We start from the raw sequence: 71,565 nt of genomic DNA, 5'->3' as shown, positions 1-71,565 counted from the left end.
CATAAAAAGTAAACTGGGCTTTGAGATATACAAAGAATTTCTACACGTGAAAAAAGGAGAGGAATGGTGTTCCAGACTGAGGAAAGAAGCCCAGAGTTCTGGAAAGGCAGCTGGTAGATCAGGAAGCTGAGAGTTATGCCAAGACAGTGAGGTAATGAGTAAAAGGTGAGGTTAGAGGTTACTTTGTTGCTCAGTAGTGAAGGTGATTGTTTACCACACTGAGAAGTGTGAAGTTTTTTGTGGTAAATATTCTAGAGTTATTGTTGATTTTGGGAAACAGAAATAATGTGTGCCCAATCATGTTTTAGGAAGATCATTCTGGCCATCATGTGGAAGATGATGAAGAAATGATAAGCAAGGAGATCATGTGGGAGACTACAAGCACACGCCGCTAAGAAATGATAAGGACCTAACAAGGACAATGATAGAGTGAATAGGAAGAAGAGGGCAAAAGGACTTTGTGATTTATTGGCTGCCCTGGGTGACAGAGAGGAGTGAAACAATACTCCAAGGTGATGTGGAAGATAGTGTGGATAAAGAGAACGGGAATTTTAAAAAGGGAAATGATGTGTTCTGTTTAGTATGTGTTACATTTGAGGTGCCAGCAGGACATCTGTATAAATAGCCAGAAAGAGGGGAGATGATTTCTGAACTGTCAGCTCCTTGTAGTAGCCAGGTAGATGGTAGAGAGCAATGGTCCCTAACAGGGTTGTGTGTCTATGGGGAAGGGAAGATGGGTTTGGCTTACTCAAATTTGAGTATGAAGTAAATTACAACCACTTATTCTTCTCATGATTTTGTGGGTCAGGATCTGAGGACGGACTAGATAGCTAAATAGTTTGGTTCTACAAGGTCTTACCTATAGAGTGGTTGGGCCTGGAGGGTACACCTGCAGGATTATTCTTTACTCATACATGGTGCCTCCATGCTCCACCCAAGAGGTCTTATCATTTGAGGTCCTCGCAATGGCTTGGGCTTCTCATGTCATGGTGGTCTCTGGATACCTGATCACACTTCTTATAAGAGGCAGGAGTTAAAGCTACTAGACCAGTAAAGGGCCATGCCTGTAGCTGGCATGGTGTCACTTCTGTTACATTTTATTGGTCATGGGGCCTAATCACATTCAAGAAGTTGAGAAATATATTCCACCTCTGGATGGAGAAAGTGGCATGGTCATCCTGCAGAAGGGCATGTAGGATGGGAAATATTTTGGGGCCATCTTTCGAAAACACTATTTGCTATAAGAATGTCCATCAAAGTCACCTGAGGGGATTTTTCAAATTATGGACATTGTGCTTCCAAGTGTTTTTAAAAATTTTTTAAAGCTTTTATCTTTAAGGAATCTCTATACCCAACATGGGACTAGAACTCACAACCCTGGTATCAAGAGCTCCATGCTCCACCAACTAAGCCAGCCAGGTGCCCCTACTTCCAAATTCTAAGTAGGTTGCACAAGAAATTCTGATACATATCCCTAAGACCCACTGGTATAGAAAATAAGGAAAAGGTAGCTCAGGAATGAAATGTAAAAGGAAGAACAACTCTGAATAGGTAGCTCCTACTGATAGAGCAGAGATGAAAGAAATGAGCTCGAGGCATCATGGGAGCCAGAGCAGAAGAGAATTCAAGGGGGGTGAAGTCAGAAGCACCCAATGCCATGGAGGCAGTAAGAATAAGAAGTAAGCAATGGTTGCCTGGGTTTGGCTTTAAAATCTCCCCAGGCAACTCTGAATTCTGTTGCCTGAGGTTTGCCAACTGAGCCTGCAGCTAGGATAGGTTCCTCTCACAGTCAATCTATCACACAGGGTATAGAAAAACTTCAGGCTAGGACTTGAGAGAACTAAGCTCAGATTCTGACTTGGCTGCATGTTTACTCTGTGACCCTATGCAGGTCACCGCGGCTCTCTGGGCTTCGGACTCCTTCACTCTGAATACTATATTAATATTTAAAATGCCAAAAAAATTTAAAATGCCATATTCTGTTCTCATTTGCATTCAACAAATTTTTATTTTCTTTTTTTAATAATAAATTTATTTTTTTATTGGTGTTCAATTTGCCAACATACAGAATAACACCCAGTGCTCATCCCATCAAGTGCCCCCCTGCAGTGCCCATCACCCATTCACCCCCACCTCCCGCCCTCCTCCCCTTCCACCACCCCTAGTTCATTTCCCAGAGTTAGGAGTCTTCATGTTCTGTCTCCCTTTCTGATATTTCCTACCCATTTCTTCTCCCTTCCCCTCTATTCCCTGTCACTATTATTTATATTCCCCAAATGAATGAGACCATATAATGTTTGTCCTTCTCTGATTGACTTATTTCACTCAGCATAATACCCTCCAGTTCCATCCACGTTGAAGCAAATGGTGCGTATTTGTCATTTCTAATGGCTGAGTAATATAAACCATAGCTGGAGGCATCACAATGCCAGATTTCAGGTTGTACTACAAAGCTGTGGTCATCAAGACAGTGTGGTACTGGCACAAAAACAGACACATCGATCAATGGAACAGAATAGAGAATCCAGAAGTGGACCCTGGATTTTATGGTCACCTAATATTCGATAAAGGAGGAAAGACTATCCATTGGAAGAAAGACAGTCTCTTCAATAAATGGTGCTGGGAAAATTGGACATCCACATGCAGAAGAATGAAACTAGACCACTCTCTTGCACCATACACAAAGATAAACTCAAAATGGATGAAAGATCTAAATGTGAGACAAGATTCCATCAAAATCCTAGAGGAGAACACAGGCAACACCCTTTTTGAACTCGGCCACTGTAACTTCTCGCAAGATACATCCACGAAGGCAAAAGAAACAAAAGCAAAAATGAACTATTGGGACTTCATCAAGATAAGAAGCTTTTGCACAGCAAAGGATACAGTCAACAAAACTAAAAGACAACCTACAGAATGGGAGAAGATATTTGCAAATGATGTATCAGGTAAGGGGTAGTTTCCAAGATCTATAAAGAACTTCTTAAACTCAACACCAAAGAAACAAATAATCCAATCATGAAATGGGCAAAAGACATGAAGAGAAATCTCACAGAGGAAGACATAGACATGGCCAACACGCACATGAGAAAATGCTCTGCATCACTTGCCATCAGGGAAATACAAATCAAAACCACAATGAGATACCACCTCACACCAGTGAGAATGGGGAAAATTAACAAGGCAGGAAACCACAAATGTTGGAGAGGATCCGGAGAAAAGGGAACCCTCTTACACTGTTGGTGGGAATGTGAACTGGTGCAGCCACTCTGGAAAACTGTGTGGAGGTTCCTCGAAGAGTTAAAAATAGACCTGCCCTACGACCCAGTAATTGCACTGCTGGGGATTTACCCCAAAGATGCAGATGCAATGAAACGCCAGGACACCTGCACCCCGATGTTTAAGATATTTTTTTAACGAGACTTGAAAATACTGTTTTTTAATGTGGTATATTGCTAGGGACCAGAACAAGGGGAAACATCTGCTTTTATTTCTTCTTTTTTTTTTTTTTGACAGAGATTCTAAATATTTATAATATACATGAAAAAAATTACAACAGTCATATTGGGTTTCTTTCAAATGTGAAGAAAGAGAGAAGGTTTTGCATATGAAAATGATAGACACCATCTTAGGAGGAAAATAATCTGACGACGGTGTTTGCTCACCATGGCTCACAAAAAGTCCCCAAGTCCTTGCCTTCACCAGGACGTCCTGGTAGATAGGTGATATAAGAGAGATTTAGGTTCAGAAACTCTCCAGAGAGTGCCGTCCAATGAGGTACAATGACTGGGTTTGCTTTATGCTCCTGGGTGTCCGATGAGGTACAATGACTGGGTTTGCTTTATGCTCCTGGGTCCCTTGCCGAGCAAACTGGTGGGTTGTGGTCTGAGCCTGGGTGCTCCAGGCTCAGCCTCTGGGGAAATCCTCAAGTGGCATCCTTCCAACCCAGCCCCCAGTAGGGCTGTCCAGGCATCTGCCATTTGCAAGGCCAAGGCTAAACCAGAGTTCACACAGCTGAGCATAAATTTCGTGGGAATCTTCGTTCTTTGTAGTCTGATTGTCGGTGCTGCTTTGGGGTGCCTCTAAAGACGAGGAGCCAATTTAGCTGCAGCCACCAGGTAAATTACTCATCAGCCCTCCCATTCCCACATCCTTTTATTTCCACCTGGTTCCTTCATCCATCCCCCTAGCTACTGCTCACTGCTCCTTCCCCACTTGATGTGAACTTCATATCTTCCCTTCTCTTTCTCATTCTCTGTGTCTTTCTTTCTCTTAATTAAATCCAATCATATTTCAGAGCCAGGCTAATCTAATTCCAACCTCTCCTTGGAGCTTCCCCTGCCAACCTTGGACCTCCCAACCTCCCCCGCACACATGAGTTACCCACCAAGCAGGTTGAGAATGTGCTTAAGCACTTGTAAGTCAGGGGTCTCAGCTGCCCCCCCCCACACACAAACAGAAACCTCAGCTTTAATGAATGTATACAAAATTTTGAAACAGAAGAATCTAAAAAGATTTTATTTTAGCTTTAGCATATATAACCTTTGTGACATTTCAAGAAATAACATTTATTCTTCATTACATGGGGAGGGGCACAGCTTAGGGTCTTCAGAGTTCTTAATTTTATACTGATCCTTCCTCTGAGATTACATTGCTCTCATGGTGTTTTCTATACACATTAGCATTTAATTGTATATTGTCACATGTATGACCTAGTGGCTGAGCACGTGGATTCTGAAGTCAGATTAATGTGTTGAAATCTTGACTCTGACACTAGCTCTGTGGCTTTGGGCAAAGTATTTCTGGTGGATAATGTCCAATCATAGCTATCATAACTCCTCACCCCACCCCCCGCCATTCCTCCATTGAGAGGTGAAACTTGTTTCCCCTTCTCTTAAAACTTGCCAGGCCAGTTACTGGTTTGACCAACAGATCATGAGAGAAGTGATATTCTAAGACTTCAGAGCCTGGGCCCTAAGAGAACTGGGAGTTTCCATTTTTTCCTTCTTGGAGCAACTGCCATCCCAAGAGGGACAGTGGAGGAGTATAGATGTCCTCTGGTGGACAGTCTTAGTTGTGCTCCCAGCTGATACCCAACACCAATTGTTAGTCACATAAGCAAGCCCTCTTGGATGTCCTACCTCGGTTGAGCTTCCAGAGAAGTATAGCTCCAGACAACATCATGTGGAGCAGAACCGCCCAGCCGAGCCTAGCCAACTCAGAATCATACATAATAAGATAGTGTTACTTTGAGCCACTAAGTTTTGAAGTGGTTTGTTATATAGAAATAGATCATTCGAACAGTATTTAACCATACTTAGATCTGGTTTCTTCTTCTATAAAATGGAGTCAATAATTGTACCTATTTCATGGGATTGTTTTGAAGATCAAATAAGATTAAATGTATGGTAACTGCTTAGTTATGATGTTAGCATATGATGCTATGCTATGTTATGTTAACTATTATTATTTGTAATCATGCAAGGAAGGCTCGTCATTGGTTAAAATATTTCAAGAATCAAAGTGCAGGAGGTGGGGGAGGACGGGGAAAAAAGGAAGGTGTAGAAAATAAATGGAGCTACTATTTATTGGGCACCTACTAGGTTCCAGGCCCTATCCTAGGTGTTCACATATATGATCTCCCTTGCTCTTGACATAAAATTTGTTGGGGACATGTTATATCCTTATCATAGAGTGGGGGCTCAGAGAAATTAATCTCGGGGTGCTACAGCCAGGACATAATGTAAGCAGGCTGCAAAGTGGGCTGTGCGACTTTATTTTTTTTTTCACCTTCCCACACATTTTGGACCGAGGGGCTTCCTGAGATCTTTCAAAGTATAATTTCTGCTCTCGGTAAGAAATTACGTAGCCAGCCAGATTCTGTTCAACCCAACTGATATTCTGCCTCTAGTAGGAACACTGAAAAAAATTTAAGAATATCCTCCAATGTCCTTCCCTTCCAGTAATAAATGATTACAAATCTAGCACCAAGGAATCTAGAGAAATCTTTCACAGAACTAGTTATTTTTAGTTTATGTCAATTCTCAGAGAAACACTTCCCAGGCATGTAAAGCTGTACTCCCTTTCAGTTTTTCCTAAAATATCACCTTTAGCCACCTGGGAAGTGGCTTTAGCTTCCCTGTTAAGTGTTTGTTTATACATTACTGCTTAACTTGTAAAGGAGAAGTTATTGTACCTTTCCTCACAGAACCAGTTTGCTTGGTAAGGCCAGCACAACAGTGATAAGAAAACCTATACTAGGCCCCTCACACTGGGCCTCTGAGATTCTGGCTGAAGGCTCACCCCCAGACCTGTGTCCAGTAATAAAATCCTCCTCAAATCTGGGAGCACTCAGCTCATTCCTGCCTTCTCAATCTTTTAAGTGCCTCCTTCCCATGCTCCTTCTTTTCCTTTCCCCAGTTCCTTGCAAAGTCTTGTTCCAAAATGTCAGTCAACCATCAGCTAATGGGATCAGAAGCTGCTTCACAATCACAAACCTTCTGTTCCCCTGCCCAGGGCCCCCCATTACCACCCAGTGTCCCAAGATGACCTCCAGCTTCATGACATAAGAAGACATTTCAGAGCAGCTTTATAAACGGAGAAACTCATTTGTTATTTTTTCAAGGGACAAGAAAAGAAAATGTTATGAACAGGAAATTGTTGGTGGGTCATTGGCTGGGACACTGAAATTTGAACATTTAACAATTAATTTGAGGATAATATAAACAGATTTCATTATACAGATTTTAGGAATATGATATGAATAGTCTGTTGTTTTGAATTCTAGAATGTTCCTCCCCCTACCTCACCCCCACTCCCACTCCCTCTTACTATGATTTGGCATTTTCCCTCTTACTACTCTACTCTGCTGGTTGTTGTCTCCATCTATGCCTGCTGTTGGAGTGCAGATGAACTCTGCATTTGGCTTCATATGGTTGCCTTGCCCACATTATTCTGGTTTCCTATTGTGTTGCCGACACATTTTTAAGGGTTCCGTTATGTTAGGTTTCTCCCCCCTACTCTCTTCAGAAAGAAAATTGACTTTTCAAAGGAATATTAATTTTTTTGTTTAAATAAGTCTCTTTCTAGTTCTTTGTCCTGTTTTACAATTATAGCCATGTAATCCATAAGGAATCCATTAGTGTGTAAGAGGTTTTGAAGCTGCTAGATGTGTGTGTGTGTGTGCGCGCGCGCACTGTTTTTTTTTTTTCTCTCTCTCAGAATCTGGCTGCTGCCAACCACTGATTTAGGAATGTTTAGGGGTATATGCCAACTCAATAATCAAAATCATTTTGGTACTGGGAACCCAACCACAGTCTCTGAAGACCAGTGGAATTTATTGCTTGCTCCAGTTTACTAAGTAATAGTACCAACAACATTTTGAGTAAAGAAGAGTCTGATAAGATGTGAAAGAATGTCAGGATAATTCATTTTGAAAATAAAACAATGCTTGTTTTGAATTGAAATACTGATGGCACAAAGAGCCTGATGGTCCATGACTTCCTTCCCTTGACCTGGGGTAGGAATATGATTCATAGCTTACTTCAGGATTGAGGCTCCATACAAACTGCTGGTTTGCTGCTATATACACCTTCCTGCTTTCATCCCACAAATACATATCTGGTACTGGTTTTGGGCCAAGCACTGGCCAAGGCGTTGGGACTGCAGTAGTGAACAAAGTAAACACAACTCTTGCCCCATGGCACTTTCAGAAGGAAGGTATCTCGGCCGTTATAGATTACTTGCTGTTAGGACATTTGAGGCACACACAGTTTTCTCATTCTTGATACAGCAAGTTCATGGGACCAACATCACTGGCAAATCACAGATCCAGCCCACCCTGGAGTCTCTGCAATTTGAAAGAGAGTAAAAGAAAGTGTTGCCCAATGCTCAGAACCACATCTTCTACTTCTAAATCTGCATTTCCTCCTACTGCTCATGGAAGGAAATGCAACTTCTTCCTCCCTAGAAGGGTAGTTGCCAACCCCACTCTGGTAAGGATCCTTCACACTACCTGAGCCCTGACATCTTGGACCCCATAAGGTGTAACCCCCCTCATCATCCCTTACACCTGCCACCAGTCACCCTGCAGTGGAAGCCCATCATGTTAGATTCTTGGGACAGATTCTTCCCACTCTTTATGCCCCTTCTATTTCAGCAGGACCACCCCCCTCCCCCCATATGGAGCCCAGAACAGCAGATCTAGAGCTTCCAGGGCTCATAAGAAACCCATCTTTCTGATGGATCCTGGAATTGTCTTTCCCTTTGGGACAGCCCTGATTTCAAACCCTTATATCCAAAAGAGCACTCAGCAGTTACTGTATTGCTGCTATGTGCTCTGATGTCTTAGCTGAGCCAACATGATTATCATACCTGACCAGATCTTGCCCACAATAGTCATGAGGTTCCCCTGGGCACAATGGGAGCTATTCTGTCCAAGCTGTGGTGCAGGGAAGAAAGCTGGGTCCACCTGGTTCCTCTGCTCCTGTGCCTCTTCAGAGGCTATGTCCTCTAACCCAGCAGGAGAGAGAAGTTTGCTTGGTTTCCATCCTAGAGATCTGGGTGCAGAAAAATCCACTGTAGCCAATCTGTCACTCCCTTCCCTGTGAAGAGGACAGGCACAGGAACTTTTCCCAGATCCTTCCCAGCTCATCTACCTCTAAGGGACCTTACTGTAGCTAGTGTGTGGGAGGAGAACAAATTTAAATGAAATAAACATGAGCCTTCTCCTAATAATAGGCCTATTAATCCAGCACTTCTGAGTGGTCAATTACCTACGTGGTGGGGGAGGGGAGACAAATCCTAGCCTTACTCTTGGTAGTTCAGCAAGAGGCTGGCTTAGCAAGTCTGTGTTAGCTTAGGGAACAGGTGGATGCCCGAGGCTAATCTCTGGAGGCTCTGATTTCAAACAAGACTGTTTCCTCAACCAATAAATTGCCTGTATCACATAGTATACCATATGTCCTCAGTCATCCTTTTCTTATGAATCCATAGAGCAGCACAGGGCAGGGTCCTTTGTCTGGAGCCATTTCCCAGGGACATGCAGTTGTGGTCAGTCAAGCACACATCTCTCTGTCTCATGATGGTGGCCCAGGGTAGCTTTGGGTTCCGTGGCCTCTTATGTGGATGCTTCCCCAGTAAACTATCCTTCACTTTCTGCCTCCTATCACTAGTACGGTGTGTGTCTCTGCTGTCTTGGCATGACAGCATCAGACCCCAGAAAACTGGCCAGTGTGCAGGTGTGAAGAACTCAAGGTCTCTGTACACAGTCTCATGGAAAAGAACTCAAAAGCAATAATAAATGCAGTACATTTACATACACTTGAGGTAAGAAGGGACTTTGACAGGCTGTCCTTGCACCCCACTCTAGGCAGCAGATTATAATCTTAACTAAAATGCATATGTCTGCCTAGATTAGCGAAGTCCTGGAAGGCCATTCACAAAGGGGGCCCACACTGGTTCCTGGACCCTCACTTTCACTCTTCAGGGAAAAAGGAAGCCCCCGCAGATGACTGTATCTGACAAGAACTTGCACTAGGAACAAATCCAAAATGAGATATTCACTAAAGGGGAACTAAGTTACTAATTTTTGTGGAGAGCAAACCACCCACTGTTTACTCACATTGATTCATTTAAGAAAGTTCACAGAAAATTAAAATGTATATCTATGTTGCTGACAATACATTTATACCCACCAGTAATATTTCAACACAAGCAAACATTCCAAGTGCATGGAAACAGGGCTATTGGCCCTTTGATGTGAGATGGCAAACCTAGGGATATACTCAGGCTGAGGCCGGTGTGTTCAGATTAGGCCATAAACATACGTGCAGGGCTGGAGGGGGGAGGGCATGCTGAACGTGGGCTTATCCACCTTGCTTAGACTGTTTGCATGGGTGTAAGTACCCAGAGGAAGGGATGCCATACTTTTCTTCCACATACAGACACTATCCACCTACAACTCCTAAAGAAGTCCACTTTTCCTCATTAATCTGCCTGAAAGGGCTCCTTTTTATAATTGTATGCACTAGCAGGGGTCTCACCTTCCCTCAGAGCCTTTCAGGATTTGATTGTTCTAAAGTCAAGTGCAATATAGGAATCCTGACTACTAATAGCTTGAACCATCCATCCCTGTTTGGAAATGACAACTTCAAAAAGATTTTGGATTTTTGGACTCTGGTCTTCTCCTAGTGGGTAACCAGGGAGCATTAGAGAATAATTGGTCCAGCTCATCAAGGTGTTTTGTTGTTGTTGTTGTTGTTTTTTAACTGAGTCTTTCCATCTTGAGATAATTGTAGATTCACATGCAGTTGTAAGAAATACAGAGAGATATACCACGTACACTTTCTCGGGGTTAATTGAGTCCTTTCTCTGTGCCAGCCATCAGGACGACAGAGATGTCCCAAATGGTGTCCCTGGGCCTCAGTGCCTTTAAGTTCTCATGTTGAAGACAGAGAAAAAAATAGTGAAGTTTATTGTGCAAACTGCCAAGAGGGAAGTGAGCATGTTGGAGGAACAGTCCTGGGTAGTGCCTTGGGAGATGAGCAGAAGTTTTTTCAAGAGAAATAGGTCTTGGAGGGGTAACATGGGCAAAGAAAACAACACAGGCAGAGGCTCAGAAGTATGAAATAGCATGGTGTGTGCTGGGAGCCATTCAAGTAATTCAGCATGGATTGGAACAAAAAATTCAAGGAAGAGAGTTCAGAGGCATCTGGGGAATGAGAAGGGAATGTTGTGTGATCCTGGCCTCCCACATTCTATGCTGGGGAAATAAAAAACAGATGGGAAATATGCTCCCAAACATGGCCCAAGTATGGCTCTCAGAGAAGCAGGAAAGAATCTTATTCCTGTTTGAGGAGCCCACAGAGCCCTCATTTCCAATTTTTGGGCTATCACCCACTTCCTTCTGTGACCTTCACCCAGCACCAAGGGCAGAAGTCTAGCTCACATCTTTCCTCTTCTGTACAAGGGTAACAACTGGCATGCAACAGAGGGCTCCCCTCTACCAATCTGGGCTACCACATGGGGTGAGGCACCCTCAGCTCCCATCTGGCATGGAGTTTACCTAGAAGTCCCATAAGGGCCCAGTGAAGGACACAGAAGGGAGCTGATGGTGCTGCTGGCCAACTCAATGGAGAGTTACCAAAGTGGGTTCTGTAGGCAGACCACCTGAGCTGAGAATCAAATGGGAATCCTGTCCATACTCCAAAGAAATAGACAATCCTGGAAAGCTGACATGAGGCAAGTTAACCAGGACTGCAGGCCTTGACTGAGCTGAGGAGCAGCAGACCTGGGCACTTGGGTGATTCAGTTGGTTAAGCATCTGCCTTCAGCTCAGGTTATGATCCCAGGGTCCTGGGATGGAGCCCCGCATCTGGCTCTCTGCTCAACGGGGAGCCTGCTTCTCTCTCTCCCTCTTGGCCCTACCCCACCTCTCTCTCTCTCTCTCTCAAATAAATAAATAAAATATGAAAGAAAGAAGAAAGAAAGAAAGAAAGAAAAAAGAAAGAAAGAGAAAGAAAGAAGAAAGAAAGAAAGAAAGAAAGAAAGAAAGAAAGAAAGAAAGAAACAAACAAACAAACAAACAAACAAACAAACAGACTGGAGTACTCTAGCCACAGATGTCCACAGAAGGTGCCAGTAAAGCAAGGAGTAACCAAGTATACAGGGAAATCGTTTCTTCAAAGACAGTGAATATCCAAAGAATAGATGGGATCGGAGTACCCACCTGCTCATGTCCACAATCATACACTAAGTCAACGTGCGTATTTCAGGCATCCTGGAGGAGAGGACAGGGAGGGCACACTGTGATGCTTAAATGTAAGTGTCCTTGTTACTCGGCAGGATGGGGCTCCTAAAGAACACTAGGTAGTTTGTAGAAAAATAGGCAAGCTACATTCTCTTTGGTGAGTGCGTATATTGCATGTAAATGATCAACCCCTCTATGTATGGTTTATGAATACCCTCAGTAGGTTTTTGGATGAAATAACTCTATTTTAATGTGGAATGATGAGGATTCTATGCTGGTTGGCGACTTCTGAATCATGCCATACTCTCTGCCAGTGCTAAAATATTCTCTCACTGAAGAAGAGATGAGCTACTTTCTCACCTGTCCTTGGGTCCAAAAATTGGGCAATCTTGGTACATCCCCAGAATATGGGGATGTGGACTTTATAAGAAGACATAGGTGGTTTTGGATCTATGAGTTGGTTTGTTTCAGAACAACCTAATTTTGTAGTTAGTATTCCACCTTATAGCTGAAAGGGAAAGTAAAAGGTAAAGGAGAAAGCAGTGATGTGTGTAGGTAGGACTTGGAACTTGGTGGCTTATGAGTCACTGATGCCCATATTTGTAGGTATGCTTTTTAAAGTAAAAAAGGAATTTTCCTAGTTTGCTGTGTTCACAAAACAAATATCAACAACTTAAAACAATAATGATTTATTTCTTCTCCATGCTATCTGCAGGCTGAGATGGGCTACGGTGTTCACCAGGGCCCTGTAAGTAACAGGAACTAACCCTTCCTGCTATGTGTCTCTCTTTATCCTCGCATCACTACCATACTCACAACACTTCTGATACCAGATGTGTGAGGAGCTTCCTGCCCACATCTACAATTCCAAGACCCCAGCTGGATGTCCTACCATTCAACGCACTTCTGACACTATCTACCTGGAGATAGCATCAGATCTCACAGGTTAATGGCTCAGTCCCACAGGACAGCCTCCACCATCACCACTGTGGATGGCAACACAAGTCCAGGTTGTCCTTTGTGCTCCTGATCAAGCAGCTATAGGTCAGAGGTTCCTCATTACCCCCTCCTCAGGTTTGATTAATTAGCTAGAGTGACTCACAGAACTCAGGAAAAAAGTTTCCTTGCCGTTTACTGGTTTATTATAAAATGACTATGATAAGGACCCAGGTGAACATTTGGATAGAAGAGACAGATAAGGCAAGGTATGGGAAGCGGGCATGGAGCTTCCACGCTTTCTCTGAGCATGCTACTGTCACAGTACCTCCAAGCATTCACTAATCCAGAAGCACTCTGAACCCCCATATTTTTGAGATTTTTTATGGAAGCCTCATCATCTAGGCATAATCAATCATTAACTCCATTTTTAGTCCCTCTCCCTTCCTCCAAGCTTCTAATCATGGCTTGGTCTTTCTGGTGATCAGCCCCCAACTAAGAGTCACCTTATAGAACAGAGATATTGCTGTCACCCAGGAAATTCCAAGGGATTTAGGAACTCTGTGTCAGAAATGGGGGTTGAAGACCAAATGTTGGAACACAAGATGCTGCTACTGCTTTAATCACTTCGGGTATCATAAGAGTTTTAGGTGTTCTTTGCCAGGAACCAGAGTCAGAGATGAATATATATGTAAATATGTATATATATGTATATATATTTTTATTATCTCATACCCTGGGCTCTGCTCTCTCTTCTCATCTCAGGACCCAGGCTAAGAGAGCAGTCCCTACATGGGACATAACTGGGAAAGAGCACAAACCTCAAGACAAGTCTTAAACCTTCTGCTCCAATATGATGAATGCCATATTTACCCACATTTCATTGGCCAAAGCACATCACATGGCCAAACCCAAATCCAGTGAGGTAAGGACATAAACTTTTCCTATAGGAGGTACAGTAAATCACCTGACAATGAGCAAGGAGGAGTGACCAGTGATTGAAAAAAATAATATTATCTAGCGTGATAATATACATTGATTATAAACAAATTGGAAAACGCAGAAAAGAAAATAAAAATTACCTGTAATTCCACTGCTAACACTCTGATGCATTTCCTTCAAGGCTATGTGCCTGTATGTTTGCCTGTTTTGACAAATTTAGTATTACATAACATACACATGTTTACACCTGCTTTATAACTGTTGGTTGATATAGAATTATATAAAGAACACTTTCCCACATTAAAAAATCGTTCTTTTAAAATATCACTTTAATTCTTGCACAATTTTTGTATTAGTTTGGATAGACTAGGTTTGTAACAATAACCAATAAAACTCAACTTTGTTGCATGGCTTTGAACCACAAAGGTTTATTTCTTATTCAAGCCACATGTCCAGTGCAGTTTGGCATGGTGGTTCTGCTTATCTTGATCATTCTGGACATAAGCCAGATAGATTAGTTACCATCTCCAGTGTATCTGGCTATTATATAAGAAGGAAAGGAGAAAATAGGAAAGCATGCACTGGTTGTTAAAGCTTCTGCACCCAAGGTTTTCACATTTTATTAGCCAAATTAAGTCACGTGGTGTGACTTTTTTTTTTTTTAATGGATACAATATTTTGCAGATCCTCCAATCAAGAGGTTGACTCTATTTCTCTACTCCTTGAATCAGCTTGGCCATATGACTTTGGCTAATGGGACAGTCACAAATGTAATATAAGTAGAGGTTTAAAACGTCCTTGTGTATTGAGGCTTGTTTCTCTTAATGCTCTTTGAACAACCCAAGGTTAACATAGAGGATGACAGATCACATGGAAAGGGGAAACATGGTGTCCCAGCTGTTTCAGCTACCCCACATAGGTACATGAGGTCATTCTCAACCATCAAGCTCCACCCAGCTTAGACCCCAGAAGAACCATCCAGCCAATTCACAGATTTTGAGAACATTTAAAGCCACTAAATTTTGAAGTGGTGTATTATGCAATAAGAGCTGATATATAGAGAGATATATATAGATATATATAGATATATATGGATATATATATATATATATATATATACACACACACACACATCTAATTTCATCTGGGAAGGAGCCATGGTATTTTTAAAAAGTCTCCATGACCACCTCGGTAAGAAATCTTATGGATGTGCCATCATTTATTTAACCATTTTCTTTTTTTTAAGATTTTATTTATTTATTCATGAGAGACATAGAGAGAGAGAGAGAGAGAGAGAGAGAGACAGGCAGAGGGAGAAGCAGGCTCCATGCAGGAAGCCCGACACGGGACTCGATCCCGGGTCTCCAGGATCACGCCCTAGGCCGAAGGTGGTGCTAAACCACTGAGCCACTTGGGCTGCCCTATTTAACCATTTTCTTATCATTACAATCATATTGTTACCTAATGCATTATATCACAGTCATTATAACTGTAAATAACACTACCACGGACATCTCTGTGTATAAATTTTACCCGTTTCTGATTGTTTCGTTATAACAGATTGGTAGAAGAATAATTGCTGTCAAAACTTAAGCCTCATAATAATGACCAAATACTAATTTATAAATCCAATAAAAGTACATAAGAATACCCATTTCTCTTCACTCTCATTTAGCACCTATGCGTGAGCTTTGACAAGCATCTTTTCTAATTTTCTTTTTAATATTTTATTTATTTATTTATGAGAGACACAGAAAGAGAGGCAGAGACACAGGCAGAGGAAGAAGCAGGCTCCTTGTGAGGAGCCCGATGTGGGACTCGATCGCAGGACCACGACCTGAGCCAAAGGCAGATGCTCAACCATCAAGCCACCCAGGCACCCCTATCTTTTCTAATCTAATGAGAGAAAAGTCTCATTTAAATTTTAATTTCTTTGCAAATTGAGGTTCACTTTGTTTTCCATATATTGTTAACAATCAGTAGTTCTTATATAACACTCTGAGTGTATATTATAACATTTCCTTATTTTTCTATATTAAATTAAACCCAACTTCAGTGCCCCACAGGACAACATTGGCAGAAAGCGCAACACCAGGTTTTTCCAAGTTTCTTTTCCCTCTCTTCGATGGTGGGGAACCTGAATGGGCATTAGAAAGGGGTAGGGCTCTGTGCTGGTACAGGGGAGACTTTATGAATGGGTGAGACCATCTGGGTTCCCACAGCCTTGAAGGTAATGTTCAGTTTTCCCATTTAGACATGCCTGTAATGTAGACATACATTCATCTACTCAGAGGCATTAGAGTGGGTCCCCTCCTGCTCACATCTTTAAGCACCTTTTGCTTGCCCAATATCACATTCTGTCAGCATCACAAAAGGCAAGATGCAGATCCTCAGTTGCCTTTATTTGGCAGAGATATAATTTGAGAAAGCTTGTGTGGCATGTGGGGGTGGGGAGGTAAAGGAAGGTGGCTGGAATGACAAGAGGTAATGTGTACACATTGCATAATGCTTTCCCCAAAGGAATGAGCAGATATCTCAGGAGACAAACAATGTAACTGTTGGAAGCATAATATATATGTCAAAAGTCTAGGAAATCACACACAGAAGTATTGAACCATAAGTCATCATATTTCTTCTATAAATAAGAAAAAATCACAATATTTTTAGTGAGTTAGAAAAGAACTGCAAAATCAGACTCTGAACCTCATAGACAGACTTGCTATAAAGGCCCTCTCCCTATAACCACACCTCCCATCCCCACTATTTTTTTAGACCTTGCTCTTTGTAAAAGCTTCCTTTCCACTGGATGTTATGGGACATAGCTTCTGTCAGCCAATGAATCAACAACCATTCCCATCCCTTGGGGTGGTGGGGTGGATCCCTAAACCCAGTCACAGTTACTTGCCTCCAAGTAGCATATGTTTCTGCCTCCAACTCCTTTTCAGGTAAAGCAGCTGAGTGACAAAGCAAAGTCCTCATGAGACCCACTAACTAACCACCTGTTGAGCCATGTGCTCCAATGTTATGGTGGTAGGTGGTACAAGGGCATTGCCTGCATCTAAGACAAGTGAGGAACTTGCAAGAAAACATAAAAAAAGCTTGCTGATGCCAAACACACTATGAGGCAACATTCGCCTGTGCAGTCTGTGTGTTGTGTCTTCTGTAAAAGAATGTCAACAAAGGAAGGAAATGGAAACCATTCCCCAATTTGGGCAACCTCTCCTCACTCACACGCGAGAGCTGGAACAGTGGATACAAAAGTGGACAGAGGAGTGAGGGGGCCCCTGAAAAGGCAGATGGGAAAAAGGGTTAGCTCTCATACTTCAAACTTGTTGCTATAAAACAGAAGAGCTGTTAGGCTCCCCACAGAGCTGTTTTCCTCCTCTAAGTCTACCTAGAGTTTCTTGATGAAGCTATTCGCCTATAAAATTTCCTATCTCCTTAAGATTTAACTTCAGCTGAAGACCCTGAAGAAACAATGTCTCCTTTGAAAGAACTGAAGAGTCCAGAAGCTTCTAGTTTCAACCAGCCACTGTCTAAACAGACAGCCTGCTCTCCAGCCTGAGGGATGATAAAACTTCACAGCCTTGGAGAGAATTGCATGTCAAGAATGTCTGCGTCTGGGGATCCCTGGATGGCTCAGCGGTTTAGGGCCTGCCTTCAGCCCAAGTCATGATCCTGGAGTCTCAGGATTGAGCCCTGCATCGGGCTCCCGGCATGGAGCCTGCTTCTCCCTCTGCCTGTGTCTCTGCCTCTGTGTGTGTGTGTGTATGTGTGTCTCTCATGAATAAATAAATAAAATCTTTCAAAAAAAAAAAAAGAATGTCTGCTTCTGAGAGCTAGCTCTGATTGCCCTCATCTCCATTAAAAAACCAGATGTGTGCTCATGAGCAAAGTAAATATTCAAGGTCAATATACGTTCTTCTCCATCAATCTAGTTTAGCACTTGAATATGAACAAATAGTCTATGGAGCAGAGTGGAACTTTTCTATAACATTGGTGTCAAGTGACAAGACTCACTTTTGTGTATTAGGTTAACTATTATATTAAATGTCTACGAGATAGACTTTTTCTGTTTCATGGGGAATGACTCGAGTTATGATAAATCTCCTGACATGGACGAGGGTATGATATCTGAGAGCTTGAGTCTGGATCCTGGTTCTGTTGCTTAGTCTCTATGTAACCTCGGGCAAGTCATTTAACTTCAGTTTCTGTCTCTAAGATGGAGGTTCTAATAGCATGTATCTCCTACCTTGTCAGCACCAACCATGAAGAGTGTGAGCTCATTCTAGGATTATTCCGTGGCACCAGAAAAAGTAGGATCCAAGAAGTCTGGATACCTAAACTTGTCTTCATTCATTCTTTCATGGAATTTTTTACTGAGTACATACAATGTGCTGCTAGAGACACAGCAGTGGTGATGAAAGACGTACCTCAAAGCCCTCATTGAGTTTATGGTCTCCTCGTTTGTCGGCCACCTAGATGTGACCCTTCCATATCAACCTGTGCCCTGAGCATAGTGTTTCTCAAAGTAATGTAAACATAAGAATTACCTGGCATCCTCATGAAAAGACAGATTCTAGGACCTCGTCCTGCTGGATATCATGGGAGATCCTGACTTCCTTTCCCTCAGTGGCAAACTGGTAGCAAAGCAACCCCTACCACAATCTTATTATTCATTCCAAGGGAAAGAGCATATGGAAAAGGGCTTTGGAAACCATGAAATGATTTTTCAGTGTGTGGCATACAGGCTTTCTCTGGAGGTTCAGAGAAGCCAGCCAAGGGCCACTCAACCTGTGGTCTATTCCAGTGTCTTCTTACCACACCTCTTCTTTCTGGGCTCTCTGGAGATGTGAATTAGAAGACATCCATCACCATTTTAACCTAATGAGCTAAAGGATGTCAGACTGAAACCAGACTCAAGTCCACCACCAAGGTGGACACCTGTATTATATTCCAGGAGTACCTATTACAGGGCTTCAGAGGGCCATTCAGTGGCTATAATGGGTGGTTTTCAGGGGACTTTCCTGCCTTCCCTTGTCACCTGCTGAAAGTGGGGATTAACCCAAAGATTGGAGTGGTGAACCGTAGGGTCTTGGTAAGTTCTTGCTACTCAACTCCTGTCCACCTCCTCAGCTTCCTCTCCTTCTTCTCCTCCTCCTCCTCTTTTATATATCCATCTGATCTCTGACTACCTCTTCCCTTATTTCAGTAATAAAATCCTCTAGTTTTTAACTGGCCCAGAGCTATCTAGAATAACGACTACACTTTCCAGCCCCCTTGCTACTGTGATCAGTGGAAAGTAAGCAGAAATGTCATAGGGCCACAACTGGGAACAGTTCTCAATAAATAACTGGCATCTGTTTCAACCCTTTTCTATCCTGTCCTGTCCTCCATTTGCTGCCTGGAACGTACGTGTAATAGCTAAAGCTCTGGTGTCTATTTTGGATGTCAGGAACAAGACTACCACAGGAGAACTGGAATAGAGAAGCAGCCTGGAGGCCGGAGCCCTGGGCAAAGCCTCTAATCTGGTCTTGAATTATCAACCTCTGGACTTTTACATGAGAGAGAAACACACTTCTATTTGAAGCCACTGTTATATTGTGTTTCTGCTATTTACATCCAAAATGAGTCCTAACTGATAAAGTGCTCAGGAGCTGGATTCTGGAATTAGACTGCCTAGGTTCCATCACTTATAAGTGCACAGACAATGGCAATTGGCTTCACTTCCCCTCCCCAGTTGTACAATGGGAATGCCAAAGAGAGCATCTACCTTCTAGGTGAGAATGAAGTGTGAAGCACGTAAAGCCTGGCACCTAGTAAACATTTAGAATAAAGGCATGCCTCACGGTAGCAAGACCAAAGGTTATTCTTCTCTTCAATGAGGTGTGGGTTTTTTTTTTTTTAATGCTGCAGCAATGGAGATAGCGCTAATAATAATATCTTTAAAATATTTATAGAGCACTTTACAAGAATTTTTGCAACATCTCTGTGACTTACATATTATTACTTTCATTTCACAGGGAAGGAAATGGAAGTCCAGAGAGGTTTACTAACATATGAAGATCACATAGCCACTAAGGGATTGTGATAGGGTTCCTTTCACTGTCCACAAAGCTTAAGTTCAAGTTTTGCTTCTGTGCCCTAAACACATAATTTTTGCGAAGGTATGCTCAAATTTTTCTATTTGTGAAGAATCCAAAAAAAAAAAAAAAAAGTGCCCAAATCCCCTGTGTAAGAGACTGTGTTCTGGGCCCTGACAGCCCTAGGTCCTGGTATGAGATCTCAAAAATGTTAACCCCAGGTCATACTTTTAAAAAAGGGATCCAACCAGAGCTCAGCTTAGCCATGGGAGTAGAGGAAAAGCCTGGATCCACCTCAATTGCAATCTGGGTAACAAAGCCTGATTCTGAGTGATATTTTGGGCTCACCCTAAAAGGTCCTGGAGAAAAGTCAAGCATCTGAGGCAGGGGTGAGGTTTCATGACAGTGCATGTGTTTTAAATTGGAGATTCTTTTAACAGAAGCAATTTGGAGGCAGGACTGGAAGCTGCTGGTAACTGGAAGGTCATGGCCATTTTTCTACATTCCCTGTGGGCAAGGCTAGTAGCTCTTACTGCATTTGGGGTCATTTAAGTTAGATGCTAGGCAGAACTTGCTCACTCTAACAAGTGTGAAAGGCAGACACAAATGCAGCTGTAGAATATCATTGTGCAGATTTGAAAAAGGTATAGAAATAAAATCTTTGACACATGGAGGATATGGACTGAGTCTCACCCTAGGAGAAACTCAGCAGGTGAGTGTGTAGTAAAGGTACAATGGTTCTGAGCAGTGAACACAGAGCTGGGTTCAAATCCTAGCTTATAAGTGCAGTCAGAAATTTGGGCCCACCTCCTCATCCACTCGCATCCTTGTCCTCCACCCTCTACAAAAAGGCCACCCCAAGATGCCTACCTCTAAGAGTGACCATGAGGTTGAGACAGGGACAGGGACAGGGAGAGAGATAGGGACAGGGACAGATACAGGGACCAACAATATGGGAGCTGTTCTATACACATTTGCTTCATTCTTTTCTCGTGAATCTTGTCCTCTTCTGTGACTTTATGATCCCATACTTCCTGGAATTCTTGGGCACTAGAAATTTTCCAAAGAGATTCAACTGCTTAATTAGCTGCCCAGCAGTAGAGCCAGAGTAGAAGTCAGACCAGCCTGGCCTGGCCAGCCCAGCCGCACCCCCATGCCACTTTGTTCCCTGTTCTCCTAGGGCCACGGTGGGATTGTCACAAATGGACAATGCTCTATGGTGCATGGATGCTCCACAGAGCTTGGGGAATCCACGGGCACAAGGCCCTGGCTCCTCGGCAAGCCGCCTGTGGATGTGGGCGTCCGAGGTCTCCTAAATGGTCAAGACTGGGACCTGACCAGGGGCCTCAGGAAGGGCAGGCTCCAGGAGGGAAGTGCCAGGGAAGGATGAGGTGGGCCGGAGGCTGAGGACTCTCGGATGTGGACAGAGTGTCCTGTGCCAGGTGGCTGTCTCACCCTCCGCCCTCGTCCATGGGCTGTCCTCCCCAGTCGGGTGTGTACTTTCCCTTGAAGAAAAGGTCTTGTAGGTCTATATCAAGTCTCCTTCCTAGGTTGGGGCTCCCTGTAGGGCAGCGGGAGGGTGTGGGGAGTCAGTGAAGGAGGGGGACAAGTGACGGTGTCATCCTGGAACAGGCCGCCCTGCTCTGTGTCTGCCCGGACGGGAGCCTACAGGCCCCTCAGGCCTCACAGGAAGATGACAGCAGCGGGTGGGGACGAGCCATGAGCCTCCACTGTGCCACATCATTGTGGCATTGCTCACTGGGTGAGCCTTCTGCCCAAAGGTCACAGAAAAAGTATGAATTAAAAGAGAATCTACAGCCTAACACAGTTTATTCTTTTCTCCACCTATGTAATTTTTTTTTATTTTAAAATAAGAGACTTGATGAGGAATTCCTTGTTTGCCTCTGAGACCCTGTGTTTCATCCAGTAACTTCCACTGTCAAGTGAGCTGCCCCACAGTGAGCACAAGCCTGATGAGCAGCTGACAGGACCTGCCTTATAGAATCTGTGTCTGTAGACCATGGGCGCTCGGTGCTGTCTGTCCTGATACACTCCAGCTCTTCCTCCAGGGGGAGAGACAGAGACAGGGACAAAGACAGGGTCAGGGACTGAGACAGGGGCAGGGAGAGACAGATACAGGGACAGGGACAGGAAGAGGGATAGGAATAGGGAGGGAGACAAGGACAGAGATAGAGACAGGGACACAGACAGGGACAGAGATAGGGAAAGGGACAGAGACAGGGACAGGGAGAGGGATAGGGTCAGGGAGAGAGACAGGGACAGAGACAGAGACAGGGACAGGGAGAGAGATAGGGACAGGGACAGAGACAGGGACTGAGACAGATACAGGGACAGGGAGAGGGATAGGGACAGGTATAGAGACAGGGACAGGGATAGATACAGGAACAGAGACAGAGACAGGGACAGGGACAGAGACAGAAAGACCCCAAGGGAGAGGGGCTGGCTCTCAGTACTTTCCATTCAGCTGGAGGTAGGATTAGGCAACTGTATACCGCACTTGGCCATTTCCCAGGTGTTGGTGGACAGGGGCCAGTAGCGCAGTCCACCAGTGCCCCCTGTTGCCCATGTCAGAAAAATCACGGAGCAGCCCGAACCCCTAAACCCGCTCTAGGTTATCTCAACAGCCTTTCAATTTTTCTGACGAAGAAACCTCAAAAACCTGAAACTATAATTCCACCTTTTTATTTCACTGAGGGCAGTTTATGTCAATTACATTATTACTTTTGTTTTGTTTTGTTTTTTAAAAGATTTTATTTATTTATTCGTGAGAGACACACAGAGAGGCAGAGACACAGGCAGAGGGAGAAGCAGGCTTCCTGCGGGGAACCCGATGTGGGACTCGATCCCGGGACTCCAGGACCCCGCCCTGGGCCACGAAGGCAGACACTAAACCGCTGAGCCACTCAGGGATCCCCACATTATTATTTTAGAGACTTAGACGACGTTAGGAAGGATCTTTAGATAACATTTGGCCAACTGGTTTATTTGTTTGTTTTACCTAAGGGTATCAGTTCTGAGGGCTATTGGCCACTATTGTGTGAAATCAAAGAGGGCCAGGAAATGCAGAGTTCAACATCAGGTGAACTCTAAGTAAGCAGGCTCTTCTCTGCTGGCCGGCCAGTCCTTTACTGCGGATGGTGTCCCCCTGGGGAAATGCAGTTGCCCATTAGCACGGGACCTATATGGATTTCCTATAGGGCCCACACTCCAGGAAACACACATGGATGGTGCCAAGTGAGTCTAAATGAATTATTCTACACACTTGGAAACTGAGTCCTTGGGAGGGGCCAGCAACGGAGTGGTGGCAGAGCCACCATGGGGACCCGCTGAGAGGGAGGCTCTCGAGCTTCCATGCCTGCGTCTTCACCAGGGCGCCCCTCTCCCTACAGGTGACTGTTCCCATTTCTGTCTGCATAAAGGGTGTCTGACGGTGGAAGGGGGAATGGCCCTGCCCTCAGCCAAGGGCACTGGGGAAGTGAAGTAGGCTCCGTTCAAGGATGCTCCAACTCTTTGTAGAGAATTTGTTTCTGGAATTTTCTATTCAATTCCTGTCTCTTGTGAAGAACTTTATTGTCTTATATAAAACTCCTATATTCCAAGACACCCCTTCTAGTCAACAAGTACTTATGCACACAGCTGTGTGCTAGTGGGATGCTGCAGAGCAGGGCAACGTAATACACCACACCAAGAACAAAGGTTTGGAAATCAGGTTCTGTGCTGCCATATTCTGGCTGTGTACATTTGGACAAGCTACTCATTATCTTTAAGACTCACAATATGGAAACAATCTAAGTGTCCATCAACACATGAATGGCCTAAGAAACCGTATACACACACACACACACACACACACACACACACACACACACACAGTACCTCAGTTGGAGAAAGGAAAAAGGCATAACCAAAAACTTTAAATAACAATAAGGAAATGGAACAGAGATAGACTAGGTTTCGTGCCACCTACCAACACCAGTGGGCCTTCACTGGCTGCCTCAGAGTCTATGTTGGGGGGAATTCTGAAGTTCTTGCCAGCCTTGCAGGGAAGGAGCACCAATGTCAACTAGTGATGCTTTTGATGAGAAGGGGGGCATGGACATGAGGTTATACTTGCCATTATTAGAATAAACGATAAAATATCACAAGTGGCAGATTATATGGAACAGCCACTTCCAGGGGAGATGGGAGAACTGCACTTGGGGGGTGGGCTTGGTATAAATGGAAGGAGATGAAGGAAAGCAGGAAGATGTAGCTGGCACCAGGAGCTTTCTGAGAAAATGTGCTAAGGATAAAATGCACATGGCCCCGTGGGTGGCAATAAGCAGACCAGCCTGTCTAGAGAAAGGTCTCATGCTACAGATTAGCTCTACAAATATGGCAACCAGATACTGAGCCAGGGATCCAACATCAAATAAGCTGCCCCATTGTTCCCATAAATTTCCCTCAGATGCACTGGGACATGTGCCTAAATTTGAAGCTCAGAAAATGTGGACACCAGGACATCTCTAGTACCATTTTGTCTATCAGGGAGCTACTCAAAGACTCCTCCCTTTGCTCATGAGGACCATCCTTTCATGTTCAGTTCATGGCTGAGGCTCAAAACCCATCACTCCATGTGCACTTTACAAACGTCTTCCATCATGTATAGCTGGCACTGACGCCCCAGGCCTCTGGGGTTCTCAATCGATACACATACAGGTTAAAAAGTCTCTGAAAATGAAAAATGAATAATTAACTTACCAGAAACTGTAGCTGCCATGTATACCATGCGCCTCCTCTATGCTCAGCACTATGCTACCTCTGGGGTGGGGGGGGTTGGGAGGGATGGGAGGTATCAAAGAGATATTTTTTATTTTTATTTTTATTTTTTTTGAGATATTTTTTAAAACCACAAATAAGAATGGGAAGTTTTGAAAAATTCCTGTTTGTAAAATTTCATAATTTGGCCTAGTGCAATTTTATTCATCCATTCCTTTTTATGGAGTGTCTACCACTAAGCAGGGACTTCTGTCTTAGTTAGGACTTCTGTGGTTACCAGTGACAGACCTAACTCAAACTCATTTAAGCAAAGTTCAGGGTTATTGTAAAGGATAATGTGATGTCTGTGAAACCCAAAGATAGGAATGTGCCCAGGGCATGAGAACAATGGAAACCAGGAACTCAAACCACCAAGGTTCTTCTTTCTTCCTCTGGTCTTTGCACTTCATTCACTCTCTCCATTAGCTTCATTCTTCATTCCAGCTACTGATCAGCTTTCTTCATGGGGATCCCATGGAAAAACATGGAGGCCAATAGCTCCCTCACTTAACAGTACATTTAATAGCTTTGGTCACTACAGAAAACAAAACAACACACAAAAAAAACCAAAAACCTATGTTCATATTCTTTCTGGTTCCAAGTTGATAAGTCCCAGGGAGGGGTTCACTGAAGCAGCTGGAGTCAGGTAAACTCCAGAGAGTCAGGAAACAACATGGCAGGTCCTGTGGGAACCACAAAGATGGGGATAAGGGAGAGGAAGCTTCTGGAAGAAGAGGGGTGGGGTGAGGTGCTGGGCAAACAAAGCAGGAAACACCTGTGACACCTTCTTTGATGAATTTTTCACGCCAAGTCCACATAGCTGTCAATCAACTCCATCCACGTCATAAGCACCTACTTACCCCCTTGCTGAGTATCTGCTCCATGCCAGATGCTGTGCTAGATTTTAAGGATGAAAAGATGGCCTTGATGCCTCTCAAGAGTGCTAGGTGTTCGGAGAATAGATTAGGTTTTGGACTACTCTAGGGGCTCCCTGTATAACTAAGGAGAGAAGACGGTGTATTTGGAAAACAACCAAGTGTCAAGCTGTGCGCTATGGATGATAAAAATAAAGGAAGGTAAGTGGGGTCAGGGAAGCCTGGATGGTGCGGGGGAGGCGGCTTGGAGAGAGGGATACTTCTGATACGTCTGCAGGGTCTTTAAAGGGTGAGGAAGATTTTGTTTGTGGCTTCATGTGATTCCAGTGCAGGATTTTCACAACATCAGACTAAGTGAGGCCCTCTGCTCATGGCTGTGCACATCTGGAGGCCTTCTGGAATGCAGCCATCCACAGTGGCCCAGTTCCTCTCTCACAGATGGGACTACCACCCATAGCTTTTTTGATAACCTTGTTTTTTTTTTTTATTGCCATGGCTCATTGGATCAAAGCCTCAGAGTTTGATGCAAGTTCAGAATAATTCAAGGCTTAACTCATCTTTCGGTGCTTGGGGAGCTGCACAAGCAACATCTGGTATGGCCTGCAGAGGGATTCTTCACCCAAAGAGTCTCAGATTTCAACATGTGAGCCATCCTGCTGAATAACATCATAGACGGGAAACAGCACTCAGAGACCTCATCTTGTTACAAGAGCTCAGTGTAACACCCCGTGGTCATGTTTTGCACACAATTATAATAAATGGCACAAATTGTAGTAGGTTCTTTATCATCTCATTTCTTGCCAAAGGGACTGAATTCCATATCAATAGGGTTGAAATTCCCTTGTGGATTTCTTCTGGGACCAATCCACAACCCATCCCAGCACCATTACTAACTCCCTTCCTGTGCATGGACTAGCCCATAGGCTCACAGTTTAATGTTGTCACGGGGAAGCTCTCGGCCATTCCTTTGGTTAAATACCATCTGTCACCTCCCTATCTTCCTGGGTTGGGACCATTCCTTACCTCTTGGTAAATCCTATTTTGGAAATCCCTGGCTCCGCCCTCTGTAGCCCATGCGGTAGTCCCACCACTCCTAGAGTTCTCTTCAAGGTTTTACCAGGTTCTTAAAGGTGAGATACTATAATAACTAACAGTTGCGTCGTTATGTGCCAGGGATGGATTATTACAGAGGCGCTGTTATCATTACCCATGACTCACCAGCAAGAAAAATGAGGCTCAGAGTTCCAGCAAATTGCCCAAGTACAAGATATGAACCCACATCTGTCTCATTTCCAAGACTGTGTTCTTCTTAAGAGATAAACATAGGAACCCAAGTATGCGGTAATGGGAGTCTCTCGCGTGGATCCCTACTCCCAGGCTGAGGAGGGCAAAGGAAAGAAGAAAACACAGAGCATGACCCTGAATTCAAAGAATTCTGAGGCACAGTGAATTATGTCTAAAGCCAGAAAGGGTTGGTGAATATCGAGAGCGCTGGCATGAAAAGGGTCACTGGCACGTTTTCAAGAAACGCTTCAATAGTGTGATGGACCTGGAGGAGGCTGAGAGCGGGCAGAATGATATGGACTGCACATAAAAGGAAGGGGCCACCAACAGGTGGTGGGATAGAGTGGGGCGTTGGGCCGTACCTACTAAACTTGGACCCCGGGGGTGGAGCCCAGGAACTATTTTAACACACTGTCTGTGTGATCCCAGCACACGCTCAAGTTGTGACCCACCGCTCGGGCAGTTTCTCAGCCTTGGCTGCACATTGGGATCCCCTGGATTCATGGTGGTCCTGCCCTGTTCCCAGGCAGTGGATTTGACAACGCACTCCAGCTGATCCTAATGTGCAGCCAGAGTTGAGGAACCCTCGCCCAGTCCAAGTGCAGAGGGAAGGGGTCATCCCAGCTGCCTCACAGAGCTCAGGTATCCCAGGCATTAGCTTAAGAACATGCTTTTCAAGGCCTTTCAAGGGCAGAAAGACAACGCAACAAGCCCACAGTGCTTCACAGGCATTGCCTCAGTGGCTCCTCATGACCTGTCCATGAGGCACCATCACTAGTTCCATTTTATAAATGACGACACTGAGTTCCCAAAAAAGTACCTGATTTGCCAGCCGTGTCATGGCAAGAGTATGGCACAGCTAGGACTATATAATTAAGTCTTCTTTGCCTCCAAAGTACTCTCTCTTTTTTTTTAATTGCGATAAACACACATGGCACAAAAGTTGCCACATTTACCTTTTGCAGGCATACAATTCAGTGGCACTGGGTGGAGTGGTATGATGTCATACCCCTATCACCACCTTCCACTTCCAGAACTTTTTCATCTTTTCAGATGCAAAGTCTGGAAAACTGTGTGGAGGTTCCTCAAAGAGTTAAAAATAGACCTGCCCTACGACCCAGCAATTGCACTGCTGGGGATTTACCCCAAAGATACAGATGCAATGAAACGCCAGGACACCTGCACCCCGATGTTTATAGCAGCAATGTCCACAATAGCCAAACTGTGGAAGGAGCCTCGGTGTCCATCGAAAGATGATGGATAAAGAAGATGTGGTTTATGTATACAATGGAATATTACTCAGCCATTAGAAACGACAAATACCCACCATTTGCTTCAACGTGGATGGAACTGGAGGGTATTATGCTGAGTGAAGTAAGTCAATCGGAGAAGGACAAACATTGTATGTTCTCATTCATTTGGGGAATATAAATAATAGTGAAAGGGAATATAAGGGAAGGGAGAAGAAATATGTGGGAGATATCAGAAAGGGAGACAGAACATAAAGACTCCTAACTCGGGGAAATGAACTAGGGGTGGTGGAAGGGGAGGAGGGCAGGGGGTGGGGGTGAATGGGTGACGGGCACTGAGGGAGGCACTTGACGGGATGAGCACTGGGTGTTATTCTGTATGTTGGTAAATTGAACACCAATAAAAAATAAATTTATTATAAAAAAAAGAAAGTCTGTACCAAGTAAACAGTAACTCCCCATTCTCCTCTCCCTCCAGCTCCTGGTAACCACCATTCTGCTGTCCCCACGAATCGAAGTATTTCTTCTAAACCACCATGTTTCTAGAGGGGCTCGAAGGAGAATCAGAGGGACTGAAATTGGTCAGTTTGGCTCCCACCTGCAACCTGGGTTCTCAAACTCCTGACCAGCTTGTAATCCCCTCCGAACAGCACATCCCTCTTGCCTCTCTGCCACACGCAGGCAAATCCCTCCCCTGGGTGCTTTTCCCACCTTGCCTTTGTTTAGCACACCATCTCCCCCTCCGTGTCCCCCTCCTGGCCTGGGCCTGAACCAGGTGCTTCAGGGACCCCGCAGACCAGACCTCGCAGACTAGCATGTATTCTGATCACTCTGGCATTTTGGCACAACATACGTTTGGATTTAGTGGGTTTGGGGCAGGGCCCGAAGTCAGGCTTCGGGGTGATGCTCGTGCACCGGTCTCCGAAGCTCATGTGGAGGGATGAGATCCAAGAGCGCCGTGCTTTGCTGCTGCCTGCTTTAGCGTAGTGTCGCCGCGGCTGTTCCTCCACCCACTGCAAATACCCGCAAACAGAAACCTGTCTTATGTACTATTATGTTCCAGAGGCTGGCATTGTGCCAGGCCACAGTAAGTCTCAAGAAACCCTGGCAAATGGGTAAATAAGTGAACATGCTAGAAAAATTAAAAGGAGCCAGATCTATAAAGAACCTCACAGGCCAATCTAAGGAATTTGAAATGTACCCTAAAGCTATGGGGGAGCCGCTGAAGGATTTTAAAAGGGGGATACATCAGATGTGTATGTGCAACGTCTGCTAAAGGCCCAAGACAGAAATCAAGGAAATAGTGAACTACTGCACTAGTCCAAGCAAGTGATCATGAAGGCCTGCACCAAGGTGGCGATGGAGGCAGTGGAGACAAGGAAGAAGATTGAAGACCATGGAAATGGGTTGACCCCACCTTCAGGGGTCAGGCACATCCAGTTCATTCTAGGTACACTGACCAAGAGTGTCCCTCTCATGCTCCAAAATGCCCTGGTTTAGGTGAACTACCTGCTCACCATGTAGCCAGGAGATTCAGTTAATGGGACATGGGGTGGCGTGGGGTGGGTGGCAGAGGGAGCAGCCCAGGACTCGGCTCTCGGGTTTCTGCCCTTGGCAATGCAGAGGGTGTTAACACCGCTTGCCACCCTAGGCAGTCCAGGAGGACAGGCAGCGGGAGAAGCGTCTCCTTAAAAATACTTGAGTCACAGAGCGAGTCACTGAAGCGTGGTAAGTGTGGTGCCATCCAGCACAGTGAGAGTTACACAGGAGACACACAATGGGCTGAAATTTTGGGGACGCCCATCAAAAGTGTTCCCACATGGAGAACATCCTTCCTTCTGAATTGTTAGTGTCAGAACAGTTTGTTGGGAAGCTGCCCCCGTCTGCCCTTCAGACCAGTGGCAGGTGGGAGGAGGTCCCCCTCCATGGTCAGGTAATTCCAGGTCCTCTTTCTCCCCATTTTCTTTCCTCCAAGTCACCACTGTGTCTGCTCTCACCAGCCCGCGGGTCTTTAGGATTCACTGGGTCACCGTGACCATGGTCATTTACTCAGTCAAAACAGCGATGTACCCCAGGAAGGCCGACCGACGCAGTCAGAAGAACACATTCTCTGGTTCAGCCTGAGCCAAAGTCCAGGGAACACAGAAATGTCCCACTGCATTTATAAGCCACATGACCTAACTTCCTCCCTGACCTCTGGTCACACATGCCAACCCCTCGGCTTTCTCCTCCTCCCCCAAAATGTCAACGAGTAGGTAATTATTCAATAAAGCTCAGAACATACCTTTGCTTCTTCTCTTGGCCAGAGAAACCTGGGATTTTCCCAGTTTCGATTTCAAGGTGGCTCTTGCTTCAGGGTTCCAAGTGCAGTGACGCAGAAGAACAACCTCACCTGCTGGAGCCCTGGAGGGAACTTCCAGACAAAATAGTGGCTTTTTGGGTATTAAGAGGAAATGACAGACTGGACTGCGCTCCATATTCACTTCAGTACATGCGTTAAGGGCTAGGGTAGCAGCTGCCAGCTGATAGGCCAACTCTAAAGGCCTCAGTCTTTGCCTTAAATCAGATGTCTTGGGCAGTACCTGGGACTTGCCACCCTGGGCCGATGTGTGCACAAGGAGAGTTCAAGGAGGCCAGGTTTGTCTTCCAGGCGTTCCTGTCACTGGTGCTAAGATCAGCCCGGTGGGCCAGACCTGGAACCCAGGGCACCCAGGCCTGAGACCGTCGCTGCTTCCTGCTGCTGTGGGGACTGGAGGACTCTCTTGGGTGCTCAAGTCAGACCCCAACCCCAGTGTCCGACAAGTGGGACCACTAAGGACTTCTTTTCCCAGCCTGACGGAAGCCCCTGGATCCCACCATGATTTCTTCCTTGGGAAGTAGAGCAATGATTCCAAACAGAAGACCACCCCAAGTCTACATTATGGCACCAATCAGAAGCAAAAGATACGAAGATTTCAAAGTTCTAAGAAAATACACCTTCCCACCACCAGAGCCTTAATCATCCTGAAAGCCCCTTCATAAACCCCACAGTCCAAGGGAATCCTTGGCCATTTCCATCCTCCTCTAGGATTGTGGACATGTGCAGAAGAGCTCATTTCACACTCCCACCAAAAACTGGAGATGGCCTGCAAGTCTCCCTGCCCATGTTTCTACTTCTGATTCTAGTGCCCTAGCCCCTGCCTCACCCCCTGCCTCCCAAGGCTTATACACATAGTTCAACTGGGATCCACCCTTTCAAAGCAACTCAGACATTTGATACATTTTTCTGAACTCTCCAGTTGAGAGTTTTGATTCCTCCAGGCAGTGGGTATTATATGACTGGAAAAGCTGACAAATTCACTCAGAATCACATGATGATGGTTGATGATCACGTTGTCCTGATGGAAAAGGTTGACTTCGGAGTTACAGCCCGGGGTTGGGTCCTAACTCCATTGCTTGGTACCCAGTGACAACCTAACTGCAATAATATCCTCAGTAGTAAAATGGGGCCGACTGGGGCCCAGTTCCTGGCTCTCAGCACCTTCTGTGTGGTCAGATACTCAGCCAGTGTCAGCGGAATCTGAGTGATAGCAGGCGGGCGAAACGGGTCCCTAGTGGGTAAGCAGCAGTCCCTAAGGCCAGGTACTAAGAACAGTCACGCACTCTCCAGGTAGGTAATTCCAAGTAAGATTCTCTTTTTCAAAATGACAAATGGGCTTTTAGGACAGTGACATTTGGTGGATGGTGCTACCATAGTAGACACATGCACCTATGCCTTTGTCCAGACTCCCAGAATGCACCCCCAGAGTGAAGCCCATGCAAACCATGACTGGGGTGATGATGAAGTACTGCTGTAGGTCCATCGTTGTAGAAGGTTGGGGGGGGGAGGGGGGGCCATGCGCCTGGAGTGGAGCACTGTACTTTCTGCTCAATTTTGCTGTGAACCTAACCTTCTCTAAAAAGTGAAGTTTATGGGGATCCCTGGGTGGCGCAGCGGTTTGGCGCCTGCCTTTGGCCCAGGGCGCGATCCTGGAGACCCGGGATCGATTCCCACATCGGGCTCCTGGTGCATGGAGCCTGCTTCTCCCTCTGCCTGTGTCTCTGCCTCTCTCTCTCTCTCTGTGACTATCATAAATAAATAAAAAATTTAAAAAAAAAGTGAAGTTTATGAATTTTTTAAATGGCATAAAAGATACATCTAAGCAAAATTAAAGCCTATTATTTCCAAATAAGTTTGTTTAAAGTTTCTCAAAGCTGGAATTTCCTCCCTCCCTGTCTCTTCCCTGCATTGCTGGTGTCCCCCACTCACTGAGCCACCGGCTAAGGGAGGGCTGGGGCCATCTGAGTTGCCCCTGGTGTTTGTTGTCTTGGGTCAGTTTCCCTGGGCGGGGCAGGGGTGTTGAGGTTGGTGACCAAGGACCACAAGAGTACTAGGCCCTCAAGAAAGTGCAGACGAAGCTGGTGGCCCCTCAAAGAGACACGGAGAGGAGGAAGTGGCTAGAAAGGACTGGATCAGACGAGGTGAGGACAAAGGGGCCACATCACAGGGAAAACCTGAGTGAGACACAGAGGCTTCCGACCCCTGAAGGAGAAGAGCCAGAGCAGGAGCGGGAGGCGGGGGCCGGGGCGGGATGGGGGAGCTCTGCCGCGAGCGGGGGGCACCCAGGGCCCCAGGAGGACGCACGGGGAGCACGGGGGCGCTGGCAGGGCTCACCAGGATGCCCACGGGCGCCAGTCGGCACACGAGACCCGCCAGGTGAACCGAGGGTGGCCCCCAGGTTGGGGGAGCTGGTGGCCAGGGAGGGTCGCCGACGGGAAGGAGCGAGTACACCTGTTCAGAGTAGAGGGCAGGGTGACAGGACTTGTCAGGTCGCAGCCGTAGCCGCTCATCCCCGCGTCACCGCCACGGGAACTGCTCCCAGAGCCCCTGCTCGGGGCGCGGTGAGGCCCAGGGCCACCCACGAGGCGGGGACCGCCGCAGGATCCAGCCGGGGGGCTGCGCAGGGAACGGGGGCAGCGGGACACCGCGCGGGCAGGTGCTGACGCGGAGGCGCCCCCAGGACGCACCACCTGGTCCCAGGGAAGCCCAAGGCCGTCCTGGGGGGGGGGGGGCGTGTGGGGAAGAAGGCAAAAGGACATGTTTAACTGTGTTTCTGCTCGCATTTGCATGAGAAGCGGGCGTCTGCGGAGGGAGGTACGACCTGAGTGCGCGTGGGTCAAGGAGGAGCGCGGAGGCTTTGCGCCAAGGACCTTTCTAGACAAGTTTGATTTTTGAACCCCATGAACATGCTCACTGATTCAAGAACTTTAGAGTAAGAACAAATGGTCTGGAGAGTAAACGCTGTGAGTGGGAGCGGGCGAATCCCCACTTATCTAGAAATTCCCTCCCGGTCCTGGCAGGGGGGAGGTGGGGGAGATGGGGGGAGGCGGGGGGAGGCAGGGTAACAGCCGTATTTGCCTTTTGGGGAAACCTGGGTGACACTTATGAGGCAGGGCTCCCAGGGGTGTGCCTCTGAAACCCTCCCCGACCCCATCAAAGGTAAGCCAGGTGTGTGCAGGGCGTGGGGGTGCAGCTGGCTCTGGGGAGCGGGGTACAGAGGGAGCTCCCGGCTGAGGGACCGCGGGCTGGGCACACCCGGCACCCCGGCTCTGAGCACACAGCTGGGGGCTCCGCCCGCCTCTTCTAAGCATTGGCTTTGGAGGTCAGCGCCACCCCCGCCCATGGGGTCTGGCACTCTGCCACCCTTCCTTTTAGAAGATAAGTCCCCTGGGGGCGGCAGCGGAGTCCACGGCTGCCCCTCCAGACCCCGAGGCTGTGGCTGCGCCCTCTTATGCAACCGACAGGACGCAAATGCATGACAGCCTGGCCTCGAGAATGCGGGGCGTTCAGAGCCAGACCAAGAGTATGTGTGTGGGGAGACGCCGGGCCTGCCAGCCTGCCAGGCCCAGGGAGCCGGCGACAGGGGGCGACCACTGACCTCCCCCGCAGTCGGCCTTCCTCATTCCAGGGCCTACACACCAGACCAGCGCGTCTCCAGCTGAGCAAAAAGTGGGAACGTGGGACAGTGCCACATGCGAGGGATGTCAGGAAACCCAAACACAGCACAACACTAATGTACTTAATTTGGCTTATGAAATGCAGTTTCTGTGGAATTCTGTTAGTGTTTAAAAAGAGAGAGAGAGAGAAGAAAAAGAAAGAAAGAAAGAAAGAAAGAAAGAAAGAAAGAAAGAAAGAAAGAAAGAAAGAAAGACCCACTTGATCAGCAATCAGGAGAACTCGAGTCCCCCGAGCCCGCCCCAGCCCACAGCACACCCCGCGGTTCCTCCCCCGCACCAGGTGGTAGTACCTGCCCGACCACCGCCGGGGCTCAGACCGGACACAGCCGCCCGGGGAAGCGGGACCCTGGAGGCACCTACGCGGCTGCGTCCTCCTCACCCGAGGGGGCCGTGGGCCAGCGTGATCCGGTGCCCCGGGTGGCACAGGTCGGCGGGGTCGGCGCCCTGCTCCCAGTCCCGTTGTCTCAGGAACAACTTTCGACAGCCGTCAGCCCAGCACTTTGGACCGTGTTGACCCTCCCTCCCCCCGAGGGCGGCAGGTGACACAGGGCACCCTACCTCCCTGACTCCCGGGGTGGGGCGGTTTGGACCTGTGAACCGAGCCAGCCGGAGACAATGAGCTTCCCCTCCCGGGCCAATGTCCCAGCCGAGGGGCGAGACCCCCTTTCCTGGACAGGTTATAGCCCTCAGGCTTCTAGAAGCCATCTCAGCCCCCCCAGGGGCAAACCTGCCTGAGGAGGAGGCCAACAGGGGGAAAGTAGAGCCTGGAGAACGACAGGCGCTGGGGCCCCGTTTGGGCTCAGCCGCCCCCGCAGCCGCCCCACCGCCGCCCGGGTTAGTGGCTCAGAAGGCGCCCCCTCCTCCCTGCCGTGGAGCTGCATATGGGGCGCCTGCAGCTCCAAGGGCGGAGCCGGATGCCAACTCCTGATACGAATGGTTGAGTCTCCGCAGAAACAGACCACAGTGCCCACATGCGAGGCTACACGAACTAAAGACAGAGGGGTTCAAGGCGCCCTGTACGGGTCCCAGCTGCACACACTTCACAGTGGGGCCTCGTCCACAGGTCGTGACCGCACCGAGACAAGAATTGCTAAAACACAGAAATATTCCATTTTATTTTACTCTTTCCCCGTGAGGCCCAAGGAGAAGCAAATGCATGGAACCGAGCAATGACACGGACGCGCGGATCGGAGCAGCTTTGGAGGTTCACGGAGTCAGCAGAGTGGCGCGACCGAGGGACTGGGGCGTCCTCAGCCTGTCAAGCCAGGGGCACCGCCGTGCGGAGCCCGTCGAAGGATTCCAGGCTGGAGAGACCTGTCGCCGAGCGGGGGAGCCCGAGCGTGCAATGTCCACGGTGCACAAAGCACAACAGTGAGAGCGATGAGGTCACACACACTACACATCGTCGCCACCCGCGGAGCCAGTGTGAACCTCCGGCCGCAGTCCTGCAGCGCCCCTCGCCCCTCCTTCCTCCGCTCACGCAGGCGTCCATGCATTCAGCACCCATGTGCACCCGGAGGCACCCCGGTGAACGCCGGGGTACGAAGGTGACAATTACGACCCATACTGCACCCTCAAGGAGCCCCCGGGCCCTGCCGCAGCGGTGCGGGAAAGAAGTACGATGGGGCCTGCCGTGAAGTGCGGGTACGGAGGGTCCGTGTGACAGGAGACGGCGCGTGCAGTCCCCCTCCCGTGGTTGCATGGCGGGAACGTGCCATCCCGCATCTTCGCCGTAAGGAGGCTATTGGTTCGCTGTCATCGCCAGTGTGGCTGGGGCCGCAGGCTGAGCGTGCTACGGGCTTCCCGCCGCGGAGGCCGCGGGGCCCGCGGTGGGTCGGGCCGCGCGGGCTGCGACTGCTTCGTCCCGACAGCGCGATCCGCCGGCGGCGTCCGCTTCCCCGGCCCCTGGCGCAGGTCCTCAGGGGCCGGGGGCGGATCCGGGCTCTGCGGGGTCTTCGAAGGAAGGCCTCCTCTCCCGCCTGCACACTGCAGGCCCCTCGGTGCTCTGAAAGGCCTCCTCCCTGTGTCCCTTGCACCGTGGGCGGGAAGCACCGGCGGCCGGCGGAGGAGCCGCGAACGGCCGTGCGCGCCGCCTCCTCCCCGCCTCGGCCGACGCTCCTGTCCGCAGCTTCAGTGGCGTGAACGCGGTTCAAGACTGAGCGTGCTCCCGGACTCAGACCCGGCGATCACCGAATGCCGGCGACGGCAGGTGGTGGCGTCCCGCATGGCCTTTCTAACGCTTCCCGCAGAGTGGCTTTCGAGGAGGTTGGGGCAGCCCGAGGCCTCGGCCCACACCCCGCCTTCCACAGGGGGTCCCTGGGATACTTCCCTCCTTGGCCACGACGACACGCAGCCCCCAGTGGGGTTTCCCTTGTCAGGGGGGTCCCCTCGCCTCATTGCTGTTACAGGCTTCTGGATTCTGGCCAGCCGAAGCCACCCGCCCCCCCTCCCCCGGGACCTGGCCCACTGCGGAGTGGCCCCTGGTAGCCGGGGCAACAGTTGCGGCTCCTTAGCAGGGAGGCCCGCGGGCCGGAGTCTAGAACCTGAGTCTTCTGGTTCGTTTAGAGCCGGTGTGTACAGAGAACCGGAGACTGAAAGGCATTTCGGTAGAAGCACCGTGCTGAGTCCGCTTAAAAATCAGAGTATCCTTGTTAGTGTTGATTTGTGAACTAAATCTTTATGATCATTAAAAATCAAGCTTCATAAATGTTCTCATGGTATAAAATCAGATGGTCCATTTTCTAAAAATAAAACGTAAAAAACAAATAGGCCCTGATTTAACTTGTTAGTGAACCCCTCAGTGTATTCCCGTGAATCACTCACACACAAAGAAAACACAAGACAGAATCTGTGCAAAAATAAGAGCTCTCCGTTTTCTGTAACACCTTATCTCTTCTGTAATGAACTTGTTAAAGGTAAAAAAAAAGTGTCTACTTAGAAAATTATAAAAACATTGCTACAATGTCATAAATGCATTCTCAAGGAAAACATACCTTTGGAAATAGTACAACTATTGGGAATCCTTAAAGAAATTCAAGTCCTGGATGTACCTCAGGTACATTTCACTCAGGGCAACATTAACACCCTGTCTGTCCTCCCTACCACTTCCAGAAATTGTCTGCAACGCTCACTGACTGACATAGGATTCTTCTTTCTTCAAATGTCGTCATTGATCTCTGTGGATATCCTGAGGGTGACACCCTGTTAAAGACAGAAGAAAAAGGTTTCAGAGGAGGTGAAGTGGTGCCAGCCAAGGAACGTCCACCGGCAGTGCACCCGCCCTCCACAGATGACCTCACGGTGGGTTCTGCACACTCTAAGTTGGGTCTTAGAGAATTTTCTTGGCTTCTTATCTCCTGTTAGCTAAGAATTCACTTGTTTCGAAATGGAAGGTTTTTCTCTGTTGTCAAACTCTCTGCCTTGGGGAAGATTTTTTGACAACGGACTTTTGTTTGATAAAAGGACATATTTCCTATTATGTGGAACTAGTCAGCAGGGCCTCCTCAGAAAGCTAATAACCAGGGTCTGGGACTATGAGCATCCCATAGCAGAGGATGTATGAAAATTTCGCTGTTTGGGAGAGCTGGGGAAGATGTTTCCCTTATGGGGGGTGCCTGGGGGGCTCCACGAGTGAGCGTCTGCCTTTGGCTCAGGCTGTGACCCGGGGCTGCGTGGGGCCAAGTCCCAAATCTGGCTCCCCACAGGGAGCCTGCTTCTCCCTCTGCCTGTGTCTCTGCCTCTCTCTGTGTCTCTCATGAATAAATAAAATCTTTTTTAAAAGATGCTTCCCTTGTGGAATAAACTGAACTGTAATATTTACGTATTTTTTTTCCCAAACATAAGAGTAAAAGGAAAGATAGTGCTCTTACTTTTCTTAAGTGACAGAAATGTTCTCTGGAGTTCTCCTAACCCTAATTGTCAGCGGTTCATGACCGTTGAATCGGTAAACACCTACCTGGAAATCGTGGATGAATGTTAGGAAGTAGAATATAAAACCAAAGGCCACTGTCCACTCACAGATCGCACTCACCACATGATACACATAATCCTACAAACAACAGTAAGACACAGGATTTAGCCTAAATCCATCCACTGCAGGGTAGGTACCAAAATCAAGGGCTGGTCAGAGCGGAGAGAAAGTGGTGGCTGAGGCCTTGGGAAAGCCAGTGAGCAAGGCCGGGGGCTGACCACCAGGGCACCTGCCCAGTGGAAGCACGAAGGCCCCCGGCCCGGGGTTGCGCAGGCCCCCGCCGGCACCGGGCTGCAGACCCGCTCTGCACACTCCAGGAAGGCAGAAGAGGAGCCGCTAGGCGGCTGAGGCGGGGAAGCCAATCCAGACTCCAGAGAAGAAAGAACCTTCGCTCAAGGCGTGACTAAGCATCCCAGAGCTGAGGTGCACACCTGGAAAACGTCTCCTGGGCATCCAGGCCTCATTAACTAGACACGGTGCTGGGCCGGGGGCGGGGGCGGGGGGGCCTTCTCCGCAGCCCCGGGGATGGTGGCGAGCGCTGCTCTGCTGCCCTGGGACCCAGACGCGGCGCAGAGCGAAAGCCAGGGGCGCAGGGACACGGTCAGGGTGCCCTGGGCGCGGGGGTGACACGGGAAGCCACGCGGGCAGCGGTCCCTCCTGCGGAGGCGGGAGCCTTCGTATCAACAACGGAAGTGACCGGGAACCCAGGCCTCAGCCGCTCAATCCCACTTTCACCAAACGGGCCGCTGTAAAAGATTAAGAAGAAAGCCTGCGAGTGCGTGTGCGTGGGCGTGTGCGTGGGCGAGACGCGATCTCTCCTGACTTTTACATGCGGTCAATTACTTTAAAAGCATCTTTAAACACCATCTGAAGGGCCCTCGGGGGCGCAGGCGGGCCGCGTCTGGACACGTCTAGATCCCAGCTCACGTCCTAGTCTCGGGTAGGAGCGTAAACCCCGTGCTGGGCTCCACACTGGGTGTGGAACCGACTTAAATGTAATAAAATAAACAATGTCTGAGTCAAAAGGACGCGTCTGCATCGTGCCTGGAGCCCACGGGCCAGGCTAGGCCGGCGGCGGCTTCCACCCGCCTTTGGTCCCAGGGCGGCCTGTCCCGCTCCCCTCCGCTCGGCCACAGGTTCCCGGGGAACGAACACCCGCGGGGCTGCGGGTTCTGCGGGGCGTCAGGTCCTCTGAGGCAGTTTCCAGCGGCGGAGATTTCGGGGAGGTGCAGGCGCCCGAACGCTCGCGGACCCCGCTTTGCTCCCGCTTGCTCGCCACCCACCCGTGCGTCCTCGTGCAGCCTGCGGCCGGCGTCGGGCCTCCGTGCGCGTCCACCGCCACCAGGAACGGAGGCGGGCACCGGAGCCGCGCGGCTGAGCGCAGGCTAGGAACCTCTCCGTGAGGCACGAAAGGGCCTGGGAACCGCGGGGTGCTGGGCCGCGCGGCGGAGGGCAGCCCCCGGCACCGCCCCGGGGCTGATTCGCGGTGCAAGGGCTCCCCCCGGCGGCGCCACCGCACGGCTCCTTCCCCGACGACCTGGCTCCTTGTCCCCAGCCCCTCCAGCCTCCCGCGGGCTCCTGCAGGCCCGGCACCCGCGGACCCTCCGCCTGGGACGGCAATGGCCCCGCTGCGCTCTCGGCACCCGCGCATGGCTCTTCCTCGCCCCACGGCACGGTTCCCGGGAGCTGCGGGCCCCACCATTCGCTGGATTCTCCGCCTGCCTGCGGGTGGCTGCAAACGCCAGCCTTTTACCCAAACTGCTTTTTGAAAAACATCCTTAAAAAAAGAAAAAAAGAAAAAGAAAAATATCCTTAACTCCCCTGTCACTTGAAACACGAGCTGCTGCTCTCACACACTAAGTCTGCTGGAGCATCTCGAGCAGGTGTGCCTGGAGCACCTCTGAGAGTCCCTGAGCACCTCTGCAGGAGTCCCTGGAGCACCTCGTGTAGGAGTCCCTGGAGCACCTCGTGCAGGAGTCCCTGGAGCACCTCTGCATCAGTCCCCCTCAATTCCAAACATTTGATCCAGGTGTTCTAAGGTTTGACTAGAAGTCCCGGTCAATCCACCCTACGCCTGGTGGCTCCCAGTGCCACGACAGACATTTCTCTTTATGTGTCACTCCCACCTCATATTCAACAATCCTACCACCAGATCCCCCCACCGGCCCTCATCGGGACCCTGCTTCTGTTCATGGGGCAGAGTCTCTGCTTCCCCCAACAGGACACTTGGAATTTCTCTTTGGTGCATGTCCTTCTGTTGTCATGTTTGTCACTTGCCAGTGCCCATTAAACATCTCCCCTTCTTATATCCACCTGAGGCTATCTTATTTTTTTTAAGTTTTAAATTTTAATTTCTGTATAGTTCACACACAGGCATATGCATTTCAGGAGTAGAATGTAGTAGTTCAGCACTTCCTTGTATCACTCCGCGCTCCTCCCAGTTAAGGGCCCTCTTAATCCCCTCTTGTTTCACCCCGCCCCCACTTTGAGAGCCAGCATTTTGTTCTCTGTAGTTGAGTCTGTTTCTTGGTTTGTCTCTCTCTCTTTTCCCCCTTGTCCATTTGTTTTGTTTATTAAATTCCATAGGAGTGAAATCAAGTTTTTTTTGTCTTCCTCTGACCTATGTGGCTTATCTCTAGCTCCAACCATGTTGCTGCAAATGGTTGGATGTCATCGTCTTTACGGCCGAGCAGCATGACACTGTGTATACACACCGCAGCCTTACCTGCTCACCTATGCAGGGGTCTGTGCTCCACTCCCTTGCCATGGCTCCTGGAAACCACGCTGCTCTACATGTACGGTTGCATGTAGCTCTTTGAATTAGTGCTTTTGTATTTTTTGACTACTCAGGCCTGTGATTACTGAATCATATGACAACTCTAGTTTTGACTCTTTGAGGAACCTCCGTACTGGTTTCCACAGTGACTGCACCAGTTTGCCTTTCCACCAACAGAGCACGAAGGTTCCATTCTCTTCACATCCTCACCGACACTTGTTGTTCCTTGTGTTGTTGTTTTAGCCACTGTGGTGGGGGGTGAGGTGGGAGCTCATGGTGGTTGGGATGTGATCTTCCTGATGAGGAACACGCTGAACTCCCCGGGTGCATCCAGACTTGAGATCTAAACCTGAGAACTGCCTTCTCTGGCCACCCTAACCCCAGGCTCAGTTCTCACCCATTCATCCAGGGGTTACTTCTGACTAATATTCTTCCAATGTACTTGCTTTTGAAGGAAGGCTCTGTTCAAAGCTTATTCAGGCCCCCTGAATAGGAGGCTCTCTGCCTCCCCCCTCACAGCTCCACATGCACTCCTCGCCCACGCATGTTGCCCTGACTGCACTGATGCTCCAGTTCATCCTGAAACAAACTGCCCTCCATGCTGGAGCTCACCCCATCCTCTGATTCACAACCCCTGCTCTGACCTCCATACCCCTAACCCACATCGCCCCACCACCCATCAACCTGTCCTCTTGATTAGAAAATTCCATTAGGAATTTAAAATTTTGCAAATAATTTTGAGAATAATCCCCAGGAACCGGGTTCGACAATCATACTGAAGACAGGTTAAATGTTACCTTTTCTTTCGGATTCCACTCCAGCTTGGTTATAGAAATTAGTGAAGCACAGGCGATCACTAAGAAACGGAAATTGTTAAGGAAGCTCAAAAAAAAAAAAAAAAAAAACCACCCTAGGTCTTTTAATGTTAAGACTATTCTAATAATCATCACACAGTGTTAAAATGTTAATACCAACATTTCTGCAATCAGATCTGCTATATTAGCTTCTTTAACCTCAAACCTTCAGCTCGATTGTGATAGCATTTCAGTTATAGCACAGACATATAGCCACTCCTCAGTAACATCTTTTCAGTCAGGTATAAAATGTTAATCTGTGGCTACATTTTGCTCCACTCTGCTTTTTAAATTTGGTCAAATGACTGACACAGCCATCTAGATGGCTTTTGAGTACTTTCCCCCTAAAATATGATTTTCTCTAAATTAAGGTATTGAATAAAAATACTCTTCCCCTATAAACCCAGTTTCAAGGCAACAGCTTTAAGGAAAACATAACATTTCAAAGTACCAAAGCATCACAAATAACCAAGATTCATCTACAAAAACCAGCTACAGTTATCTTTAAAAAAGAGACTTATTCTATCAAGTCACGGGATAAGCAGAACGCTTCCTTCCAGGCTCAAGGGTTTACAAATCAGAGCCATACATAGTATTGTGTATAATACTATTGGGGGTGCCCAGACAGGCCAAACAGTGCCTGGGACTGAGGCTAGAGCCTCCACGACCATCTGCACAAAGGCCGTGGCAGCCATTCCAATGGAGCTTATAAAGGCACAGGAAAAGCTGGGGATGAGCTGCGATGCTCTTAAAATGCTTTTGCAAACAGTTATGAATTCAAAGCTTTGAGTCAGTGTCAAGTTTAGAACTTCCTCTGAAAGCTAAGTCAGCGTCCTCCTCTCCCTGCCCTCCCTAAGCTCCCATATTTTGCAATTCTTAACACTTCTCCATTTCTCAAAATGAAAGATTCTCTGATCCTGTCATTACCATATTTCTGTTTCTAAAGTTTAAAAGCCTCTGAATTCTTGAGCCTCATCTTCTGCGCATCAGGTACCACGCTGGCAGTGAGGAAGGGGGAGACAGAGAAAACTCTGGCAAAACAGACTTGGTGTCTGCTCTGAGAAACATCATGGCCTAGTGGGATGAAGCCCAGGGAAGGAGCTGCACTAAGACAGGAAAGAAGCTTAACTGGGCATGAGGAAGGGCACGAGGTGTGATGAGCACCGGGTGTTATGGGCAACTGAGGAGTCACTAGCCTCGGTCTCTAAAACCAGTGATGGACTCTGTGTTGGCTAACTGAATTTAAATTAAAAAAAAGGGGGGGGGGCACAATGATGACTTGGAGGGAAAATTATGAATTCAGAGTGGAATGGGGTTTGAAGGGTCAGCAAAGGCTTCCTGAGTTAAGCTAATGTAAGCTGAGGCTTGAGGAGCCATCTGGAGCAGCGTCGCCCCAAAAGTAATGCCAGCCACATGCGTAATTTAAAATATTCTCCTATAGGCAGACAGCTTCTGCTCTGCCATCCTACCCAACTCTCCCTTGGGGTGTATTCAACAAACTTCTACCTCCTTACAAAAAAAAACAAAACAAAAAAATCACCCTAAAAAGAACCAAATGAGGGGCACCTGGCTGGCTCAGTCAGTAGAGCACGTGACTCCTGGTGTCCAGGTTGTGAGATGGGCCCCATGATGGGTGGAGAGATGACTTAAAAATAAAATCTTGGGGGATCCCTTGTTGGCTCAGCAGTTTGGCGCCTGACTGGCTGGGGGGCGTGATCCTGAAGTTCTGGGATCAAGCTCCATATCAGGCTCCCTGCTTAGAGCCTGCTTCTACCTCTGCCTGTGTCTCTGCCTCTCTCTCTCTCTCTCTCTCTATGTCCCTCATGAATAAATAAATAAATTAAATAAATAAAATTAAATCAAATCTCAAAGATAAATAAATCCAAATGAAATTAATTTTAATAATATATCTTATCTAACCCAGCATATCAAAAATATTATCATTTCAACATATACTAATATAAAGAATGAATAATTAGATATTTAACATTCGCTTTCTCTTTCTTCTTAAATCTTTGAGATCGGTGTGGTTTTTAGACTTAACTGCATATCTCCACGTGGACCAGCCATGTTTCGCATGCTCAGCAGCCTCGTGGGGGCTAGTGGCTACCAGAGGGGGCCGCTTGGCTTTGGGGAAGGCGGTGGAGGAGGATAATCCAGGCAAGGAGAGGACAGTGGATGGAGGCAGAGGGCAGGCAAGGGGAGTCCTGGGCAAACTGTGTAACGTGGGGTCAACCACAGGCAGTTTCATGGGGCACCTGGATGGTCAGTTGGATCAGGGTCCCCCTCCTGGATTCAGCTCAGGTCATGACCTCAGGGTGGTAGGGTCAAGTCCCACATGGGGCTCCGTGCACAGCGTGGAGTCTGCTTGAGATTCTCTCTCTCTCAAATAAATAAATAATAATAATAATAAATATTTTTTAAAAACCTAAAAAGATAGGCAGTCTCAGACTATGTGTCTCAGGCACAAGGACCTGGGTTTTACGCTGTCAGTGATGTTGAAGGGTCAGAAGCCGGTTGTGGGACGGGTGGTCTTGCAGGGAGGCCTCAGGGATGCTAGCAACCGCCTCCCTCTGTGCTTCAGTTTCTTCCTTAGTGAAGTGAGGATGATGTTCCATGGACATGTTGCAGTTAGAAGAGACAAGCGCATTTTAAAGATGTCTCAAAATCTTTGTAAAGAAATATAAATACCATGCTAAGGTGTCAGCCAAAACACCTTTCCATTCGGATGATCTCGTTCTAGTCAATCTAGCACAGGGACGTGCCCGTTTCTGTTTGGGGTGCTGTCCCTCAGCATTGATCCCAAGAACTGTCAAAAAACGGGACCTGTTTGTATGTGAAACTCTAGGGCCTGAAATGCTTATCCTTGCTAAAATTTTCTCCGATTTTAACATATAGAGATGTTGTCTCTCAAGCTGGAAGCAAGGAAAGGTTTCCTACACCAAACTTTGGCTTTAACACCACAAATGCTCCTACTATGAATTTTACAACTAACACAAGCTAAAGGTTTCAAGTAGGTATATTTGAGAGAAACATGAGTGTCTTCAATACATGAATAGGACAAGGAAATTGCGAAGGAATTATCTCTATACTGAGAGTATGCATTTTGCTTAAATTTCTCAACACTAGTATTTGCTTCCTCTGAGCTTGGAAATTTTGTAACTAAAAATTTCCCTCCCTAAGATGAAAAAAAAACAAAACCCAAAGCCTTAGATTTCACATTTTGTGCAGCTTCTGTTTCAAAAGAGAAAGGTAAAACTTGGTATTTAGAAGCACATGGTGCATTTTCAGTCAAGCTCGCCCGCGTTATGCCCCAACTCCATCCAGACCACCAAAGTTTCTGCTAATAAAAGAGTTGCTCTTTTCCTACCGTCTGACAGAAATCACCATCTTTTGATGGCTCTGCAGTTTTTCTCTGATAAAACTGCACATGGTATTTCAAAAGATGTGGAACCTTCCAGCTTTTAAAGACACAGCTTTTTTTTTCCTGTTAAATACCTCTAGAAAGAAGAGAGAGAAAGGTCAAGCTCTCATTTCCTTTAACCCAGAATGCACAAGCCTAAAAATTCCTATTTTCTTTTCACGCTGTTGAATTAGAAAGTAGGGTGAGATTTCATCCTGAAACTAGAATCAGTGATAATGAGAGAAGGCTGTCTTTCAACTGACTTAGAAGCAAACGATAGAGAGGGCTTTTTCAAACCACTTAATTTGGATGAGTAAATGGCACCACCTACTACTGAACCACCGACTGCAGGGCGAGGGCAGGGGACGGGCCTGGGCCCTCACACAGCTGTTATCTTAAGTGCAGTATCAATATTTGGGGTTTTTGACCAAGCACTACAAAGAAAAATAAATATTTTCACATGGCTTATGAAATGTTCCCTGTCGGAAGGAAAGTAAACAGCCTAAAGTGTTCCGACAGGTTTCTATTCTTGCACACATTCCCAATTCTTTTTTTTTTTTTCACATTCCCAATTCTTACCTAACCAGACAATGTTGGGATATGTTCTTTATGGTTTTCTTAACAATTTCTCCCAATTGTTCTCCCAAAACCTGTGAAAACCGGGCTGTTAAGCTTTGCTGTTTTTCCATGCTCTCGGGTGGTGGTTGGGGGGCAGCTGGGGGACAGAGGGTCGGGCCCACAGAGACACTGACAAGTGTGCAAAGGATACTGGGGACGACGGCCGCACAGGACACAGCGGAGATGGCCATCCGCACATGGCATGTGGACATGCTGTTCCACTGGGGACACGATTTGTAAGAGATGATGGACTGCAGGAGTGTGTAGCCCACACCGCAGACGAAGGCCAGGAGGGCGCCGCCGTCATGCACCACCGGGACAGCCAGCTCCTGGAGAGAGAGAGTCACAACAGCCATCACCCTGCAGCACCCACGCCGGGCTCCCGGAGGCCACTGGCCCCACTGACCCACCTGCTGAGGCCTGGAGGGCGTGGGCCCCCAGTAGTGCGGGGGCACGGCCTCCCAGGCCCTCACGTCATGCCCTGGGTATACCCCCCGCCCCCGCCAATGTGGGCACCCTGACCCAGACCCGGTTGTGGGCACTACCCCCCCGCAGGAGGGCAGGGTCACAGGTCCTGCAGTCGGGCAGAGCTGGGTAAAAGTCCCCACCCTGCATTTCCCCATCCCTGAAATGGGCACCCTAACCCTTGTCGTGCAGGGCTGCAGGGAGGTGTCCCGGGAATTCCTTTTAAAATTATATAACCGGTTGCATGAAGGTGCCGAGCGTGGCCGGGGCTTTTCAGGCTCCCCTCACCGGTGACCTCATGCTCCTTCCCCTGGCTCCCCACGCACAAGCCTCAGCAACTGTCGCCAGGCAAAGGCTGATTCCCATGGAGGCTCCTTCCCCCACCCTTCAACCAGCTGTTGCACCGGAGGGCACCCCCATGACCAGTCCACACAGAGACCTGGGCTTGGGCCACGGAAATGCTCACGATGGACCCTTCACAGAGCTTGCTTTTGGCTCCTTTCAAATATGCAGGGGGCACTGACCTTCAGATGTAACAGTGACATCGGACTGAACTGTGGGGTCTCTGCTTGAATTTGAAAATGTGAGCTTTTGCAATGGCACAAGTAAAAGTATTGTCCACACAGGAAAGGAAGATTTTAAAAAATGACTTTCAAACTTATTTTCTAAGGAAATTTTACTTCCTGGCATCAAACCTAGTAATATAAGGGAAATCCCACTCTCTGATTTATGTCACAATAAAACATGGCTGCTTAACATTCTGACACATGGCCTATTAGGCACTCATGTATTAGGTATAGACCCTGTATTCCTAGGTTACCCAACACAGGAATATAGAGTTGGGAAAATCATATATGAAAAATAAAATACATTCTATGTCTTTAAAATATTTATATACCTTTAAGTAAAGAATTTTTTAAAAAACCAACTGAACTGTACACTTAAAAATGGTGAAGATGGTCAATTTTCAAAACATTTTATTTATTTGAGAGAGAGAGCATGAACATGGGGAGGGGCAGACAAAGGGGGAGAAGCAGGCAACGAGCGCCCCACACAGGACCCTGAGATCACAACCCAAGAGGTAGGCAGACGCTTAACCTACTGAGCCACCCTGGGGCTTCTAAAGTGGCCAATTCTATGTTATTTGTATTTTGCTACAATGACAAATAGCAATAATTCAGAGGAAATGCAATCAGTCTCTCAAAAAATAACCACACCCCCACGTTCACTGCAGCATTATTTGCAACAGGCAAGACAAAGAAGCAACCTCAGCATCCATCAAAGGATGAACGGATAATGAAAACACCACACACATACACAATTATTCATCCATGGAAAAGAAAGGAATCTTGCCACTGTGACAACGTGGATGGACACAAGGGCATCATGCTAAGTGAAATGAGCCAGACAAACAAAGACAAATCCTGTGTGATCTCACTTATGTATGTAATCTTAAAAAAAAAAAATTAAATCTGAACTTATCGATACAGAAAACAGATCAATGGTTGCCAGAGGTGAGGGGTGGGGGTGGAGATGGAGGATGGGGGAGGGGGATCAGAAGATAGCAGCTTCCAGATATAAGGCCCAAGGATGTAATGCACAGCCTGGTGACCATAGTTATTAATGCTGTATTATTATATGTTCAAAAATTGGTAAGAGAGTCAATCTTAAGAGAAAAAAAATTGTAACTATGTGAGGTGATGTCTGTTGATGAATTTATTATGATCCTTTTGCAATATGCACATGTATCAAATCACCATGCTACACACCTTACACTAATACCAGGCTATGTGTCAATGAAAACTCAGTAAAACTGAGGGGAAAAAACCAGTATTAAACCAAAAACAATATTCAACCAAATATAAAACCAATACTAAACTGATAAAATAAAAGAATGAAGAGAAACAGATATTTTTCCCCTTGGAATGTCAGGCACATTCAGACAAAGGAAAGTAAGCAACAGGCTGGACTTGCACTGCTAATGAGTCATTTTCAGGAATAACAATCTGAGAGCCCCGAGTCCTTCCATGCTCAATTTTTTTTTTTTTTTTTTTTTTTTTTACGTGAAGTAAATCAACATCCTGGATTTACAGACTATTTCCTCCAATGGCTATCAGGGAATTTGCCTCCTCACCCCTGCCCCGCTCCTAATTCAACCCATCCTTTGGGACCCACCTCTGCACACTGGGTGCCCCCCCCCACCCCACATTGACCCGGACCTGACCAGACCAAAGGGCCAGGAGTCAGCAGGAGCGGGACTGGGGTGTGCTTTCCCCTGTGACGTATACACTCTCCCATCAATGACGACTTTTAGAAGGGACAGGATTCTTAGTTCGGAGGTGAACTAGGGATAGATGCTAAAATGAAAACCCAGCACCCTTCGGGATCTCTTTTTCGAAACTCTGTTGCTACTTTAAAAGGTGGTGAAGAAGAAAGAAGAAAAAGAAAGAAAGAAAGAAAAAGAAAGAAAGAAAGAAAGAAAGAGAGAGAGAGAGAGAGAGAAAGAAAGAAAGAAAGAAAGAAAGGAAAGAAAGAAAGAAAGAAAGAAAGAAAGAAAGAAAGAAAGAAAGAAAGAAAGAAAGAAAGAAAAAGAGAAAGAAAGAAAGAAAGAAAGAAAGAAAGAAAGAAAGAAAGAAAGAAAGTAAGTAAGTTAGTTGAAAGGGTTCAAAACCTTGGCAACTTGACTCTCCCAAGAAGGAAATTTCTGGAAGGGAAGTCAAGCATGGAGAGAGGCTGGTGAGGACACGGAGCAGCAGCCACGGCCCCCAACCAGCTCAGGACGCAGCCCCTGGAACTCCTGCCCAGGCCACACGGGAGGAGAAGCGCCGACAGGCCCAGGGCTCTGTGGCTCACGCCCCCAGGTCCCCCGGGAGGGAAAGCTCAACTTGGTCTGTTCATAGCTTGTGGAGAAGGAAGTAGAGGCTATGGAACAAGGAAGTCATAAGGGTTATTTACGGGAACAAGGACAAAGCAAATACTTTGCTTCCGGGGAAGTTTGATATTCTATTCCCGGCTTCTGTGAAGATGTCATGGCCTCGCGAAACCTTAGAGAACCACCAGTTTGGTTGTCGGCCGGGAGTTCTCTTTGTGGAACCGGCCCTTCTGCTTTGAAAGGCGACAGCTGTCGTGCTCACCCCGCAAGTTATTTGGAGAAGAAAGTGACAGGCCGTGGGACACGCCACCTGCGCCCGGAACAACTCAGGTCCGCCGTCCCCAGGCTCCCCCTTGCCCCACATCTCAACCCTTCTCCCCAGCACACGCTGCCGGGGCTGGACTGTGAACTCTGGCCAGACTTTCTCCCCACAGGGATCTCCCCATTTCTGGCTGGAAGGTAACCGGTTCCTACCATTGCTGGCCGGTGGCTTCCATCCCCACCGCGGCTGCCCTGCCATGCTCGACCGGGACACAGAATGACCCGTCAGGCCCACGTGTCCCCTGGCAACCAGGACCAGGACACCACCTGTCTCCTGAGGCTGTTATGGGGATGACAGAAGTTAAAGCACGGAAGGTTTTCATAAATTCTGTCACATAGGAAATTTTCAATAAATCAGTTGTCATGAAAAACCAAGTGCACACGATCATGAAAAAGAGTCTCCCCATGTGACCAAAGTCACCTGAAACCATGTGCTATAGCCTTTGTCTTATTTCACCATAAAAGCACAACGAGGGTAGGAAAGTCAAATGGAGCAAGAGGCAAATCTACTTGCACAGTGCGCTCCACCGAGCCCTGTGCACTTGCCTGTGGAGGTACAACCTGTCTCTCCCCTTTGCACCTTTCAGTGTCAACGAGGAAACAATGATTGGGGCTTTAGAACATTCAAGAATGAAACCTCGTGGGACGCCTGGGTGGCTCCATTGGTAAAGTGTCCGACTCTTCATTTCAGCTCGGGTCCTGACCTCAGGGTCACGGGAGGGAGCCCTGCCTGGAGCTCTGGGCTGAGCGTGGAGCCTGCTTGGGATTCCCTCTCTCGCTCTGCACACACACACCCCTCCCTAGAAAGCAAAGCAAAGCAAAGCAAACTCGTGAGCCCTGAGACCCAAGAGATTATCTGCCCTGCAGAGCGCCCAGGAGCAGCCGCGCAGTCAGGAAGGTGTCCACCCCCCTCACCCCTCACCCCTCACAGCGCGGTGCTAAGTTTCCCACAGCACTGTGCTGTCCCCAGCCCCCGCAGCCAGCAACCCCCCTGCAGCCGGTGGACCCCCATAGGCGGCACCCCCGCGGGCAGTGAGAGCATGCGTGAAGGTGGAACAGACTGCCCGACAGTGACGCTCCTGACATTGTGCAGCAGGGGCACCGGCAGGTGCACGGAGAGCGGACAGTGGATGGAACAGGTGCAGCGCCCGGCCTGGCTCTGGCGAGGGACAGCGGTGGCCAGGGGCCAAGGCCAACACCTCTTTAGAAAATAAGCCTCATGCAAGACGGGAAAATTCTGTAAGGCGGTGTCCATGGGCAGGAGCATGAGCCCTCCGGAGTTTCGGCCTCTGTGCAGCCGCAAAGACACCGCAGTGGGGAGCGGAGCCCGCCAAGCAGTGCTAGCCTGTGCCGGCGACCGCCGCGGTGGCCCCCCCTCAGCCTGCTGGGCCCGGAGCGTGGCGCGGAGCCCTCCCCATCCCCTTTGCAAACCCGATATACAATGAGTATTTTTAAAACATGAAATGTTGTCTCCATGGACAAACAGCTCCCATGCTTCCAGAACGAGGCCGGGAGGAGCCAGTGGCCACAGGCTGGACAGACCCGGGACTGCCCCCCACCTGCTGTGGGAGGAGCGGACTGCAGAGCACATACAGGCCGCCCCGAGGCCTGGGCTCCCAGGTGAGGGCGCTGAGTAACCCGGGCAGGCGAGGCTGCCGGGCGGAGGCCGCTCTGCGAACCTGCGCACACATGCTCGTGCACACAAATATCTTCATACTCTTTTTTAAAAAGATTTAATTTATTGACTTGAGAGAGAGAGAGTGAGTGAGCCCAGGCGGGGGGAGGTGCAGAGGGACAGGGACAAGCTCCATCCCGGGCCCCCAGGGCCCCTGGGATCACCATCTGAGTGGAAATCAGGACTCGGAGGCTCAAGCAACAGAGCTCCCCGGGCACCCCCAATATTTCCACACTTAACGGAGCTGTCCCAGTGACCCAAGGCCTCTCCCACCATCAACCTGGCTGATCACTGCTGAGCGCAACGGGTTCCCCATGCCCCCCACGCCGCCCGCCCAGTCTCCCCTGCAGGGACCTTCAGATGATAAAGACCTGTTTCTAGGAAGCAACCTACCCCACTTAAATGCTTGCCCCCCCCCCCCACCACACAGGCAGCCTCTACCCTTGCTGTTGCCCTCCACGTGCCCCCTCAGCCGCTAGGGTGCCAACAACCGAGGACGTACCTGGAAATTGGCCACGATGCCCATTCCGATACAGCCCACCAAGCCGAGCACTAGCGACACCAAGTTAAAAACAGGAGTGCTGAAATAGCTGGTTTGATTTTGCTTCTCCACTATTTTATATCTCGTGTACATCGTGGCTGCACCTGGAAGGATAAAAGGCACTTTGCTGAATTGTGACTATTTGACCTTTCAGAACGAAAACCACAGGGACAGTTTGCATTGCTTTTTTTGAGTCTCTACTTCAGTCTCCTAATTGCCGTCATTTCCCATTCACCCCCTATTCCGCCTCCGTGTGACAGACAGACACACACACCAGCTTGCCTTTTGCCCTTTTCATGTAAAGCTACTGTGCACATATCCTGTGACTTTCTTTCTCTCTCACATAAAGTACACCACCGTGGAGCTCGCCCTGCATCACTGTCTCACTGCGTTTACAGGTCTCATCGCCCTATTGATTTAGTCTGTTGCCCCCTCATGTCGGGCTCCTACATCGCCAGTGTTTTCCCTGTTACCAGCAATGCTCAGTGAGAAGCCTTGTACACAAGGCTTCAGCACACTTTCAGTGCTTCTGAAAGACGAGTTCCTAGGAGTAGTATTACTGGAGCTAAAAGTGTGCACTAGTAAAATACCAAGAAGTATCCACAAATCGCCCCAACACGGTTTTGTGGCACTTATACTCTCACAGTAAAGCTCGAAAGCAGGTCTGCATGTTCTTGCCTTTTTAATTATCGCCAATCTAATGAAGGAGAAATCGCAACCTGTTGATTTAATCTGCATTTCTCTGGTGATTAGTGAGATGGAAAACTTTCAGTATGTCTACTGGTCACCTGCATTTCTTCTTCTGAAAATCACATTCAATTTTTTTTCCTGATTTTTCTCTTGACTTTGTCTGTTTGTTTTTAATTTGCTGTTGCTTTTCACACATTATGTACTTTAGTGGATTATCTGCCGTAAATATTACAAATTTTCTTCTAGTCCATCTTTAACTTTGTTTTCTGTATCTTTCTCACTTTGAAGTTTTAATTTCTTTATCTTCTATATCCGTCAGTCCTTTCCTGTTTAGCTTCTGGGTTTTGTGTAAGCTCAGATAAGAGTTTCCACCCTCAGGTTTTAAGAGCACTTTCCTATTCTTTATTATCTCACAGTTTTGCTTTGCATGGTTAATCCTTTCATTGCTGTTGATTTTTGTGAATGGTGTCAGGAGAGTACTTAAAGGTGTTTTTTTTTTTTTGAAGAGCTCATCAATTAACCAAATACCACTTACTGGTTTGGAGAGTAAAGTCACAAACTAATCTCCGCAACCGCAGGGTCCTTGTCTTTCTGCAGCTGGGTCCCTAGCACTAAGAATAAACACAGAGCCTACCACACCCTAGGCACCTACAAACTGAATGTTGACTACATGGATGGCTATCACAGTTTTAGATATGTATGAACTCTTACTCAGCAAATGTACCTTATAGGGGAACTTACATCAATATGCAAAGATGTATTTAAAAGAATATTCACCAAAAAATAAAGAATATTCACTTGAGCATGGAAAATTGCAAAAATCAGAAATAGCCTCCAGGCTTCACATAGGGGACTGATTAAATAAATTATAATGAGATGGGTACCATGCATATGTTAAAAGAGCAGAGTAGATTTTTTGTCCTGACAGTGTGTGATGGTCATGTTTTGCTGAATTTTAAAAAGCAAGCTAAGACCTAATCATTTCTCAGAGACTATTTGAAGTGAAGATGCTGGTGACAGTCTGCCTTGCCTGGAAGCAAAAAGCCGTATTTATCGCTTCCCAGTGAGGAAGTAATCTCTGCGTTCTAAATCTGGATTCTGGACAAGGATGGCACGCAAGGACACCCTGGGATTGAACACCTATGTCTACTTCCCCTTGCCCACCTCCAAAGCCTTGGGATGAGAAGACCACAGAGTGCGGCAGCATGAAACTTTCTCTTTACCCAGTAAGATGGACAAATTCCAAAAATGCCAAGTCTCCACTTAAGGCTTCCTGCCCCTCTGCCCCGCCCCCTCCCCTTCTGTCCTTCCCTCTGTGCCTCTGCCCTGCCCCCTCTCCTTCTGCCCCTCCCCTTGCACCAGTAGAGAGGCCAGAATGTGCTGATTACAGGATAGGCCCTGGCAAACAGCTGATTGTCCCAGGGGCTCAGGGCCTCTGAAGGACCAGGAGAGAGGGCCCACATCTTCTGTCCCTACATCTGGGTCACCCCACAGTAGACTGTGTTTTTCAGTCATTATATTAGCTGGCTAATGAGAGGGCTGTGACCATCTATCCACTGCACTGTATCCTATCTCAGGGTGTATTGAGGAGTTGAAAAGAAAAATCATCCCTGAGGTGGAGACAAATTGCTGCCTGCTTCACCTTTCCCGGTCAGCATGGGCCAGGCAGCCCCCCTGTCAGGGACGCCCAGAGACAGCGAGGACCCGAGGCCCCTAGAGCACGTGGCCATCAGCTGATTGCTGGGCCCACTGCCCAGGTTCCAACTGAGCAGACCTGTGGTGCGCCCTGGGGACATGCATGTGACCTGACACCCCGAACAACGTTCACATGCATGGCTTTCGGTACACACGCCGAGAAACATTAGCTTGTACATTAGGTGCTTTGACTTTCACCAACGCACTGGATACAAATCACAAACTTAAAAGTCAAATTACATTTAAAATTCATTTCCAAATCCTGTGACGTGTTACCAGATGAAGTGAAGAACAGTTCTACGACAAGGCCATAAATTACTGGATTTCCAGTAATCTTAAGTTTCTCAAAGTGGAGCAAAATTATAGTTGCAAAGGTTGTATTTAAAAAAAAAAAAATTAGGGCAGCCCCTGTGGCTCAGCAGTTTAGTGTTGTCTTCAGTCCAGGGCGCGATCCTGGAGACCCTGGATTGAGTCCCACATCAAGCTCCCTGCATGGAGCTTGCTCCTCCCTCTGGCTGTGTCTCTGCCTCTCTCTCTCTCTCTCTCTCTCTCTCTCTCTCTCTGTGTCTCTCATGAATAAATAAATAAAATCTTTAAAAATAAAAAATAAATTATATGCATGAGAGGCCTGGATGGCTCAGTTGGTTGAGCATCCAACTCAATTTTGGTTCAGGTCATGATGTCCTGGGTAGTGAGTGGGAGCCCAGAGCCCTAGTCTTAAAGGTTCTCTCCCTCTGCCCCTCCTCTCACTAGTGCTCTCTCTCTCTCTCCCAAATAAATAAATCTTAAAAAAATTATACACACCAAGAGTGAACCCTAAAGCACACTATGGACATTGAGTGATAATGATAAGTCAGTGTAACCTTGTCAACTATAACAAATGCACGACTCTGCTGGGGGATGGTGATAGTGGGGGAGACATTGGCTGGGGGGCAGGCATGTCTGAGAAATCTCTACCTTTTGCTCAATTTTGCCGTGAACCTAGAAGTGTCCTGAAAAATAAAGTCTGCTAAAAACCAGCAAAAAATTATATACAAACTGTCAACAACACATTTTGCTTCACTTGAGACTATGAATTTTTCATTTATTTATAATTATTGTGTACTTACCAAGAAATGCAGAGAAGTTTATCATAAATCCAAAAATCCCACTCTCTGGAGGTGTTGTTCCCGTATCACTAATAAAAAGAAATTTCAAATTATTAAAAAGGACTTCTGTTCAGCCCTCTGTGGGAGGGATGTGACTGGCAGGTTTCATAGAATGTTTCTTCCAGGGGGTCAGCCACTTTGAATTCCAAAGACTTAGTCTGATTTTGCTAAGGTATTTCTATTTTGGCTCTGAAAAATCTAAAACTTATTATTCTACCACAAGAGATTACATTTAATTTTCTCCCATTGTAAAAGGCTAGGAAATATTTAAAGTAAATGGTAGTGGTGTTTCTAAAATGACCAAGCCTAATAAACTTGATATATGTTCATTCTCAGCAAGAAGTGAATGTGACTATCTTGGGGGGGAAACGTCTAAAATCAATTTTGAAAAATCTACCATTTGGATTTTAAATACACATAAGCACATCATTTAAATTTTTTGAATAATTTGATTTATACATAAGAGTTTATGCTGCTGAAAATAGAATGGTGGGAAGCTGAGCAATATTTTTGAGGCCTATTAGAACTTTATGGAAGCAACAGGGTATCAAGGATATATTAATTGTGATAAAGTATTTTAACAAAAAGTAGTTTCTATAAGACATCTTTCTGGTGTAGTCAATTAAATGAGCTGGAAAGTAGTATTTAAAGTGTTGTTTTCTATTCATTCACGTGGAGGTTTACATTTTTACATCATCTCTCTGCTCCCAAAAGGCAACAGTTTAAAACTGATGGCCAAAGAGTTCCCTATATGAAACAATTCTTCAAGCCCATCTTGAGTATTTCTCCATTTTAAAACAGCTCCGAATTCAAGTATTGAAAAACTGATCACGTTGAAAAGGCGCACTTCAAATTATCTAAGGAATTCCACAAGAAGCCCATGTGTGTAGAAGGCAGCAGGAGTCTAAGTTTTGTGCACACTTAATATTTGAAGAGTATAAAGAAGTTAATACGCCCCCTTACAATACACACTTCTATTACTATTTCAGTATCAGTGGCACCTACTCCTGCAGGAATCTGGAGGGTTGAGAATACATTGCCATGTTTCCTACAAATAACCATTGTGCTCCCACAAAGGAAATGCTGAAGGGAGAAAGGCTGCATTACATGCAGGATGTCCCTCTGGGCATGACGTAGAAAGGGTACAGGCTGGAACCAGCATCAGAAAAAGGCAGAGACAGTTTATACCCTTGGGTGGCACTTTTGCCCGAAGATTAAATCTCACATAGAAATTAAACCTTCTGTTCTTGGCCTCAGGATATAAAAAGGCAGCTTTCAATGGAGTCACGGAAGAGTATGCATGATCACAGGCCTGACGGTAACCAGCCACATGCCAGGGAGATTGTTTGCTTATTTCCATAAAAAGGAAGGAAATGGAAGCAAGAGGATATTTATGGAGATAGGAAGGTAGTTACGGGGAAGAAGGTGCCCTGGCAGGAGATCAGTCGAGCAGGCCCTGGAACTATCTGCCCATGGATAGCAAACCAAGGCACAGGTCAAGGGCCCACATGTATGGCCCCCATGACATCAGATCTGTGATCTGAAAGCTCTGAATTTCAGGGTGGTACTTTATTCTTGTTTATCTGTACATTTAAAACCATACGGGGCACCTGGGTAGCTCAGCTGGAAAAGTGTCTGCCTTTGGCTCAGGTCATGATCTTGGGGTCCTGCGTTGGACCCCCACCCCCACTCCCTGCTCAACAGGGAATCTCCTAGTCTCCCTCTCCCTCTGCCCCTCCCCCTGCTCATGCTCTCTCTGTCTCTCTCTCTCAAATACATAAAATCTTAAAACATAATAATAAAAAATAAAATAAATACAAAACCATACAGGAGAATCAAAAGGTCTTGGTAAATAGCCATTCGTGTGTACTTGTGGAATGAATGAATGAATATCAGTACTAGTGATTAAAAAAAACCTATTAAATATCGCTTATTGAGTATTTACTATGTACCAGGCACTGTTAGGTATTTACCATACATCATTTCATTTTACCTTCACAACCTTGTGGTGAGTCTTATTTCAGCCCCAGTTTACTGAAGGAAGAAAGTGGTGCTAGGGAGGTTCTAATTTGTTCATGGTCACAGAGTTATTAAGGAGAGGAATCTACATTCCAGTTATTAAACAAAACACACCCAAACTAGAGTTGCTTATGCCAAGCCCCAAGTCACCAAACTGAGACTTAGAGTTTCACTCTCCTGGAAATAGCATCTTTAACCAGTCATTCAGGAATCACCTGATCAGCATCAGATACATTGTCTGCTGATGACACCCCTGCCTTTCCCTGTAGGGAAAGTGACCTTGCCATAATCAATTGGCTTTTTGCCTAGTATAACTTCCTTGTTCCTGCTCCCTTCTGCCTATACTAGTCTTCTATTTTGTGTAGCTCTTCAGAGCTCCTCCCTAGCTGCTAGACTGGATGCTGTATAACTCATGAATCCATGAATAAAGCCCCTAAGACCTTTTTAAAAAATATTTATTTATTTGAGAAAGAGAGAGATAGTGAGAGAGAGCATGAGTAGGAAGAAGGAGAGGGAGAAGCAGACTCCCCTGGGACCTGAGATCATGACCTGAGCCACAGGCCGATGTTTAACCGACTGAGCCACACAGGTGCCTCAGTAAGATCCATAAAATTGTACTCAGTTAAATTTGTTGTTAATACAATCCAGATATCTGGCAAGGAACGAAGCAGTTAGAATGACTCGGGGTGATGGTAGAGAATGAACACTGATGTGCTGCTAAATGTTTAACAGCTAGCTCGGGAGAGAGCCCAATGTGTAGCATAGGCCAATTTCCATGGTGTAAATGCTCCAAAATGACATCAAAAATCAAGCTGCCAAAATGTAGATCGCTGAACATTGAATTGGGCAGAAATGTACACATTTGGCTCTCAGGAGCTCATATCAGCTGGCTCTAGCACACTGTGGGGATGAACCATGATGGTAATAGAAAGAGATCATCATGCCTTTCTTGGATACCAGGAAAGTGTAAACCAGGCAAGACCTCATAACTCCTCAAATGCTATAACTGAACTCTAAAACATTCTTGACACATATTTACTACCATAATAAATATGATTTTCATTCAGGATTACTGAGTCTACACCTACCATCAGTGCACGAGTACCAACGGGCTTACGTTCCTACACTTGGCACTACGACATAAGCAGTGACCATACTACAAAATTGGGGAAAATATTATTGCACTGCATTCATAACCAGTTGTTTGATTAAATGCAACCATATTTAAAAATTTTTTTATTCAGCTCCACAAATACCATGAAATTTATTGACTCATCAGTAAAATATTTAAGAGATAGCTACCATGTGTTAAAAACAATCTGAGTCACACATTACCCAATATATCTGGTAAGAATGGTCAGTTTGTGATTTATTTCCAGTAAGTGATTTATTTCCATTAATGGTACCTAACTACATATGGTGAAATTTTGCTCAAGAATATTTCACGAAAATTTTCCAAGCAGCAAATGAAAATGTGACACTTCTAAGAACTTTTAAGAATAAAAGCAAAATTAAACTACTTGAGGCTACCCCAAAATAAAAAAGCATTTGCACAGCAAAGGAAACCATCAATAAATAACAAGGCAACCTACTAAATAGAAGATATTTGCTATATATATATATATATATATATATATATATATATATAGGATATATCCCATAAGGGATTAATATTCCAAAATATATAAACAGCTTATATACAACTCTGCGCCAAAAAATAATAATCATCTGGTTAAAAATGGGCAGAGGACCTGAATAGACACTTTTCCAAAGATGACATACAAATGGCCAACAGATACATGAAAAGATGTTCAACGTCACTGATCATCAGGGAAATGCAAATCAAAACCATGAGATACCACCTTACACCTGTCAGAACGACTAGAATTAAAAAGACAAGAAATAACAAGTTGTTGGTGAGGATGTGGAAGAGGGGACCCTCATGTACTATAGGTGGAAATAAAATTGGTACAGCCACTGTAGAAAACAGTATGGAGGTTCCTTTAAAAATTAAAAACAGATTTGCCATATAATCCAGTAATTCCACTACTTGGTATTGACCCAAAGAAAGTGAAAACCTAATTTGAAAAAATATATGCACCTTTATATTTATTGCAGCATTATTTACAATAGCCAAAATATGGGAGCAGCCCAAGTATCTACTGATCGATGAATGGATACACACGATCACACACACACACACACATACACACACACATACACACAATGGACTATTACTCAGCCATAAAAAAGAACGAGGTCTTGCTATCTGCAATAACACAGATGGACCTAGAAGGTATAATGCTAAGTGAAATAAATAAGACAGAAAAATACAAATACCATATTCGTATTTCATCCATATGCAGAATCTAAGAAGCAAAGCAAATGAACAACAAATAAAAAGACAAACAAACAAAAAAGACTCTTAAATACAGAGAACAAACTAGTGGTTGCCAGAGGGGAGGTGTGTTGGGGGCGGGGAATGAGTGAGATAGATTCAGAGTACACTTATTTTGATGAGCACTAAATAATGTACAGAATTGCTGAATCATTATATCGTACACCTGAAACTACTATGACACTGTGTTATTTATACTTCAATGAAAAAAAAAAAAAAGAATAGTACAGGGCCACTGGGTGGCTCAGAGAGGTTGAGCATCCACCTTTGGCTCAGGGCATGATCCCAGGGTCCTGGGATGAATCTCGCATCAGGCTTCTCGCAGAGAGCCTGCTTCTCTCTCTGCCTGTGTCTCTGCCTCTCTCACTCTGTGTCTTTCATGAATAAATAAATAAAATCTTTAAAAAAAAGAATAGTAGTGGTTACCCATTATCATCAATAAAAATGAAAGACTCTTTTACCTTAACATATTTTTAAGTCTCTCAGTCTCTGAACTAATGTCACATCATTAATAAATACCACAGCGCATCTGCCTGATATTAGAATCCAGATGAGCGTAACACCAACAGGGTACCAACAGGGTACCAGGGTTTATTTTTATTTTTATTTTTCTAAGCTCAAACTAAATCATCTCACTGTGCAAAGGCAGAGGCAGTAGTATTTGGTTGGCATAGCTACACTTGGGTGCTGACTCAGGAAACTGGAAGAATGAGTAAGAGGAGAAACCAAGTGCCTCCCGATGGTGCAGCGGTGCAGCATCATCTCCCCAGCCAACTCTCACCACATGATTCTGTACCATGTGGTTCTCGCCCTGCCCCCTTCCAGCTATCTCCTCACCAGCCTCCTGGTGAACGACACACTTTCTGGAAACTGCAACAGAGATAGAAAGTAGTTGTTCATTTGCATACAGCCTAGAAGCTATGGAGGCTTTGTGCATGGACAGTAGTTTCTAGGGTAGGGTTGTGTCTAGGGAATCAGCTTATGACTACATTTCCTGTATTTGCATGTCTGCAAATTCAGTTCACCGTGGAAAATTCCAAGTTGTCTAACCTCCTTCTCCAAACTAATTTATGATTTTACACCAGTGTATGATCACCTGATGCTCAAAAAGGATTGAAAACAATGCAAGGAAGACCTACGTGATAATATAAGCTTGGTGGAATACTGTTCTCAAAATCTCTGGATATAAGTAATTCTGTCATTCCGAAGCCTGGAGTCATGGTTTATGGGGAAGAAGAGAACTGACAAGCTGACGATATGCAAAATTATCTGCTTACCCAGACTGAGGCCTATTAGATTGCCCTAAAATTCTAGGACCATTGCTTGGAAAAATTAATTAGGACTTAGGACCTGAAGACTCTGAATGCAGCAATAAAAGGAGACCACTACTTCCTTTATCTTCACAATATTTAAACAGAATATGTGAAGGGAAGAAGTATGATAATAAAAAATCATTACATTTTATTAGATACTTTTAATTATTATGGCTAACTTTTTAGCAGCTTCATTTGCTGATTATTCTGGAGTGGGAGGCACCACCTAGCCATTTCAACCATTTTTAACTTAAACAGAATTTTCTACTCATAAATGCAAACAAGTCACTCTTTTCTCACCCCACCCACATGCAAATTTCCCCCCTTTCTATGAGTCCAAGTTTCCTTTTTGTTCACCAAAAAAAAAAAATAATAATAATGAGGCTGCGGGGGAGAGGGAGAGAGAGAATTTTAAGCAGGCTCCACATCTGGCAGGGAGCCCGATGCTGAGCTAGGTCCCACAACCCCAAGATCATGATCTGAGCCAAAATCAAGAGTCAGACACTTCACTGACTGAGCCATCCAGGCGCCCCCTCTCCCAAGTTTTTAAAAATTGTTAAGTATCTCCTAAGCGTGGGGAGCTGTGCCAGGTGATAGGGATACGAAGATGAAGAGACATCTCACTAACCTTCAAAAAGTTTAACATCCAACACAAAATTCAAGGATTTGTTGATTCAATACCTTGTTACTGATTGCCTTCAACCTAATGGGTGGATTCTGTGGCGTGGTGACCATAGGGACACAACAGGGAAGGCCACTCCTCTGTGGAACTTATGAACTGCAGAGAACCATCCAAGGGGTCCAGGGGGTCCAGGGTGCTGAATCCCATGAAGACAGGACCCAGGGGGGTGAGGTGCCCCCCGAGACTGGCCCTCAGGGAAGGGCAGCTGAAGAGTGAAGGGGAGGGAGGGGAATGTTCGGGCCAGACACTCATGGGCCAAGGAACAGCAGAGGCCAAGGCCTCGCAGGGGGACGGTGTGGGAGGTACAGCAAGGAAGGGTGGCTTGAGAGGAACAGGAAAGGGCGACGGGGATGGGGCTTGGGCAGCCCGGGGGCGGGCCTGAAGGGCTGAGCTCAGGGATGGGCCACATCGCTGGCGGTACTTTTACAGGGTGTTGACTAGAAGAGACTGTGGAGAGGCGGCCTGGACCAATGAGACCCAGAGGAGGCCACATCATTTTAGTTTGTCAGGAGGTGATGGTGCTCAGGCCGTGTGGGAACAGAGCTGGAGGTGATCAGAGGTCAGATCTGGGGAGTTTCCTGACAGGGGTCTCTAGAATCCATCCCTGCTTCACTACAGCTGCTAACAAAAGAAATTTTAAAATTTAACATTTCCTCGGCACTCTCGCATCTTACTTGGCCTTCACAACTTCATAAGGCAAGTACTTATCATCTCCATCTTGAAGGGGAGGAAATTGCATCTTAATAAAGTAATCTGCTCAAGGTCATGGATAGGACATGGGAAAGGCGACCCGGGCAGTGGGAGCTGTCTGATTTCAATGGACACAACTTAGGAACTTGGCCCTGCGGTGCTCTCTTACATTTCTTTTTGTGAAAACATCATTTTCATGTGAGTTTATAGTCCTGTTTAACTATAGCCAGGTTCCCAGCAGCCATTCCTTCTGGAGCCTTTAGGAAGATGTCTTGGGCAGGCCCTGCCTACAACGTGGGGAACCGATGGCCTGAAATGCACTGACTGTCATGTAAGGAAGACTGTTCAGTAGAGCACTTTTTTTTTAAGTCGAAATTGAGTCCTTATTTTTAAAATTGCCAGCCTTGGACCAGTCAGACTTTTGAGCAAAACTCTACTGCCTTTTTAGAAGTAGGAATAACAGGGACACCTGGTGGCTCAGTGGTGGAGCATCTGCCTTCAACTCAGGGCATGCTCCCGGGGTCCTGGAATTGAGTCCCACATCTGGCTCCCCGCAGGTAGCCTACTTCTCCCTCTGCCTCTGCCTATTCCTGCCCCTCCTCCTGCTTGTGCTCTTTCTCTCTCTGTGTCAAAATAAATTAACAAAATTTTCAAAAACAAAAAAGTTTCTTATGGTTTCCTTCTCTCCTTTTTTTCTTTTCCCCCCTCCCCGTATTTTCATCTGTTTTCTTTCTCAGATGCCACATATGAGTGAGATCATGTGGTATATTTGCCTTATTTCACTTAGTATAATACACGCTAGCTCTATCGATGTTGTTGCAAAAGGCAAGATTTCATTCTCCTGGATGGTTGAGTGATATTCTGTTGTGTGTCCACACTACATCATCCTTATCCATTCATCAGTCAATAGGCAGTTGGGCTCCCTCCATAGTATGGTCACTGTTCACAATGCAGCTATAAATATCTGGATTGCACTGTTGTGGTTGAAATGGAAGCAAATGTCACCACTGCCTGAAATGCAATGTAGTCAGTAATCAAAAAAGTTGGTTAGGCAGAAGTCATCAAAAATTATGTAGATACAAAAAAAAAAAATGTGTACACATACACACCACCAGCAAATAAATGTACGCACATTCGTTTGCTTATCTGTTGACATAGGCCAAAGACATTATGTAAGTCCCAGCCCGTTGTGTCTCCCTGACATCTACTCTGAACTATCTCATTTCTAGTTTTGGGTTCTTTAAAGTGGAAGGAAATCTTAAAGCAATTTGAGTGCAAAATCCTTCTAGTTTTTACACTTGTCATAAACACTACTAAATAGACTGTAGTTTTTTTCTGAACAACGTCTCTTTTGAATCTTCCCAAAGCATTCAACAGAGTTTTCTTAAAAATTACATTTTTTTTTGTATTTACAGATCAACAGTTTATGTACAGTGAGTTAAATCACATAATTACAATAAAAAATACAACTGGCATAAATTCTTTTGGGAACAAAGACAGATGGCATTGGTGAAACATACAAAGATAGAGGTGAGAGAAGACGGAATGCAGCCCAGAGAGCGGCCAGTGCTGGGAGAAGCTTTCAGAGACCACCGGCTTAAGGGTATTTTTCAGAGAATGAGGTTACCAATTAACCCAGCAAATTAACTGAGGTTGGTTAAGAAAACTTTTACCGGACAGCCCGGATGGCTCAGCAGTTTAGCGCGGCCTTCAGCCCAGGGCGTGATCCTGGAGACCCAGGATCGAGTCCCATATCAGGCTCCCTGCATGGAGCCTGCTTCTCCCTCTGCCTGTGTCTCGGCCTCTCTGTGTGTGTGTCTGTTATGACTAAATAAATAAAAATCCTTAAAAGGGGAAAAAAAAAAAGAAAACTTTTGCTATAGGGAATAGAGCATGCAACTCCTGATCTTGGGGGGTTGTGTGTTCAAGCCCTATATTGGATGGAGAGAGTACTTAAAAAATAAAACTAAGAAAACTTCTTCTATCATCACAAAAAAACCAATGACTTATAAAATTAGCCCTCAAACAAATGTCCTTTCCTATTTAATACTAGCATCTATCCAGTCTCTAGACCAAGGTGGACTAGACCCTTGATAATACAAACAGCAAATGCTTACAGAGAACTTGCATTCTTGGACCAGAGTGTTAATGAATTCTAAGTGAGTTCACACGTTAATTCATGAGGGAGGTGCTATTACCACTAACCAAAAGAAAAGCAGAGGGATGTAACCTGTCCAAGGTCTGAGAGCTGGGGCACGCAGCGGAGCTGGAGTCTAACCAGAGTTGCCTGCTCCAGAGTTGTTCCTTTAGGCCCTGTGGTGGGTAATCAGAGGCTATAAATATTCAACAGTGTAAGTCAAACTGGCTACACAGCGAGGTTGCTAATCTTGTGAAACGTGGAGAATTTCATGAAGTCGACAGAAGTGGTATTGGAGAAAAGGCTGGACCAGCCGCCCAAGTTAGTGGACAGGGAGTGCCAGCAGAGCCGGGGGCGGCCGGAGGAAAGTTGTCAAGATTAACTGCACAGGTGTGACTAGCGCAGGCCTGTCCCTCACAATCATCTCAGCACTCAACCCATATTGACACAGCATCTGGCACCGTCACAAACACAAGGGATGCAGCACAGAACAGACCCTCAGTCTCTACCCTCACGAAACTTACATTTTGTGTGAGAAATAGACAATGATCAAGATCAATATCTTTACACACAAAAAAAAAAAAAAAAAAAAAAAAAAAAAAAAAAAAAATATCTTTACACACAGGTTAAGAATGGTCAGGGGAAAAAGTGAAGTCATTTCTGCAAAAATGAGCCTCTTCATATCTCCCTTCAAAAGACAACTGTGAAATCAAGGACTTTACACTACACAATCAAAAAACTGTGTTGGGAGAAAGATATACCCTTCCCTTAAAAAATCCACACCTGAAAAAAAAATCCACACCTGAATTATTTTAAGATTTTTGTTTATCATATAAAAATTTTTATCTTTTCCTTTTGTTTTGTTCATTACAAGATGGGTTCATTATAATGAATATTGTTCATTGTTAGAACTAGCACCTAACTGGGATGATAACCTACGTTTTGTGATTGTTAACCAAGTGAAAGATAAAATAACTTCCCTAATTTTTAGTTTCATTTTTGGAATTAAAGATCCAACCTCTTTTACTTTGTTTATGACGCCAATTTGGTCTTCGTTTTAAGGTCTTAACTCTAGGTGACCCGGTTTTCTGCCACCAACCACTCAGCAGGTTTGTGGTCAAGAGGAGGAACAACAGGAGTGGCCGACGACCACAATCTACCTAGCAAACCGTACTTACACAGAAAATTGAGTCTAGGTCAATAAAAGCAACCAGCATGCAGAACTGACAAAACCTTAAAAATAAAGGGCCACAGAATAAACGGGAAGCACAAGACACAGGCCAAAAAAGAAGATGTAAGAGAGAGTGGCTGATCAGCTGGAAGCAGTTGATAAGTACAACTGATTCAAGATAGCTTGAGAGATTCCGTCACAGAGGGAACGTTAGAAACTATAACAAATTAAGGATGATTGTGCTCAAGAATGTGGGTGTGGCCTTGTAAACAGTTACACTAATCCTCTGAGTTTGACTTTTACTTGTTTTGACATCCTTGCATTAGTGGCTTTGTAATGCAGAAACATTGCACTATGCTATTCCAGCTTGTTTAGTGGCTGTTTGAATCTCATGTTTCTAATTTAATTTTTGATAGGAAACCAGTCTGCATGGCTAAGAATATATACATACAATAAGGCATCCAGGCTCGGAAATGTTGCCTTTGGGAGGGACTGGGTAAAAGGCACATCGGCCCTTTCTGCATTATTGTTTTATTCCTATATGTAAATCCACAATTATCTCAAAATAAAAAACTAATTTTAAAAAGTATAGCATACGGCACAAAGTCTTATTCCCACCCTCTTGTCCATCTGCTAAAGCCCTGTTGACCATGAGCTCCTTCCTCAGTCATACGCAAACCACTTTTATTCATTTCCTTACAAGCAAAGACAGGAATACACTATTACTCCCTGTACCTTTCACCTCCACGTCATTCCCCCCACTAACGGTAGCATGTTTTGTTCTGCATCTTGCTCTTTTCCATTTAACAACATATTGGAGAATTTTCCATACTGATGTGTTAATTTTAAAAGTATTCTATGTATAGAGAGCTTTCCTTTGACCTATTCTTTGGATAAACCACATTTATTTAGCCAGTCCTCTTTGATGGAAATCTGCATTGCTTCCAGCCTATTGTTATTAAAAGCAATGCTATAAGTAACCTTGCAGGTATATTTTTGTCATTTTGATAGATGCCAAAATCCCTCCATAGAGACTGAATCTATTTACAGTCCCACCAGGAACATATGAAAGCCTGTTTCCCCAATAGTCCCACCATAAAGTGTGTTATCAAACATTTACGTTCCTGCCAATCCATCAATGAGGTTTTTTAAAATATTTTATTTATTTAATCAAGAGAGACACAGAGAAAGGGAGAGGGAGAAGCAGGCTCTCTGTGGGGAGCCCGATGTGGTACTCCATCCCAGGACCCCGGGATCATGACCGAGCCAAAGGCAGACGCTCAACCACTGAGCCACCCAGGGGTCCCAGCATCAATGAGTTTTAATTTGAATTTTCATTTCATTCATGAAGTTGAGCATCTTTCTACGTATAAGAACTCTTTGCCCATTTCTCCAATGTGCTACAGAGCAACAACGTTATAAGAAGATAATGTGATGAGGAAGCGGAATTTGAATGTTACATTGGAAAGACGTCCTCCCAGGATTAGTTATTTAAAATGCAATGACTCAAATAAATAAATAAATAAATAAATAAATAAATAAATAAATAAATAAATAAAATGACTCTTAATGGAAGTGTTCAACACTGTTGGGGTGCCTGGGTGGCTCAGTCGGCTAAGAGGCTCTTACTTTTGGCTCAAGTCACAGTCTCAGGGTCATAGGACTGAGCACCTCGGAGGGCTTTCCACTCAGCAGGGAGCTCCACTCTCTCCCGCTGTCCCTCCCTGCCCCTTGCACGCGTGAGCACTTGCTCTCTCTCAAATAAATCTTTAAAAAATAAAGTTTTCAACGTTATTAAAAAATAAATTAAGTGTTTAAAATTAAGAAATGTCAGAATATCAGATTGGCTGAACAATGTCATCATATAAAAAGGGGAGCATCCTGAACACATTACAGTCACAGATCAATGACCAATGATCTTATGAAGTCCTCCCTAAAGGAATAGCGGCCCAGGTGGATGAAAATATCAAAGATGAATGCCCAAGAAATATAAAATCAACCAATATTGAAAGCCCTCATGAAGGACACCTGGGGGGCTCAGCGGTTGAGTGTCTGCCTTCGGCTCAGGGCATGATCCTGGAGTCCCAGGCTCCCCACAAGGAGCCTGCTTCTCCCTCTGCCTGTGTCTCCGCCTCTCTGTATCTTTCATGAATAAATAAATAAAATCTTAAAAGGAAAAAAAAGAAAGAAAGCCCTCATGAATCTTATATTCTAGTGAAGGAAGACATAATCTGAGGAAATCATATAGTTTCTTAGAAGACGACAGAGCCATGGTAAATGGACTAGATATGGGGAACCGGGGGGGCAAGCATGCACTTTAGCAGGGCAGTAGGGTCCCCAGGGTTTGGAGGGGGTGTAAGGGAGGAAGCCGGCTGCCACCGGGAGGAAGAGCTCTCTGGCAGAGATCAGGAGGCAGTAGGCACCCAACAGCTCCCGACACAGAGAGGAGGCCAGTGCCCCGGGAGGGAGGAGGGCGTGAGGTCGGGGGCACTGGGACACACCGCTGGTGGAGACAAGTTATAGGAGGACAAGCTCAACCCTCCTGCCAGCAAGACTCCCATCACTCCCCATCCAAGTCTTGTCTTTGCCGCAATGCCTGGGTTGGGCAGGAGGTGCAGACAGTACCTAATGCTCCAGCTGGACCAGGGGTCATGGGGGAGGGGGGGAGGGGGTTTGGAGGTGGTGGGAGGGGTGGGGGGACTAGGGGGTAGGGGGGCTGGGGTGCTCATGCCCTAAGAGTCCCCACCATGGGGCCGGGGGCAAGCAGAACATGTGTCCACTGTTTGCAGGCTGCTGGCCCCTGGCGTCCAGGTGACAACTCTGGCCTTTCTCTCCTAGAATCCCTGCTTTTCCAAAGGCCGCCTCGCCTTGTGAAGTTTAACACCAATTCTTAGGACCGCCTGTGATGTGAGCATCTCCCCAGAGGGTTGTCTTGTCAGGTTCACATCTCCATTTCTGAATGTCTTCCATTTTAGGACCACCTTGGGGTGCTCTTCATCACAACTGGTGGGACATCTCCACAAAGACTCGAGCCCTGCTGCTGACCCTCTCCACCTCCTCCCCTGCCAATGACTATCAGGTACTCTCTGATCTTGACCTGGAGATCTGAGACAGACACAGCTACCATTTTCTCAATAAAAAGCATGGTAGGGAGAGAGAGAGTCCTCCGGTTTCCAGGAGCTGGAGGGGATCTGTCAGCTTCAGAATCAAGAGAAGAGAGGCAACGCCAGGCGGGACTGAGATGAGTCTCTGAGAAAGCAAGTCTGGGTTTCTGCAAGGAAGTCTCCTGGGCGCGTGGACACCCCCGGAAGGGGGCCAAACCGGCACCCTGACCTGCTGCCGCACGGCTCTCCTCCTTGCCTCACACTCTAGTCTCCCGTTGCCTCAGCTCCCCTTCCCCTTCCTCGCCCACAAACACTACAGAGCCCTGCTCACAGCGCAGCGGCTGGGCTGCACCCCGAGGAAGCCCTACCGGCTCTGGAGTCCCCAGATGCTATCAAACCCTGGTTGTCACCTACTTTCTCATCTCAGCAACCAGCGCAGGTCGCAGGGCTTGGGCAAGGCTGGAGGGCGCCAGTGCTTCAGGGATGTCCATTGCACCCCCACCCCACCCCACCCCACCCCACCCCACCCCGGAGCTGGGAGCCGACTGAAGGGGACCGGGCCGCCGGGGCCCTGATGAAGTGACCCCTCAGGGACGGCAGAAGCTGAAACTCATGAAAAAAGAAGCGGTGTGACGACGACGACGCAAGAGCTGTCAGGAAGCTGCCGCCAATATGAGGGCTCTGACCTGGGGGGCGCGGTCCCCCGAGGGATCTCGGCCGGGCGCCCAGAGACCTGGGGTGACACAGCCTGGGACGGCTGTGGGTGTGAACTCGGCTTCCCGACCCTGCTGATGACATCGGAGTCACACCGGTGCGAGCTCCACGTCTGCTGGTTCTGTTTCTTGGCAGGACGAGGAAGCCGGCGTCGTCAGGGTCGTCAGGGTCGTCCGGGTCGTCCGGGTCGTCCGGGGTGCTGGCCGTGGAAGCGGGAGGCGCGCGCCGCCCCAGCGCACCCCTGCCTCTGCGGCTCACGAGGGGCGGGCGGCAGCCGTCGGGCCCACGCCCCAGCCCAGCCCGCCCGGGGAGCGCCTCCGGCCGAGGTTCCAGTCGGTCCGAGCCCCTCCGCACGCGCCGGCTCCGGGCTGGCGCTCGGGGTCACGTCAGGACCGCGGGGCTCTGCGCCCCCGCCCCCGCCCCCGCCCCCGCCCGCGCCTCCCGAGCCCAGCCGAGCCGAGCCGAGCCGAGCCGAGCCGAGCCGTCGCGGCCGCCCCTCTCTCCCCGCCCGCCCGCCTCACCTGATGTACGGGAGGAAGGGGTTCACGTGCCCCGACAGCACCGCGACCACGTAGGAGATGATGAAGGCGGCGGACGACCAGGTCACCAGGAGGAAGGGCACGAAGGCCATTCCCCTCAGGAAGCACAGCATCGCGCGGCCGCCAGGAGGGCGCGGGGCCGGGGCGTCCCGGGGAGCCGGGCGGGGAGCGGGGCGGGGCCGCGGGAGCCGCGCACGGGCTGGGCCGCAGACGGCGGCGGGACGCGAGGCTCCGCGACGGCGGCGGGGCCCGGCCCCGGGGGAAGCGCCGAGAGCCCAGCGGGCGCGGAGGCGGGCGGCCGGGGTGGGTGGGGCGCGGGCGGCCCCGGCTTGTTGCGAAACCCGTGAAGTCACAAAGCGGCGGCCCCGCGGGCTCGGAGGCGCGCGGAGACCTCCCCGCGGACGCGACGTGGGGGCGGCGGGGACGCGGCCCGGCTCCTTTCGCTTTTGGTTCGGACTCGGCCGGGGTCGGCGCCGGTGGGGGGAGGTGTGCCCGACGGGGGTGTGCCCGAGGGGTGTGCCCGACGCGGTGTGCTCGAGGGGTGTGCCCGACGCGGTGTGCCCGACGCGGTGTGCCCGACGCGGTGTGCCCGAGGGGTGTGCCCGAGGGGATGTGATGATCGAAGCCGCCCCGGCCCTTGCGCAACCCCGGAGAAACCGAAGGCTCCTTGGCTCGGCTCCTCCAGGGCCTCCTCCCCTGGGGCTCTCGGGTTCCGGCCTCCAGCCCCGGGGGCTTCCCTTCCGCGGTCCCCCGCTGCCCGTCGCGGGTGGAGAGTGTGGCCACCGCTTGGCGACATCCACGGCTGCCGGGGTGCGGACACGGGTGTAGGGTGACGTTCGCCAACCCGGGGGGGCGCCGAAGCTCACCCACCCAGCTGTGTGGCACGCACAGGGACCCCGCAGTCGGGGTGGTGCTGAGCGCCCCCGGGGGCCGGGGTCCCCCGCACTAGAGCAGGTGGCAGCAGCCCCTAGACAGGAGCTGCCCTTGGACCTCACCGCGCAGGGCCGCCCGCGACCGCAGGGGAATGATCCTGACCTCACGCACCTCGAACGCCCCGCAAAAAAGGCTTCCTGTTCGGGAGGCGCTTGTGAACCCAGTGAATCGGAGGGAGGGTCGTTTACAGTTTACAGGTCGGAGCCCAGGGTATGCTTCCGCGGAGGTCACTGGGTCACAAGCAGGGACCAAACGTGGGTTCTTTCCAGTCACATAGACATTTCTTGGGTGCACACCCTGCAAGCAGCCGGGGTGCAAACACTAAAGAGCGCCATGGGGCCTAAAAAACGGACATGTCAGAATTCAATTCAATTATATGGAATATTAGATAGAAGATAAATAAAAGAATTGGCAGGCAGGGACCAGTGCTCAGAAAAAGGATCAGGGAAGTTTTCCTGCCAGACGATAGTAGAGTTTTGGAAAGTAGGTGATCCCTACCCAGGCAGAGAAAGGGGACACTGGCTTCCCGAGCAAGGATGAAGCAAGAGAAAATGCACAGACCCGTGGACTTGCTTGTGTTTCTGGAACTAGAAAAAGGACTCAAGTGTAAGGCCGAGAAAATAGAGGTGGGCAAAGAGGCCATCCCACAGCAGTCCTGGTCATTATTTTTTTACTTGTTTGCTTTTTGGTAGTGAGGAAATTATAGGAATATGGACACATATATATTTCAAATAGATTGTTGTGGCTGTAGTGGGAGTGACTAACATACTGAATAAAGCAGAGGCTTTATATTAAAGCTTTTAAAAAATCAGGGGCGCTTGGGTGGCTCAGTCAGTTAAGCACCTGACTTTGGCGCAGGTCATG

At 47.2% G+C, this 71,565-nt stretch overlaps 1 protein-coding gene and 1 long non-coding RNA gene across 11 annotated transcripts in view; one reads left to right on the top strand and one right to left on the bottom strand.

Moving 5' to 3' along the window:
• The window catches only part of LOC119869356, a 1,341-nt gene extending 558 nt beyond the window's left edge, over positions 1–783 (top strand). The window contains exon 2 of the long non-coding RNA XR_005370697.1: positions 309–783. This is a non-coding gene — a long non-coding RNA (uncharacterized LOC119869356). The remainder of the gene's footprint in view (positions 1–308) is intronic.
• Positions 784–25,027: 24,244 nt separating this feature from the next.
• Positions 25,028–69,959, bottom strand: DRAM1 (DNA damage regulated autophagy modulator 1). Of its 10 annotated transcripts, none has more exons than XM_038558849.1 (8): positions 69,751–69,947; positions 69,202–69,300; positions 54,963–55,030; positions 51,430–51,572; positions 45,746–45,923; positions 41,517–41,575; positions 37,843–37,928; positions 35,061–37,174 (listed from the first exon to the last, which is right to left on the bottom strand). In XM_038558849.1, exons 1-7 carry the CDS (start codon positions 69,879–69,881, stop codon positions 37,848–37,850), a joined length of 759 nt encoding a protein of 252 aa, XP_038414777.1. In that variant the 5' UTR covers positions 69,882–69,947; the 3' UTR covers positions 35,061–37,174; positions 37,843–37,847. The 10 variants fall into 10 exon arrangements, 9 of the variants coding, with proteins under 9 accessions (XP_038414772.1, XP_038414776.1, XP_038414777.1 ...); XM_038558845.1 differs by having other exon boundaries at positions 37,843–38,021; positions 69,751–69,945; XM_038558846.1 differs by lacking the exon at positions 37,843–37,928 and adding an exon at positions 37,929–38,021 and having other exon boundaries at positions 69,751–69,944.
• Between the last annotated feature and the right edge of the window lie 1,606 nt (positions 69,960–71,565).

This window comes from Canis lupus, chromosome 15, assembly GCF_011100685.1.
Source record: "Canis lupus familiaris isolate Mischka breed German Shepherd chromosome 15, alternate assembly UU_Cfam_GSD_1.0, whole genome shotgun sequence".
Lineage (NCBI taxonomy): Eukaryota > Metazoa > Chordata > Mammalia > Carnivora > Canidae > Canis > Canis lupus.
Note: the sequence above shows the minus strand (reverse complement) of the source record. Positions and strands in the feature narration are given on the sequence as shown.

Excerpts from the sequence above, each read along its gene's own strand:
- DRAM1 (XM_038558844.1), bottom strand. The coding sequence starts at position 69,881 with ATGCTGTGCTTCCTGAGGGGAATGGCCTTCGTGCCCTTCCTCCTGGTG. Across the intron at positions 69,301-69,750 it reads CCCTTCCTCCCGTACATCAG|GGTCGGGAAGCCGAGTTCAC; the intron begins GTGAGGCGGGCG and ends TGTCATCAGCAG. Across the intron at positions 55,031-69,201 it reads CGGGGGACCGCGCCCCCCAG|TGATACGGGAACAACACCTC; the intron begins GTCAGAGCCCTC and ends TCTTTTTATTAG.